Below are 72,089 nucleotides of genomic sequence, written 5' to 3'. Positions count from 1 at the left end.
TTTGCATGTAAATCATTTTCATATGATTATTGCTTGCTATTAAAGACATGCTTTTATTCATAGAAATGCCCACATATCAGTGAACTTATAACATAAAAATGCTTTTAGCATTTAATTATGCAACACTCTTTACAGAAAACATATCCTACAGTTATAAACTGACTATTTCCAAGTAATGTATTAAAATGACCTTCCTTTCTGTTTTGCAGGATTGCTTAGTCTTTTTTTTTAAAGCTCTACCAATATCAAACTCAACAGCTCTTTTAAGAGCCAACCATTACAAGAGCTACTAGTGAGTCGCAGCGAATCTTGCCGTGATCAGCCCTTCCCAGGTGAAGTTTCTAGAATATTGCAATCAGTATTTACTCATCAAATGTTCTCTCCTGAATCATATGGTAAATTAACTTATTTAATACTGTCTTAATTTATGTTTCAGGAACAATAGTAATTGCACATAGAGTAAGTCGAGACTTTCTTGTTTTACAGCAGAGAAGGAAGACCAGTCCTTATATCAACGCAAGCTAATCGAATAAGTCCTTTGTTTCGGGTGAGGAAGGAACAGCTGGTGCCCAAAGAAGACAGAAAAGTGCGCGAGTCCATTGGTATGTCTTGTATTGAAACAATGCTGTAATATATAGTACATAATTTGATGTTGACAATTTTACATTGTACAGGTTATCACTTGGTTTTTGACCAAGTGAAGCTCTTGAAACAATTGACAGAAGAGTATGTTGTCTGGAAAGAAATCAAGCATCACTGGCAAAGGCTCAAAAGAGACAATGCCTTTCTTAAAAATCTTTTAAAATATGTTGCTGTTGATATGGGTAAAACTGTTTTTGTTCAGTACTTAGCTTATATTATGTGCTCCAATATTATATTTTATATATATATATATATATATATATATATATATATATATATATATATATATATATATATATATATATACATATATATATATACTTCAATGTGTATATTATATAATGTACTGACTGCTGCTTTGTAAATTTATGTAAGGAACAGGCAACTCTGGCCCTTTGCATTCTACTTTTTGAGGTTAATTAAGAGTTAACCTCCAACCCTAATCGAGCACATCTGAAAATTTTAACCAAAGACTTCAGGTTTATTTCTAGACAATAGGCTGGTGGGTTTGTGGTCGGAGCTAAATCTGCAGGACAGTGGACGCTGAGGGCCAGAGTAAACCATCACTGCTTTAAATCATGCAGAACATAAGCTGACCCGACTATCCATTAAACAACTTCATTTGAATGGTTTCTGTTTTCTGTTTTACTTTCAGACCAGGACTGGAGAACGCCTGACAATGGGATGTTGAGACTTCTTCCTCTGGCTGAGAAAAAGCTACACCACATCAGTGATCACATCTTCTGTTCTTCAACTGAACAAACTGTTTAGAACATGAACACGATAGAGACATGTACAGGGAAGAACAAGAAACCAGTTTAGCTGTGATAATGAATCATTATTTTCCAACACAATATCAAATCTGTTTTCTGTAGGTGACTAAATATGATTCTCTGGCACTAATTTTATGGCTTCAGTAGCTGTGAATGGACTATTATGATGTTAATGTATTTTTGAAGACACATTTTTATTTATCTTGAATCTCATTTGTCTTTTTGCTACTTTATTAACTTTATGCTTTGTCCTCCAATAAAGTGTTGTTTAATAAAGTATGGTGACTATTGTGTATTGAAAGTGGTGTTTGGTACAGTAAATAGACATTTTTATTTGAGAAATTTTAATTTCTTATTTCTTTAGTTTAATTAATTAAAAAATAACTAGGCCTACATATAATTAATAACTTATAAATTACTACATATAATTAATGACCATGATTCTTTTACTTGGGACATAAAAATTTAGATCTGGTTAATGATATCTGGGACAACAATGCAACAAAAGTTGCACATACTTGCATGTATGCCAGTTTGCAGTGAAATAAAAGGAAGCTATGTGAATAACAAGAGGCTGCAGTGGGCTATCTTGCTATAAATACTTAACACTTAATTGAAGATGATCCATGTTGATCATTCTAGTACATCTACTGCTTTTCGAATGAAAGCATATATCACTGATGTCAGGCATATAAGCAGCAATCGGGGTGAAAAGGAAATGTTGGCACTGTTTTTTTGTTGTTTTACTGAATGGTGCATTACCCTTGTGTAATAGTAATAGTGTGTGTAGATCTGTGTAGATTGTACAGCCCAGCAACGGCCCCCAGAAGAGCAAACAAATGCACATTTCAAATGGCTGTAACTCGAAGTCCGGTTAGTGTATCAAAGAGAAAATCGGCAGGACGACTGCTTATGCTATGTATAATAAATAATGTTGGCCACAGTTTTCAGATATATATGGAAAGCTGGCATAAAGGTTATTTTTAAAGTGCTCACAGTAAAATATCAAATTTTAGCCTGTCCCTCATATATGTCATAAAGGTTTGCACAATGAAGATATCCAGTTGTCCATTAAATATATTATTTATTTAACATTTATTGTTTTATTACTAAACGTTTTATACTACATTACCCACATATCTCTGTCATTCTATCAATGGAACAGGAAACACTGTCCTGTAGTTCATTGAAATGTGCAGACATGCTTAGGGTTAGGGTTAGGATCTCGGTAAAGGAGTAATTTCTCACATTATAGAGACACTTAATAGTTAGCTTAATGTATAACTAATGTAATAATAACACCAAACCATACTTTGTATCATGAAGCGCCAGTTTATATGGGTTAAACGATTGTCCAATCACAGCAAGTTCTGCGATAAAGTCACAGCCAATAAAAACCCAGCTGAACAAATGCGTCACACTTACAGTACATGCCCATTTATGGTAAATGATGACAGATCTCTTCTGGTTCTGGCTGCAGGGATAGATAAATATGTAATATTTAGGCTGTTAAACATGTATTATTTCTAATTAAATTATAAAGCTCATATTTAAAAACAAAAGACTTCTTTGTGTGGTTACCATCCAAAAACGAGGTCACATGATCAATGACACAAATTTGCTCATTTGATTAGACTGATGCATAAAAACATTTGAAAGATAAACTTTTTTCTAAGCAATGTCCTACAGCAGGGGTAGTTTTGCTGTATTTTAATTAAAGATAATTGCATGTAGGCCTACTAAAGTGCTTCTAACATTTACAGTGTATGTATAGTCAAAGATATATCAATTATATTCAAATAAATGTAACAAAAGCACAATGAATGGACACAATTTTGAAAGCTTATTCCAATATTTAATGTCAAACTGTTTAAAGACAAATGTAGTGCCAAAACTACTACACAACAGTATAAAAATCAGTTAATTAAAAATATCCAGATACAGGGGCAATCTATTATAGTGACACATACATTAACGTTAAAAAAAAAATTGCTATGATGAAGTTATATATTTACAAACCAAAAGATGAGATTCAACTTTGTTATGTGAAAATACATTTGTTTTGTCGCTTTAAAGAACAAATAGGCAAAAACATAAGCACAACATTTTACATTCTCAACTTTCATTCTATATCCTTGTGATTATTGGTCACTTGTATTGTAACCATGCAATGAATATGTCCTTTAGCAAAACACCTGATGAACACTGACACTTTTTTGTAAAGGCATTAGGCAGAAATCAAGTACAGTTTATGAAGCTGAAAAGAGAAAACAAAATGCTTTAACAATATGGAAAAAGATAAATCACTATATTCAGTATTGGTTCTGCATATATCAAAGAGATCCTGAGGAGGAATGGGACTCCACATGAAGACTTTCAGAAACTGTGACAGAGCAAAGGGTGCACCTCGCTGGACACATCCTACGCATGCCCAAACAACAACACCCAAACACAGTGATGAAGTGGACACCACCAGGAGGATGCAGGAGACAGGGAAGACCAAGGAAGACACGGAGACAGATGTTTCACGAAGATCTGAAGAATGTCAGAGTCCCATGGGAAGATGTGAAGAACTTGGCCACGGATCGAATACGTTAGAGGACACTTGTTGCCCAATGTGCCCAGCACATGACTTGATGATGACGTTGTGAGTTTATCCATAACCGTGGGATATGTTTTCTGTAAAGAGTGTTGCATAATTAAATGTTAAAAGCATTTTTATGTTATAAGTTCACTGATATGTGGGCATTTCTATGTATAAAAGTATGTCTTTAATAGCAAGCAATAATCATATGAACATGATTTACATGCAAAGGGGACAGTTATCAGCAGTGTAACTGATCTGATTATGACAAAATAATCTAGTATCTGATGTCATGTGACAAGTATCATGTATCACTGGAACATAAACAGATGGGGACCAATTTGCAATTAATATAAACTTTCTGACAGTGTGTGGGACATCCGACAACTTTCCAAGAAGTGGGGCAACTGATTTACAAATATCGCAATAAATATGTACAGGAATTGAGGCAGTAGCCAATGACAGCACTAGGAGTAAAAGCTGCAGGATTGTACGAGTATACAAATATACATATTTGTATACTCGTACAATCGAGTATCATACGAATTTGACAACTTGTTAAATCTCGTAAATTATTAAAACTTGCAGACTATGTTTGTACTGGTTGGGCTATGGGTTTTGTGAGAAAAGTTTTAAGAAACAACAAATGCTTGATAAAATGTTTGATTTAGGGTTAAAACCCAACACATACATACCATTGTGAATATTTGCCTTTGCAGCTGTCCGTCTTCTCCGTTTACTTCCAGGTCCTTTTGGTCTTTTCAGCTGAAAAAAGAGAAAATAAAATATCATTATGTATAATATATAGGATTATTTAAAGGAAAAAGTAATGATTTACCTTACAAATATTGGATGTTACATTATAAAGCATTAAAAGCATGGCAAGTGTTGTGGTTAATATGCATTTACAACAAATATCACTTTAAAACTATCAATACAGAGGTAAAAGCATGGTAAATTTTGTGATTACTGTCCTTTACTACACCAATCACAGTAAAACTAAGGTTACTGAGGTTTAAAGCATGGTAAGTTTTGTGGTTACTGTCCTTTTACCACACCCTATCACAGTAAAACTAGGGTTACTGTGGTAAAAGCATGGTAAGTGTTGTGGTTACTGTGCATTTGCAATAAGTATCACATTAAAACTACCAATAGTGTGGTAAAAGCACGGTAAGTTTTGTGATTACTGTCTTTTTACTACACTTTATCACAGCAAAACTAATGTTACTGTGGTAAAAGCATGGTAAGTGTTGTTTTTACTGTGCTTCTACTACAAATACAACTTTGGAACTAATTGTACTATTTTTAATCTGATATGAATATCTAGGCCTATAGCACGTCACGTGACAGGCAGTGTTTAATCACCCTATTTTGAATTAGAAAGCAATGAAGCAAAGTCTCCGTGGAAATGGCAGATATAATGGCAGATTAATATCGACAAATAGAAAAGACATTAGGCCTATATCACACATTATTAGGACAGCGTATTTAGGTATTTATTTACTAGGCTACTTACCAACAGCTGACACACGTGAACTGATGCCAAATATCGCGATGTGTTCGGAACGAGACTTCTTCAGCGCGATTTCCTACTGATAAAATATCATTTAAAAAAAATATAAATAAACAGCAAAGCAATCCAGCTTCCCTGGCAATAAGACTGAAATAATAACATAGGCCTAACATAAAAAAAAAAAAATAATAATACATAAACCACGATAAGATAAGATCTCGTGAATAAATGTTGATTAAACAGCTTGCTGCAGCCGACAGGCAGAAAGAATCGAGCTGTGATCACGAAAGACGAAAAATAACGAAATAAACGTGTCCGTGGCACGAATCAAGAGATTAAATTACGTGACCATATCACGAACGTTGGAGTTATCCGTGGTCTCACCACAGACTCAATCCGTGCTCCTATCACAGATTTTAGATCTGACTATAGCCAAGCGAGCAATAGGTGTAAAACGCCATCAAACTGGATTTTATGATGACAGGACAAGACAAAATTGCAACACAGTCGACATAAAGCTTTCAAGTGTCTAAACAAGTGAGCAACATTACAACATCCAGTGAGTGAGGTCAGGTTGTTGAGGTCCGTGGTGCCATCACGGGACTTCAGTTAGGCTAACAAAATCAGACTGAATTTGTATGATGGCAGGACAATGCAATATAGCTACAATAACAGAGAGGTTAAAGTCTTTATGGTATTTGGTGTTGGAAAAGAAATAAATACTTAAAATGTTGTGTTTCCAAATGAGAAAGCACGTCCGTTGAGTGAGATCTGTTCTCTGTCATTGAAACGGGTATCCGTGTGTGGACCACGGAAGATGAGTGTCATTGACTTGCGCGTTGGAGTTATCCGTGGTCTCACCACAGACTCACTCCGTGCTCCTGTCACAGATTTTAGATCTGACAAGCGAGCAATAGGTGTAAAACGCCATCAAACTGGATTTTATGATGACAGGACGAGACAAAATGTCAAGTTAATTACATGCCATTGCAACACAGTCGACCTAAAGCTTATAAGTTCCTAAACAAGCCAGCAACATTACAACGTCCATGAGCGAGGTCAGGTTGTTGAGGTCCGTGGTGTCATCACGGGACTTTGATTAGGCTAACTGAAACAAACCGAAATTTTATGATGACAGGACAATGCAATAGCTACAATAACAGATCAGGTTAACGTCATTATGGCATTTAATGTTGGAAAAGAAACAAATACTTCAAATGTTGCGTTTCCAAATGAGAAAGCACATCCGTTGAGTGAGATCTGTACTCCGTCATTGAAACGGTTATCCGTGTGTGGACCACGGAAGGTCAGTGTCATTGACTTGCATTGGAGTAATATCCGTGGCTGCATCACGGAATTTGGGGCGATTCCGTGATGGCTACACGGATTTTGAGTTAAGGGCCCGTGGACATTTCACGGAATCCTGTGAGACCAGGTTGGGGTGAGGGTGAGGTCGTGTGTGGTGGTGTTGGAGAGCGTTCTTTCTCTTTTGGGGTTTTTTCCCTTCTTTTTCTTTGATTTTGTTTCTTTTCTTTGTTTCTTTTCCCCCTATGTTATTTGTTAAAAAAAAAAAAACAAACTTGGGTGCGGTATGGCAGCCGTTCCGGCGCAAGGAACGGCCTGCTTATCCCTTCGTAATGGGTGCAGGTGTGTGCCAGAGGCGGGTGTAACAGTCAAAGATTTGTTGGTGGCGGTAGGAAAAAAGGTTGGGTTTGATAACATAATCTCTGGCTCGCAAATGAACAAAGCGGTCGTAGTATTTTTGAAAGCTGAAGTGTTAGTGAATAAATTGACTGTGGACGGATTGTGGGTGAAAGAGGCTTTTGTTCCGGTTTCACCGCTGTCTGCCCCAGCTACTAAAATCACAATTTCAAATGTCCCGCCGTTTGTTTCCAACGATGTAATAATAAAAGAACTTCTACGATTTGGGAAAATTGCAAGTCCCATGAGAACGATTCCATTAGGGTGCAAAAATACGGCGCTAAAGCATGTATTGTCTTTTCGACGTCAAATTTTTATGTTCCTAAGCTCCCAAGATCGATCCTTAGAAGTTTCTTTTCGAGTCAAACACGAAGATAATTCGTATATGGTATACGCGAGCACAGAGAGTTTGAAATGTTTTGATTGTGGCGATGTCGGACATAAGCGCTTCTCGTGTCCGCATAAAGTGCGCGATGAACCTCAGCCTTTAAAGATTGCATCTAACGTAGAGCTGAAGAATCAAATGGAGAACTTCAAGCGATTGAAAGGAATAGACAAGACACTGTGCAGATTGATAGAGTGACGGAGGAGGTGAAGGAACAAGATGAGGTGAGTGGATCTGTTTCTAAAAGCGTGAGTGATGATCAACCTGGATGTAGTTATGCTGTTGAAAAGCCTGCTAGTGCTTGTGGTGCTATGGATAGGATGGTGAATGAATGCAGTGTAGAGGATGTGCTACAATACTCTTTAGTGACTCAGGCAAAATGTTCAGAGGAGGACGTAGGAGATGAAATGGATGGTTTATCTCAGAGTACTGAAGATAGCGTGAGAGATGAACAGTGGTCTGAGATGGATAGAGTAAGAGAAAGTGATTTGTACACTGTTGAACAAATTAATAGTTTTCTTGATGAAACAAAAGGGAAAGCAGGAGTAGAAATTGGTGATTTTTTTCCTGATCTTGAGAAATTTGTTTCTTCGGTAGCTTGGGCCTGAAAAAGGAGTAATTGTACTGAACTCTCTCAACAGAAAAGGTTTCGGCTTAAGAAACACATCACATCTGCTAGACAAAAATTGAAAATGTTTGGAAAAGAGCAACTAACGAGGGGGAAAGTTAAAGACTCATGATGGGTTTCACTTTGTTAATTTTTCTTTGCTTCTTTCTTTCCTCTCTCTTTCTGATGGAGATCTTACGAGTAGGATCACTAAATGTGAATGGGATGAGGGATATGAAAAAACTTGTTTTTCTTTCTGAGATTATTCATTTGAAAGAGTTAAATGTTATTTTTTTGCAAGAAACCCACAGTAATTTAGATAATGAAGTTGACTGGGGGTTATGGTGGAAGGGAGAACACTTTCTTAGTCATGGGAATAATTTAAGTGCAGGGGTAGCCATTTTTTTTGCTCCTTCTCTCAATTTCAATATTTTGTGGAAAAATGAATTGGAACCAGGAAGACTCTTGATTGTTAGAGCTGAAATACATAATATGAATTTCATTTTTGTGAACATTTATGCTCCAAATTTAGGCATTGAGAGAATAAGGCTCTTTTCAAAATTAGAACAGTTTTTAAGACAACAACATGATGGAGATTTTATTGTTTTTGGTGGAGACTGGAACTGCACCTTAGATTTCATAATAGATAGGAATGGGGAAGAACCACATCAAATGTCAGCCACTTGTCTTGCAAGATTGGTAAATAATTTTCACTTATCAGATGTATGAAGAGAAAACAATCCTTTAGTTAAACAGTACTCTTGGGTGAGTTTTAGTAATGACACACTTTCTGCTGCTCGTTTAGACAGGTTTTACCTATCTCATAATATGAGGAACAGGACCCTGAATTCAACTATTACTCCTGTCCCTTTTTCAGACCACAAACTAATCACAGTTGAATGTAGCCTCATAAAAAAAAAATAATAATAATAAAAAAAACCTATAAGAGTTCTTATTGGCATTTTAATGTTAAATTGTTGGAAGACACATTCTTTTGTGAAAATTTTAAGAATTTTTGGGAAGTTTGGAAGACTGAGAAAGGAAGATATGACAATATTATTCAGTGGTGGGAGATTGGGAAAGTGTTTATTAAGGAGTATTGCCAACAATATTCTTCTCATTCTACTTTGTGTTTAAAGAAAACATTAGAGAGTTTGGAGCAAGAACTTAAGATTATTGAAGGGAACATGATTGCAAATGCTTCTCCTAAGCTTCTCCATGATTGCAAATGCTCTCCTAAGACCCGGAAAGGATGCGTAGACTTGCAGTGGACTTTTATACTGAACTATATTCTGCTGATTCCTTAAATGATCAATGCAGACGTGAACTTTTACAAGATCTTCCTGAGATATCTACAGAAAAGAAACAGCTTTTGGAAGCACAACTTACTTTTAATGAACTGACTTCAGCAGTAATGGATCTCTCATCAGGGAGAGCACCAGGAATTGATGGACTTCCTGCTGAATTTTATAAACGTTTTTGGACTATTATTGGTCATGATTTTTTTGAAGTTGTTCAGAAATGTATAAGTGAAGGATGTCTAACAAGAAGTTGTCAGCGTGCTGTTTTAACATTGCTTCCAAAGAAGGGAGATTTGACGTTACTAAAAAATTGGAGACCTGTAGCTATCTTATGTTCAGAATATAAAATTCTTTCTAAGTGTCTTGCTAAATGATGTATTACATGAAATTATTCATACGGATCAATCATATTGTGTAAAGGGCAGATCTATTGCAGATAATTTACATCTGATGCGGGATCTGTATGACTATGCGTTTTACAACAATGTTGATGTTGGGTTTTTGTCAATGGACAAAGAGAAGGCCTTTGACAGAGTTGACCATATTTTTCTTTTTGAGACTCTTAAGGCTTTTGGATTTGGAGAAAATTGTATTTCATGTATAAAATTGCTTTATAATGAGGCAACTTGCTTGATAAAAATAGGTGGCGGTCTCAGTGTCCCCATAAAGGTTCAGAGGGATATTAGACAAGGTTGCCCTATCTCAGGGCAGCTTTATAGCATTGCTTTTGAGCCGATTTCATTTCCGCCATGATAGATTTTCCGCCATTTTGAATTTTGTCAAAAACATACTTTTGCGAACTAGTCCTAGGTTTTTTGCCCGATCGGAACCAAACCAGTTCAGAAATGTTCTCTAGAGTCTGAATATCAATAACTATCAGAAAAAAGTTGAAATTTCGATTCACGGACGCTAAGGGACGCCAAAACGTACGTTGTGGGCGGGGCCTATTTTACTAAAATAGCTATAACTCCAGAAGTAAATGAGGTATCTTCACCAAACTTGGTACACATGTGTAAGAGGTCAATCTGAGGTCACAGTAAAAAAAACGCGGCAATTGGCCACATGGTGGCGCTATAACATGAAAAAAACATAAAACAAGCTATAACCACCTGACCATTAGTCCGATTAACTTGAAAATTGGTATGCAGTGTCTTGGTCCAAGGTGCCATGTATGTGTATGAGGACATTGGCGTATCTCGAAAAACATGGCCAATGAAGTTTGAGCACCTATTAGACAAGGTTAACGGAGGCCGATCGGAACGAAACTCGATGGGCATGTTCGAGTCAAGGCCCTAGAGGTCTGTAAGAATTTTGAAAGAAATCGGTCATTAGTTGGCGCTAACGAGTTTTACGGCTCTGTAATCACGTGGTGTTACAAATATCCACACAATATGCATATCATTTGATAGATCTCCTCATCCTGAACAACTTTGCCTCAAGAACCATTGCTGTCAATCAAACCGTTTATTAAATATTTGCAAACATGTTAAAAACCTACTTTTGCGAACTAGTCCTAGGTTTTTCGCCCGATCGGAACCAGACCAGTCTAGGACAATTCTCTGGACTCTCTAGATCAAAAACTATCAAAAAAAAGTTGAACTTTTGCATTTGGATGGCTGTAATAGGGTCATTTATAAAATGGGCTTGGCAAAATACATTAAAAATCCTATAAAACCTAAATGAAAACTCAGAACTTCACAAAAATTGGTGAGCATATGTGACATAACATCATTAACAAGCATGCCAAATTTTATGGATATCGGACCATAGGTGGCGCTATAACTGTTAAAAAGCTTTAAAACCATATATTTCCTATGGTACATTGCCTGTATTGGCTGTAAATGGTATTTTCCATCTATTATGTCAGTGGTTACATGCTTGCTAAATAAAACCTGATAACTTTTGATGCTTTTGTGCTTAACCCCCTGAGGTCGGCGGTCTCGCCGGCGATACCAGCTCGCTTTTTTTTTATCAGTGTAAAAGAAACTCATAAATACTCTGTTGACTTTGATTTTCCATAGGAGTTTCATACATCAATCGATTCTGTTAAATGTGTATTATTTTTGTGTATACTCACAATAAAAACAAAGTGTTGTGCTTTTCGCCAAATTAAGAAAAATAAACACGGAGCGAGTTCTGCCTTCTCTCTGTCCGTGTAGTCCATTCTGAAATGCGTCCGAAAATGAATCATAACTCAGCGAATACTTCTCACACAGACACGTGGTATATGTCTTTATGAAGCTTGAAATCTCTTCTTTTAAATGAAGTAATTAATATAAAAAACAAATGTTTTCAACTCATGTAATCCGTTTGAAAGCAAGGAGAGGTACCGTTTTTTCCTTCTGCCTCATTATCTCTATAATGAACCGAGGCCGCCCCGCCCCCGGCGCTATTCACATGGTAAATAGTTTAGGTAATCTATGCTTCGCACCTGCCCCCCGATCAATGCCTTGAAAACACGAAGTTTCATCAGATCAGATTCACTGATAGTTCATCGCGTTTAGAGAGGATGGCTCGTTTCTCCGGTAAAGACGCCCTTCAGATGATTCTGGACAGCGAGGAATAACTCACCTTGGCTTTTCCTCAGAGGAAGATTGTAGCTCAGACGACGAACGGCAGCATTTTCAAGAGCGAATTGATCACACCGAGTAAACACCGAGTTTTCACATGAGTAAATACGTGTACTCAAGTGGTCTAGTGGTAGAACATTTGCCTAGCGTGTCAGAGGTTCTGAGTTCAAATCTGCACTCATATAGTTTTTTTTTTTATCAAATCAGATTATGTTTATCAGTGGTTGTATATCAGGCAGAGACATGTTTGTGTGTATTTTGTTTTGTAATTTCACTGGAACGAAAAGAGAGTCTCCACAACGGATTGAAGCGCGCGTCCGAGTGAAGACTGCGCGAGCCTAAAACAAACACAGTATCCGCGTCTGACTCGCGGGAATCCACGGCGCAAACCTGTGAGGGGCTGTGTTTTCTCGAGCCCCATATCTATGGAAGTTTTTTCCTAACATAATTAAAATGAAAATTCAAATGGTTAAAAGGATCAAATAATAAATCAAAGTATCAAAACAACTGATCAAATGATAAATCAAATGGTCAAATTATTAAATAATAAATCAAACTCTAAAAATCATTTGCAATGTCCGTTTGAACATTTGATTTATCATTTGCAATGTCCGTTTGAGCATTTGATATGCCATTTGCGATGTAAGTTTGAGCATTTGATTCATCATTTGCGATGTAGGTTTGAGCATTTGATTTATCATTTGCGATGTCCGTTTGAGCATTTGATTTGCCATTTGCGATGTAGGTTTGAGCATTTGATTTGCCATTTGCGATGTAGGTTTGAGCATTTGATTCATCATTTGAGCATCTGATTCATGATTTGAGCATTGACCTTTATATTTAATTATGACAGGTTTATACTGGGTTGATGATGAAAATTAAAAATCAAATCCAAATGAGGAAATGAAATATGGTTTGAGCATTTGATTTATCATTTGTGCAGCCATTTTTAGAGTTTGATTTATTATTTAATAATTTGACCATTTGATTTATCATTTGATCAGTTGTTTTGATACTTTGATTTATTATTTGATCCTTTTAACCATTTGAATTTTCATTTTAATTATGTTAGGAAAAAACTTCCATACATATCAGCTCGAGAAAACACAAGTTTATTCAGATCATTACTTGTTTACACCGTCTCGCAGCGCTGTGAGGAATAATAATAAGGGAAAATGTCCCTCAAAAGGTAGATGTAAACAAACTATTAAAAGGTAAATATAATTTTTTTCTTTAAATAATTTTTATTGTGTTTTATTAGTAACAAATTTGGGGAGAGGATAATTATTCCAAAACTGAAAATACAGTATGAGAATTAACTGCACAATTACTAGACATGTTTACCTTGGATATTATACAATTTGCAAGCACAATTTGTGAAAAAAAAAAATGTATATAAAAAAAATAAATAAAATTTATTTTTGTGTATAAATATATACACATATATATGTGTGTGTGTATGCACATATATATATTTGTATAAGCAACGTATTAAACTGCAAATTAACATTTATATTCCTTATAATAAAAATGAAAGACCTATGTTACAGACATATGAAAGACAACATTTCGTTGATTAGTTTTGGATAGATTATACATTTTTACTGTAAAATATCTGCCACCTCAAATAAGCTTTTATTTGCCAATTTTTTGTCAAAAATAATCAAATAATCAATCAAATCCTTAACTTTGAAATATGTATGATAAAATGTATACTTTAGTTTTTACAAAGAAAGATTACACTTGAATTGTTGTTTATTGAAATATTTACAAGGTAGATGTAAACAAACTATTAAAAGGTAAATATAAGCCTTTTCTTTAAATCATTTTTATTGTGTTTTATTAGTGACAAATTTGGGGAGAGGATAAATATTCCAAAACTGAAAATACAGTATGAGAATTAACTGCACAATTACATGTTTTCCTTGGCTATTATAGGCCAAATTGCAAGCACAATATGTGGAAAAATAAAAAAGAATTGAGATGCTTCCAACTGTTGCTCTTGCAAAATTTTTTAATAATTTTGGAAATTATTATATATTTTTTTTAGAAAATTGGTACTGTTGATCACACTAGTCTACTTTAATGTTTCACCGGGAAGTTTGTTTTGAAAAACTTTTATTTTGTAAAAAATGGTACATAGTCACACTTGTGGTCTTCCCGGGTCAAAATGACCCGCCTATAAAAAATAGCTTATAAATCACTCATTATACCATATTTTCACCCAATCTTGGATTCAATCTTTTTGCCAACTTGTTCTCTTTCAATTAGGACTGGTTTTGTATTTCCATTTGCATCTGATTAATCGTGGGCCTCATTTATCTGAGAGTAGGCATCTCATTTTTTGAGCAAAAAAATTATATTTTTGAATAATTTTTGGAAAAATAAAATAAAATCTGAAGAAAATTGGCACTGTTGATCACACTAGTGTACTTTAATTTTTCACCAGGAATTTTGTTTTGAAAAACTTTTATTTTGTACAATATGGCACAGAGTTACACTTGTGGTGTTCCACTGGGCCATTGAGGGCCATTGTGGGCCATTGTTTCAATGGGCCATTGAAAGTGAATGGGAGAGACCAATGCAAACAATGAATGGAACAACACAAAATAGGTATCATTTTAAAGTTTAGAATCTCAGATTTTTAATGCATCTAATCACTTTGATCAACTCCTAAGGAGAGCTGAGTTATCACTCTAAAACTGAGTGTTCCCCCGCAGGCGCCACCTAGCTGCAAAATAAATAATCATAATATTTTTCAAAACTATTACCTTGATTAACTTAAAATAGGTGTCATTTGAAAGCTTAGAGTCTGAAATTTACAATGAATGTAGCCAATTTGATGAACTCCTAAGTAGTGCTGAGTTATTTGCTGATAAATAGAAAAAAAACTAATTCATAATTTATAAACTACTTTTTTGTACTACATTCAGCAATATGTCAAATACATCATACAGCTCAGATAGTCCTGTGTCATATGTCATTTGAAAGGTCTCAATTAGTAGAGTACAGCAAGCATAATTGTTTCAGGCTTTTTACTAAACTTGAGAGAGATTTTTGTAAAAGAAGCCCTTCAAGAGACCCATGTGTAAACCATATATGGATGATGGAATTTTAGACACATTTCTGCTCGTAACTTCATGAAACATGCTCCGATTGTGGAAAATGACACATCATTATTTACAGCAGATGCTTACAATTATGCTCAAAATGAGTCCAAACTCAACATAATCCATCACTCAGAACTAAAGATATTCCTCATGGAGTTCTAACACAAAAAATACTACAGACACACAGACTCACATAGCCAAGCAAGGTAGCTTAGACTTGGCCTTTTTACTCGTAACTTCATGAAACATACATTGATCATGAAAAATGACACAACGTTATTTACAGCAGGAGCTCCCGATTAAAAAGAGCCCAAACTCAATATATTCCATCAATAAGATCTAAAGATATTCCTCATGGCGTTCTAACACAAAAAATACCACAGACGCACCTAGCCAAGTATATACTCATGAAGCTCTCACGTTTGGTTTTTGCTCATAAATTCACGAAGCATGCACAGATCGTAGAAAAATGTACATCATTATTTTCAGTAGACTATCACAATTAAAAAGAGCCCAAACTCAGCATAATCCATCACTCAGATCTAAAGATATTCCTAATGGAGTTGTAACACACAAACCCCCACAGGCGCTCACAGAGCCTTGAATATAGATGTAGCCTAGCACTTATGTTTACGTTTTAACTCGTAACTCAATGAAGCATGCATAAATTGTGGAAAATGGCACATCATTATTTACATGAGATTGTTAAGATTAAAAAGAGCCCAAACTCACCATAATCCATCACATGCTCATATGTGTACATAAACAATGAACATGCTCCTGAAAATGTTTCAGTCTCTCCCATTCACTTTCAATGGCCCATTGAAACAATGGCCCTCAATGGCCCAGTGGAACACCGCAAGTGTAATTCTGTGCCATTTTGTACAAAATAAAAGTTTTTCAAAACAAAATTCCTGGTGAAAAATTAAAGTAGACTAGTGTGATCAACAGTGCCAATTTTCTTCAGATTTTATTTAATATTTCCAAAATTATTCAAAAATAATGTTTTTTTTACTCAAAAAATGAGATGCCTACTCTCAAATAAATGAGGCCTACGGTTAATCAGATGCAAATAGAAATATAAAACCAGTCCTAATTGAAAGAGAACAAGTTGACAAAAAGATTGAATCCAAGATTGGGTGAAAATATGGTATAATGAGTGATTTATAAGCTATTTTTTATAGGCGGGTCATTTTGACCCGGGAAGACCACAAGTGTGACAATGTGCCATTTTGTACAAAATAAAAGTTTTTCAAAACAAAATTCCTGTTGAAATATTAAAGTAGACTAGTGTGATAAACAGTGCCAATTTTCTTCAGATTTCATTTAATATTTCCAAAATTATTCAAAAATAATGTTTTTTTTACTCAAAAAATGAGATGCCTACTCTCAAATAAATGAGGCCTACGGTTAATCAGATGCAAATAGAAATATAAAACCAGTCCTAATTGAAAGAGAACAAGTTGACAAAAAGATTGAATCCAAGATTGGGTGAAAATATGGTATAATGAGTGATTTATAAGCTATTTTTTATAGGCGGGTCATTTTGACCCGGGAAACCACAAGTGTGACAATGTGCCATTTTGTACAAAATAAAAGTTTTTCAAAACAAAATTCCTGTTGAAATATTAAAGTAGACTAGTGTGATAAACAGTGCCAATTTTCTTCAGATTTCATTTAATATTTCCAAAATTATTCAAAAATAATGTTTTTTTTACTCAAAAAATGAGATCCCTACTGTCAAATAAATGAGGCCTACGATTAATTAGATGCAAATAGAAATATAAAACCAGTCCTAATTGAAAGAGAACAAGTTGACAAAAAGATTGAATCCAAGATTGGGTGAAAATATGGTATAATGAGTGATTTATAAGCTATTTTTTATAGGCGGGTCATTTTGACCCGGGAAGACCACAAGTGTTATAGGGTTTTGAACACCACATGAGGGTTAAAAGAAGAGATTTCAAGCTTCATAAAGACATATATCACGTGCCTGTGTGAGAAGTATTCGCTGAGTTATGATTCATTTTCGGACGCGTTTCAGAATGGACTACACGGACAGAGAGAAGGCAGAACTCCCTCCGTGATTATTTTTCTTAATTTGGCGAAAAGCACAACGCTTTGTTTTTATTGTGAGTATACAGAAAAATAATACACATTTAACAGAATCGATTGATGTATGAAACTCCTATGGAAAATCAAAGTCAACAGAGTATTTATGAGTTTCTTTTACACTGATAAAAAAAAAGCGAGCTGGTATCGCCGGCGATACCGCCGACCTCAGGGGGTTAAGTATGCGGTCCTCAGGTGTGAACCACTAAATATGCATGATCGTTGACGCCCACTCGAATATTGCCTTTCCAAACAGAAAGTGCTTTGCAAAATTCAAATCAATGTATTGTGTTATGTGAAGGATTAGGCAGGGTGATTTTCACATAATTTTGAAGAAAAAACACTAGGCGATGACATCCATTAGACAAAAGTCTTATTGGCACATATTTAGTGTGTGTTTTGTGGTCTTATTTCAGAAACATTAGTTTTTAGTTTTTTCAATAACCACGCATAAACATTATTCTCTCAAAAATGCAGACATGTACATTCTTGTTGCTCACATATTATGGTAGCCCTGTTTGTGCTAAATAGTGTGTAATTTTTTTTTGCCATTACTATGTTTATAAGCAACTGAAAAAAGCACAAATGTCAGGGCATGTCAGAACATCTCAAGGACCCCAAAAACACCTTAGACCCCAGAGGGTTAAAAACCCTTAAAGGCCTTAACAGCTTGAACCCCGATAAATGCTGCTTGCAGCTTTAATGATCTTATTGCTGCTACTTTATGGCATAAAATGATGATATTAGAACCCCCAGAAGAATTGATAACGGACATTCAGAAAAAAACTAGTTGATTTCTTTTGGTCCGGGAATCACTGGCTAAAAGCACCAGTACTTTATCTGCCCAGGACGGAGGGAGGTCAAGGACTCATTGACATCAGGTCTAGAATCAAAGCTTTCAGACTTCAGACAGCTCAAAGACTCCTGTATGGTGAAGAAGTGAGCTGGCGTGGGGTAGCCCATGGCCTCCTGAGAAGAGCAGGTAAAATGGGTTATGATCATCAGCTGTTCTTAATGGACATTAATAAGCTGTACTTAACTGGTCTGTCATCGTTCTACAAGTCAATGTTGAGAGCGTGGACTCTTTTAAAAGTTTGCAGAGATTTAAATGGTGAACAGAGTCAGTGGTTATTGGAAGAACCCTTGATCTTTAACCCAAAAATTGATGTGGATGTTCTAAAATCAACTTCTGTGAGGCATGCTTTATGGTCTGCAAATATTGTAAAGATTGGACATTTACTGACTGAAGATGGATGGATTTCTGCAGAGACTCTGGCTATCAAGCTTGGTATAAGATCAGTCCGAGTTGTGCAGAGGCTGTTGAATCATCTATATGAGTGCATGCCGGTGGACTATAGAGACTCTTTATTTTTACATAAAAAAGAAAATGCAGTTTCTTCTTTCCCAGAACTGGATATTACAGCTGCGACTGGATTGTGGCAAGAAGTTGAAGGTGGGATTCTATCCTTTAAGACACCTCAACTGGGGCGTTTCAGAGACATTGGGAAAAAAGCGAATTATATGCTGTGTGTAAAAGTTCTTCATCTTCGTGCACTTGAGACTGTAAAAGAGTCTAAATGGACAGAATTTTTTGGATCAGACTCTTCCCCGAAAGGTAGCTGGAGGACCATGTACAAGCCCCCCATTGAAAAAAGGTCTGGAGACCTGCAGTGGCGCGTTGTACATGGTATTATAGCTACGAACAGACACAGAGCACATTTTGATCCGCTAGCGGGTGGAGGATGGTGTCAGACATTAGGAGAAGTTTTTACACTTAAGTTGTATATCTATGGACCTAAATATAAACGTAGCAAGAGGGAGATTTGTCATTTACTCAATTTTATTTTCGGACAAGCAAAGTTAGCTGTTTGGCTCTCTCGTAAAAGTAAAATAGGTGGTATGGGACAAACTGTTGTGGTACTGATTTATGAGGGTTTGATGAAGTCAAGGTTAAGAATAGAATTTGAATATTATCGACTGAATGAGAATATTAAAGACTTCAAGTTTAAGTGGGCTATAAATAACTGTATTTGCGATGTTGACTGCATGTCACGGTTCACGGATTCATTGACTCGCCTTGCTATGTGTGTGCGTGTTGTATGAATGGGCGCGGCTCATCAGCATGGCTCGTTATCGCTGATGAGCTGATCAGCGCCAGCTGTTTTGAATGAGAATGTCCTATATATTGTTTGTCACCTCGTCTTGTCTTTGTCAGATGGTTGTGGAGGTTCTCAGGCTCAGCTCACAGTCTTCTCTTCCTTGCTCCAGTTTCTGTTCTGAGATTCGTCTGCCTGTTCCGAGGATCTAGTTCCTGTATTCCTGTTCCGAGACTCGTCTACCTGTTCTGAGGATTGTCTGCGGTTCGTCCGTTGCTGTCTGCCCACTGAGTCCTGCGTTGCCGAGCCTGAGTTTCTACGTTGCCTTATATCTCTACCTGCACTTCATCTTCTATTGTGTTAATAAACACCAGTATTCACTTGCTATTGAATCCTTGACTTTTCATTCGCGCCATGACAGAACCATCTGACCAGATCATGGATTCAGCGAGTGCAGCCACATTGCAGCAGATGTACGCCGGTAATCACGCCCGCATGGACCGTCAGGATGAACAGATCGGTGCCTCGGGTCGGGCGATACAGGCTCTGGTAACGCAGGTGTCCGAGCTCACCTCTCAATTACAACATCTGAGAGGTCCCGCTGCGCCAGCACCGCCCCCGCCTGTTCCCCCGGAACCTCTCAACATCAACCGACCAGAGCCGCGCATCCCCACCCCCGAGAGGTATTCTGGAGAATCGAATATGTGCCGAACCTTTCTAACCAAATGTTCGATTTACTTCTCTCTTCAGCCTGTGACGTTTTCCTCTGAGGAGAGTAAAGTGGCACTAGTGATGACACTGCTGTCTGGACGCGCGGCTCTGTGGGGAACAGCGGTGTGGAAGAATCAACACCCGTGCTGCTCCTCGTTCCAAGCACTCGAGCAAGAGATGAGCCGCGTGTTCGATCGCGTGGTCGCCGGACGCGAGGCGGCTCGCCAACTTGCCGATCTCCGACAGAACAACAACTCGGTTTCCGACTATTCCATCCAGTTCCGGACGTTGGCCGCCGAGTGCAAATGGAACGAGGAGGCGCAGTGGGACTTGTTCCTGCATGGGTTGGCTGATCGTGTTCAAAAGGAGATCTACACGTTGGATTTACCCAAGACTCTTGATGAACTGATTGAACTGGCATTACGAGTCGATGCACGATTACAACAGAGAGCTAATCGGTCTTTACGGACTCCAGTGGAGGATTTCGCTGAGTTTCCCAGTTTCAGGGGAGTGAACACGGTCAGCCCCTCGAACGATCCTGAACCCATGCAGGTAGGTCGAGCTCGGCTCTCCCGGGAGGAGAGAGAACATCGCCGCTCGAGAGGTCTGTGTCTCTACTGTGGGGAGGCCGGCCATTTCATCTCCAACTGTCCTTTAAAAGGCCAAGCCCGGCGGTAGGACGGAGGCTACTGTCGGGCGGGATATCCTTGACCAGACCCTCGAACGCCACCCTCCTCCCGGTGAGACTCCAGTGGGCAGACCACACCTTCAACGGCCAGGCGCTGGTGGATTCAGGAGCGGAGGGGAATCTTATGGACTTTTCCTTGGCACAGAAACTTCACATCCCCATCACACCGCTGGAGCACAGTATCACCATTCACGCATTAAATGGACAGGAACTTCCGGGCATCACTCACACCACTGGACCCATCACACTTATCACCTCGGGTAACCACACTGAGAAGACCTCACTATACCTCACTCAGTCACCTCACGCTCCCATTGTCCTGGGTCATCCGTGGTTGGTGAAACACGGACCCAGGATAGAGTGGGGTCAGAACTCCGTGTCCACTTGGAGTAATCAGTGTTATGCCTCATGTCTTTCGTCTGCTGTTCCGTCTGTTTCTTGTTCTGTGTTGCAGGAGGAGCCAGTGAATCTGTCTAACGTGCCACCAGAGTATCTCGACCTGAAGGAGGTGTTCAGTAAGTCTCGGGCTGCTTCTCTTCCTCCGCATCGTCCCTATGACTGTGCTATAGATCTACTGCCAGGTACGTCTCCGCCTAAGGGCAAGTTATATTCGCTTTCTGTTCCAGAAAGGGAGGCTATGGAGAAATATATTTCTGATTCTCTAGCAACTGGATTCATCCGCCCTTCCTCTTCTCCAGCGGGGGCGGGATTCTTTTTTGTGGGGAAGAAGGATGGTTCACTGCGACCTTGTATTGATTACCGGGGGTTGAATAACATCACGGTAAAGAATACTTATCCTTTGCCGTTGATGTCTTCAGCCTTCGAGAGGTTGCAGGGAGCATCTATCTTCACAAAATTGGATTTACGTAATGCATATCATTTGGTTCGCATCAGGAAGGGGGATGAATGGAAGACCGCGTTCAACACCCCCAGGGGGCACTTTGAATATTTGGTTATGCCGTTCGGGCTTTCCAACTCCCCAGCGGTCTTCCAAGCACTCATCAACGACGTGTTGAGAGACATGGTAGACCAGTTCATATATGTTTACCTGGATGACATATTGATTGTTTCTTCGTCTCTCCAGGAACACGTTCAACACGTCAGACGAGTGCTTCAGAGGTTGCTAGAGAATGGGCTTTTTGTCAAGGCGGAGAAATGCGCTTTTCATGCACAGTCTGTTCCTTTCCTAGGGTACATCATTTCGTCTGAGGGAATGCGAATGGATCCTGAGAAGGTTAAGGCTGTGGTAGAGTGGCCAAGTCCAGATTCCCGTAAGGCCCTACAGAGGTTTCTGGGGTTTGCCAATTTCTACCGGCGTTTTATTCGCAATTTCAGCCAACTAGCCGCGCCTCTGACTGCCTTGACCTCCCCCAGAACGGCGTTCAGGTGGTCAGACACAGCTGAGGCTGTGTTTGCTAAACTGAAAGGCCGCTTCGTTTCAGCCCCCATCCTTATAGCCCCTGATCCGTCACGTCAGTTTGTGGTGGAGGTCGATGCATCAGAGGTGGGGGTAGGAGCAGTGCTATCCCAGCGTTCTTCCACAGACGACAAGATGCATCCCTGCGCGTTTTTGTCCCGTCGTTTATCGCCTGCCGAACGTAACTACGACATTGGTAACAGAGAGTTGTTGGCAGTTAAGTTAGCATTGGAAGAATGGCGTCACTGGTTAGAGGGATCGGGGGTACCTTTTATCGTCTGGACCGATCATAAGAACCTGGAATATATCAGAACCGCCAAAAGATTGAACTCCAGGCAGGCTCGGTGGGCACTTTTTTTCGGTCGTTTTGATTTTTCTCTCTCGTACCGCCCGGGTTCCAAAAACATCAAACCCGATTCTTTATCGCGTATTTTTGACCATTCCGATCGCCCGTCTACTCCCGAGTGCATTTTACCTGAGACCCTATTTGTCTCCACACTCACATGGGAGGTCGAGTCGAAGGTCAAATTGGCCTTAGAAGGGGTAACGCCTCCGCCCGGTTGCCCACCGAATCGTTTGTTTGTGCCGGAGGGATTACGGTCCGACGTCATTCAGTGGGGTCATTGTTCCAATGTAGCTTGCCACCCAGGAGTTAATCGCACTAGTTTTTTAGTCAAGCAACGGTTCTGGTGGCCACTGATGGCTCGTGACATCCACAGTTTTGTTTTGGCTTGCTCGGTTTGTGCCACTGGTAAGACTTCCAATCGACCCCCAGATGGGTTACTTCAACCGCTGCCTGTCCCTTCAAGACCCTGGTCCCACATTGCGCTAGATTTTATCACCGCCCTCCCACCCTCTCAGGGCAATACGGTCGTTTTGACTGTGGTGGACCGGTTCTCGAAGGCGGCTCATTTTATTCCCTTGCCCAAATTACCCTCAGCCAAGGAGACAGCGTTGACCGTTGTAGATCACGTCTTTCGCTTACATGGCCTCCCGATAGACGTGGTTTCTGACAGAGGACCCCAGTTTGTGTCCAAATTTTGGCGAGAGTTTTGTAAGTTACTGGGAGCGACTGTCAGTCTGTCCTCAGGGTTTCACCCCCAGAGCAATGGTCAAACCGAGAGAGCCAACCAAGATTTGGAAAGGGTGTTACGATGTTTGGTCTCCAAGAATCCTTCCTCCTGGAGTCAGCAACTTTCAATGGTGGAGTACGCGCACAATACGTTACCAGTGTCGTCCACGGGCCTATCTCCGTTTGAATGTAGTGTAGGTTACCAGCCACCAATTTTTCCCAGTCTGGAATCCGAGGTCGCGGTCCCCTCCGCTCACGCCTTCGTCCAGAGGTGTCACCGCACATGGACTAGAGCCCGTGAGACTCTACTCCAGGTGGGGGCGCGCACCAAGGCTAAAGCCGATCGCCACCGGTCCAAGCCTCCCGTATACGTCGTTGGTCAAAAAGTGTGGCTTTCAACCAGGAACATTCCTCTACGCTCCGTTTCTAATAAGCTTGCTCCCAAATTCATTGGCCCGTTCACTGTCACCAAGATCATTAGTCCGGTGGCAGTCCGCCTCAACCTTCCTCCAGCGTACAGGAGAATTCATCCCGTTTTCCATGTATCCAAGATTAAGCCTGTGTTTCGATCAGCGATTAACCCGCCAGTTCCGGTTCCTCCCCCGCCGCGTCTCGTAGATGGGGAACCTACTTATTCGGTCAATCGTATACTGGACTCAAGGCGGAGGGGACGCGGATTCCAGTACTTGGTGGACTGGGAAGGTTACGGTCCGGAGGAGAGAAGTTGGGTTCCGGCTAGGGACATCCTGGATCACTCCCTTATCGATGATTACAATCGACAGGTAAGGGTGTCTGGGAACGCCAGGCGGCGTTCCTAGGAGGGGGGGTACTGTCACGGTTCACGGATTCATTGACTCGCCTTGCTATGTGTGTGCGTGTTGTATGAATGGGCGCGGCTCATCAGCATGGCTCGTTATCGCTGATGAGCTGATCAGCGCCAGCTGTTTTGAATGAGAATGTCCTATATATTGTTTGTCACCTCGTCTTGTCTTTGTCAGATGGTTGTGGAGGTTCTCAGGCTCAGCTCACAGTCTTCTCTTCCTTGCTCCAGTTTCTGTTCTGAGATTCGTCTGCCTGTTCCGAGGATCTAGTTCCTGTATTCCTGTTCCGAGACTCGTCTACCTGTTCTGAGGATTGTCTGCGGTTCGTCCGTTGCTGTCTGCCCACTGAGTCCTGCGTTGCCGAGCCTGAGTTTCTACGTTGCCTTATATCTCTACCTGCACTTCATCTTCTATTGTGTTAATAAACACCAGTATTCACTTGCTATTGAATCCTTGACTTTTCATTCGCGCCATGACACTGCAATGGCAATTTACAAATCTATGTATAATTATATATGATGATAATGGTTGTAAAAAGGTTTATGGGTGTTTATTTATTTGTTTTCTTGTTGGTTAAATAATTGATTGAAGACTGTTTTTTAAATTTTTTGTAATAAAAGTTGTTCAAAGGTCTCTCTCTCTCTCTCTCTCTCTCTCTCTCTCTCTCTCTCTCTCCCTTTCTCTCTCTCTCTCTCTCTCTCTCTCTCTCTCTCTCTCTCTCTCTCAGGTAGGCTACAAGCTGGGTAAGATTATTTGGTGTAACCAATGTATAACCATGTTCTAGATATTTGAATTGAATGTTTTTGAAATATTGGAATTATCTGTGGTTCGCTCTCCTCTGTTTTCTGTCTCAGGCTTACTTCTGCAAATTCCTCGGAAGATGAATGCCAGGAGCTAATCCAGGACAGCGGAAGTGTTAGAACATAACCTGAGACTCGGGAGATGGGTGAAAAGACATTACAAAAGGCCTTTTCACACGTCACACTATTACATTACTGCATAAATATGGCCTCCCAGTTTAGAACTGGATCGAAATTTGCAACACAATTGTTATAGATTAGATTCTAGACATGAACACTGAACACACACCTCCATCACTATACCCTCACAGCTGAACACTACACATCATACGAAGATGTGTCATCTTCACACAAACAGATCCAGATAGCTTCACACTCACAGGATGGAGCTGATCTCATGATTGTGGTCTAACAGAGACACAGAGAAAAGCATACGCTATTCATAACAAACCGCCAATTAATGTAACACACATGGACAACTGAATGGCTACAGTCATAAATCAAGGCAAATTCTAAGGCAGACCTGCCATTCAATTTCAAACTCTTTGATTGTTGGTGGGAGTTGGAAAATCAGAGGGCCCCTGATTTCTCAACACACCTACTAATAACAGAAACATAATTAAAATGGATAAATCTGAAGTGTGAGCGCTTCAATCAATTACAAAATTTACAATTCAACTCTGTCATCGACTGTGACTTAGCCAGATCAACACACACACACACACACACACACACACACAAACACAATCACACACACAAACACTCTCTGTCACAGACACAGATAAACACACACACACACAAACACGCTCTATCACAGACAAAAACACACTCTGACATTCTAAAAAAAACACTCTCACACAAACACACAAAACCATTGATCCTACCATTTATTTGATTATTTGGTTTACACCGACCTCTTGCTGCATTTCTGAAACTTATTTTGATCCTTTGAGTAATTCAGAAAAACATCTCTGAAACTTATTTTTATTTCTGCATTTCCTTTGAGTAGTTCAGAAAACCATTTCTGAAACTTATTTTTATTTTAATCTCTGAAACTTATTTTGATTTCTGTATTTCCTTTGAGTAGTTCAGAAAAACATTTCTGAAACTTATTCTGATTTCTGCATATTTGTATATTGTCCACTTTACTTGCAACAATGTTTTTGGACATCAATTCAATTGAATCTCTATTTTTGGTTACACCAAAATTTTGCTGACACTCTTCATGAAATGTTGTTTTAACCCAGCACTGGTTGTTTTGTTAGAATGCCATTTATTTAAATGTTTCTAGAAACAGGGTAAGAGCTTGTAAGATCTTCCTTTGTCCTTCCTTGACCCTCTATAGGAGTACTATTGGCGTGGTAATTAAAAATCAGGTAATTAATGAGACCAAACGTACCACTCACATTTGCTGACATGAACATGGTATTTTACATTGAACATGACATGATTTTGCTTTATTGCATTATGCGTTCCTAAGCATTTCCTTACGACTGTAAGTTCATATGTGCTCAATCGTGAAGCGGACATTTAAGATGCTTTTCAGGTGTCTCACACAAAGCAGTGTGGATCAAAGGAGAACCCCTTCATCCACTGAGGTCTGCCCAGACCACCGTACCGCTGGAGGTGACAGGGTTGGTCAAGAAGGGACAGATCATCATCGTGGAGAAGGTGCCAGGGAAGCGGAAGTTTCCCCATGAAGGAATGACACGTCAACTGAACAAGTCACAAAAGGTCCAGATTGACTCTATGAACTTTGCTCACGTCACAGGATTACAGGAAGAGAACCTGAATGCATTCATCCACCTGCTGGACTCAAGCTATACACCTGGTGGGAACAGGTGTTCTGCAGGTGAACACAGCCCACTGAGCATCTACAGATGCCAACATTGCAAAGACAATTTTTGTGCTACATCTTCAAGGATTATAACAAACGTCTTACTGTGACCCCGTAAGTGTTCATCAGAATGTGACCCACGGGATCAAGGAGGGAAATCTGTAAGACTGAAAATACTGGTTGAGGCCTGGTCTAGAGACAAAGGCGGAGGCGGAGGCCATGCACGACATTACCACATCACGTGTACAGGGTATTGCAGGGTGCTAATGCTCCTTTTGCAGCCAAAGTGGTAGTTTTTGTGAAACATACCATGATTCAGGGGCGTCGGACTGGGGGTAAAACCAGTACTGATTACCAGGGCCCCAAGGGGAGAGAGGGCCCTTGAAATGTCTGGAATATATTTTATTTGGAAAATGGGGGCCCATCAGGACTGCCTATACATAGGGCCCGGGATCTTGTGCTACGCCCCTGCCATGATTATTTACAGTATATTGAGATGTTTCAGTACAGTGGATGATACAGTATATACAGTAAAGTACTGTAAGAAAAAGAAGCAAACCGATGACAATTTGTGGTTGTATTTCTCTAGAATGACTAGAAGACCTTCTGGGGGAGGACGCCAACGCCTGTTCACACAACAGCAGGAACTTGCCGTTGTGGACCTAGTGAGGGCAAACAATGCCATCCGTCTCCACCAGCTACGACAGAAAATGCTTGCAGACAGGCAAGTGTTCAACAACATAAACCATGTGAGCATCACCACCATCAGACGCATCTTGGGAAAACACAACATCACCATGAAGCAGCTCTACAGGGTCCCATTTGAGAGGAACAGTGACAGGGTCAAAGGACTTCGAGCTGAATATGTACGGGTAAGTGTAACTGTCCTTTCCATTTAAAATACATTATTGGAGAAATCCAGTAGCAGCTGAATATGTACCATATCAGTACCACTTGGATCCATTCGGAGAGCTACACAGGTACCTGTGTGATGGGGTGAGGGTTCTGTATGTGTAGCACTGTAGTACAGTAATATGTTTTTTTTTATTTTTTTTTTTTACAGAGAATCTTGGCCATGGATGGAGATGCACAGCCTCATTAATTCATTTTCATTGATGAAGCTGGATTCGACCTGAGCAAAACAAGACGACGGGGTCGTAATGTAATTGGCCATCGGGCAATTGTGCACGTCCCGGGGCAGCGCGGGGGAAATATCACATTGTGTGCCTTCGAGGGCTCCTGCATAATCATGCAAAACTAGGTCCATACAATAGCCAACATATACTCACATTTCTAGATGCTCTCCATAATTTAGTTGTACAGAACAGACCAGATCAGCCCAGGTTTGTAGTGGTATGGGATCATGTCAGTTTCCATCGGGCTGCTCTGGTCCAGGCCTGGTTCACCAACCACAATCAATTTGAAGTGGTATACTTGCCCCCTTACTCATGTAACGTAAATGCCTCTTTGGGTCAATGCGAATTAGCTCAAGGATATAGGGAATTTTAGAAATATTAATAATCATAACTCATGGTCATAATTCATAAATCGCATATGCATTTACTTTATCAATTATAGGAAATGCCTCGTTCTGTAACTGGTCTTGTCATCCGTTATTCGTCCAGCGAATAAATGTAAGACTATCACAGTTAAGAAGAAGTATTCCTGTTTACAAAACTCCAAGAAAGTTTATCTTCTGGCCACGAAGATAAAGCCTTTTTGGGTTTATAAATTAAAACTAGGCCTACTCAAAGTAGGCTAGCCTATAAAATAGAGCGTGTAGCTTAAATAAGATCTTTGATTTCATTGACTTCATAAAAAGTGTTTTTTCAAACACAGGGACAGTTAAAAGTATAAATGGGTTTATTAATAAAATGGCACACACTAAGAGATTATATAAGCTACAAATATAAATGTACGTAAAATGCAAACAATAAAACAAACAAACATTTAAACAAACAAGAAAATATGTGATCAGAATAAAATGAAATGAAAGAAAGAAAGCAAGAAAGAAATAAAGAGATAAGAGATAGAGGGTAACTTAATTCACAGACCTAAAAGCTAGACACCAGGAATCAGCTGGTAGAGAGATCAAAAGATACTTGCAAGTCTGTTCTCTGTTTGGGTGAGGCTGAGCCAGCGTCTTCCGGTGTCGCGAGAAGCTTAAAAAGGCTCACTGAATGTAACGTTACCGAGAAAGTTCAGATTCGTCTCCCGGGAAGGGAGAGGCTGCAAAAGCTTCGTTGCAAAGGACGCAGCTACGACTCAAACATGTGCTCGTTCGATAGAGAAGGCTAGGGCCTTCTTCAGATGTTCCTTGGAGAAGCGCTGCACCGGGGAGAAGAGGAGGAAGGGTGAGAGGTCAGGGATGAGAGAAGAGAGCGATCGAAGAGAGAAGAGAGAGAGGAAACTGAAGGTTTGGACTTTTATCAGTGTCCCAGGTACCGTCCCCTTCTTCGTGGAAGACAAATCAGATGTCGAGATTTTTCCTAGCGGGAAGATCCCTTTGTTTGTCTGAAACAGTCTCCTGGCTCGGGTTACAGTGTCGATTGACTTAAACCTTTCGGTTCCAGAAATATGAAGTGTGTAAACAATATTACTGCATTCTGCTATTGGAATTCGACTCTGTTAGATTGAGAGAATTTCAGAGATATCAAACGCATCACATGAAGGTTGTAGAAATGCAACGTTACAGGAGATATGCAGAATTACACACATTTAAAGTTGTGATTACCACATGGCAAAATCATAGACACCCCAATATGACATGGTCATAACAAAAGGCACCTCAGAAATATATCAACATTTTGGTAATGTCTTATGTGGGAAAGTCAATGAAAAATCTGTGTGTGTGTGGTGCGTTTGGGATGTGACTCGCTTGGAATGTTTGCCTTTTCCTGGGTCGTAAAGTTTTATGGTCTGGAGTAGGGTTACGAAACCATGATTCTATTTGAGACCCTAAATTGGGAGAAACATCCTTTCGATAACACTTAGAATTCAAAACTACACATTTAGAAAACCAAACCTCTATTGTAAGGTAAAACTAATCACACATGCATATAGGAATGTACATACATTGGAAAATAAAATAAAAGATATTTCTCTTATTCTCAGTTATACACAAAAGGGTGTTTGTGTGTGTGTGTGGAATGTCATGAGGCTGTAAAGTCGGGGGATACCAGTCACATGGGTGTACCAGCCAAACTGGCGCTGGCAAATTGGTCCTCGTGGGGCAATTATTAACCAGCAAGGACAAAGACGATGTGTTTTGCCATCACATGATCTACTTAATGCGAAAAGCAGATGTCATTGTTGCTACACTCACCATTTTTAAACCCTATAGAGGAATTCTTTTCGGCTTGGAGATGGCGTGTATATGACCGCCAACCACATGCCCGCATGCCTCTTCTGCAGGCAATGTAGAAGGCCTGTGGCGACATTCAGGTGACAGCAATCCATGGATGGTTTCGACATGCAAGGGGATATTTTCCCCGGTGCCTAGCGGGAGAAGACATTGCTTGCGATGTCGATGAGGTCCTGTGGCCAGACCCCAACAGACGGCGGGATCCATGAGCCCACGTATGCACAATTGCCGTGATTGTCTGTGTTTACAGTATAGTGTTTTTTCTATTATTATATATATATATATATTTTTTTTTTTTTTTTTTTTTTTGCTTTATCTGAATTCATGTTACTGCAATGTACAGTGCTGCACTGTACAATATTGAGTAGGCCTATTTGCTTTTTTGGTTGTTTGAAGTTGTGCCTCCTGAAAATATGCCTTCTGAATAAACAGTGAATATCAAAGACTGCAGTGTTTTATATAAAGTAGACTAGTGTGTTCCCCCTGATCTGAAAGTGTATGCATATGATGCAAGTATGTGTCATTTTGTCATCAGAGTTACATTTTGACAAAGGAATGTTAGGTTTTGATTGCAGAGTTTAGGTTTTGATAATAGAGTTTCAATTTGACACAGATGTGAATGGTATATTTCCCAGTGTTGTGTCATGTTTACTTGTGTGTAGAGTTTTGGCACAATGAGCGAAGTTTTGCAAAATGTGTTCAAGCAACGGGCAAAAACTATAAGAACTCACACAAGAACATGGTTTAATGTGAATGTTTATCATTGACTGTTGTGTTTTTGGTGTCATTTGAAATGTCCCAAAGTGAGTGGTACAGATATCTCATATCCAGATAGATAAAATAAAAGGTAATAAGGTTTATAGAAGTTTAGAGAAAACTGGTTAAGCCATTTGAGGGTGGTCTCCCCCATCCCCCATGTCACCTGGTCAGGAGGATAAAGGAAGGTGTGCTCCCTCTGTCTGGTCTCTTCTTTGCTGGACGTGAATGGAATAGGTGGTCTTTCTCTCTCTTCTCTCTCTCTCTCTCTCTCTCTCTCTCTCTCTCTCTCTCTCTCTCTCTCTCTATCTCAGGTAGGCTACAAGCTGGGTAAGATTATTTGGTGTAACCAATGTATAACCATGTTCTAGATATTTGAATTGATTGTGGAATTGATCTCTGAAATATTAAATTGTTACATGTGATTATTCTAACTGATTTTGACATTGTTCATTTAATGGTTAAAAGGAATAGTCATACATTCGCTCACTTTTAGTGAGGCACAGATGTTATTAAAACCTTTTCATTTATGGAGTCAGATGAAGTAACGAGTAAATACATATGATCAATGTATTACAAATTTAACCAACCAATACTCTGCATGAGTGAGGACAGAACACGTGATACCTTCCCCGTGTTTTGGCGAACCGGCATTTGGACCAATATATCGGGCCTTACAGGCAGTAGAAGTTTTTGAAGTTTTTGTGGTTACCATTGTCCTGAAGAGTAGATACATGAAGCTAAACGAGCAAGTTCCATTTAGCATGAGTCTTTCTGGTAGAGCTTACTTGCGCAACTTTTTTCACAAGAATATTTTCATGACTGAACAAGTCAGTCATGTTCCTCAGAATTAAGTGCACTTTACAGGTGCATTTGTTTCTGGTGCCAGGAATTCTGAGGAAGAAGACTTGACTGACTTGTTCACGACTTGTTGAAATTACACCCCCAGTATTCACACTGGCGTGTAGGTAAAAAAAAGAATGAACATAGACTATTACAAAATGACTGCTTTCTGGGGTCTTAATACTTGCATGTTATTTCTGAGGTTTTATCAATGGAGTGCTGCTGGCTGTGAGTAATTTGGTCAATGCCTGGAGAGATCTTTTAACAGGGCAAGACATCTTTATCATCCAGTCTGGCCCTGTATTTGGTTTTAAAGGCTGTCATGGTTGAAAACCCATTTTTTGGTCAGCCAGGGGACCGTGGATAAAATTAGCTAATGTAATATGATCGCTCTCCTTAAAGCTGCAGTCCGTAACTTTTGGCACTGTAGTGAGCGAATAATAAACATGCGTTTATTAACAGAATAATGCATCTTTCGGAAGAACATTGTAGCCGGACCTACTTCTCTCTGTGTATGTCTATGACGAGTCACGCAGGTACTGGGCTACTCCGCAGCGGCAGCAATCCCAACCAGTGTGAAATAGTCCCAATATAAAAACTTATTATAGGTGTACCATAGTCATTCAGGATAAGACAAAAACACGGTTTGGAAAATGGTTTCACCATGAACTCGCTCATTATATACATTTTGTACATTTTGAACATTAAAAAGTTACGGACTGCTTTAATGCTCATTGCTCAAAACTTTTCAAAATATGACGCAACCCCCCACAGAGCTCGCTGGGGCCCCCTTGTGGGCTGAGACCTCCCTTTTGGGAATTGATGCTGTACAGGAATGCCATTACATGTATTAATCATACAAGATGAAGACCAGTGATGATGTTTGAAGGTTGAAAGACTTTCGGGAGTCAAGATGAAGTGTTGAGCGTGGACGACAAAACTATAAAAAATAATTACAGACTCCCACAGAATTTGAAAGACTTTTGGGAGTCAAGATGAAGTGTTGCGCGTTGACGACAAAACACTACAAAATAATTAAAGACTTCCACAGAATTTTCAATTGACCACATATGGATGTAGCTCAAAACCTACTTCGAAAAGTCACATTTATTTTTATTTTTTGCCATTCACACTTGCTAAATATGATCAGATTTCAATCGGATATTCACAAAAATTTGGATTTGGATTGAAAGATTGAACATAGCCTAAGAGAAAAAAAATCCTTTAATAAAAAAAAAGATTAAAAAAAAGATCTTTTCAGGCATGTTCAACTAAATAAATTGGCCAAGTCATGACATGAAGTCAAGTCTGTTAAGGAAGCATGCTTCTGACAAAGAGGTGATGAGATGTCCTGTTGGGACATGGGTTTCATTTTCATCACCACCCCCTTGTTTCCTAGCATCCCATGTTCAGCAATACTCCATATGTTTGGAAATAAAGGCCTTAACCCCCTGCTATAATCGTCAATCTTCCATTTCAGTGGAGAGACAGGCAATGGAGTAGAAATATAACTGGCAGAATATTGACATTACCTTGTTCTGTTGAATGCTCAGTAGAGTTTTCTCAAGGCGAAGCATCTTAGAGATGTTCAAGATGTCTTTACAGAGCGACTTCAGACCTGATATTGCATCCTCAGTAAGATAGAGGAAAACCCAGAGAAAACTTCACTGTCAAGTATTCTCTTAAATATGTCCTCTACAGGAACAAAAAATTGATTGATTTTGTTAAAGCGTTTAAGTTGCAAACATTATTTCTGTTGACATAATAGCCGCGTTTCCACTGTCGGGCCAGTGCGAGTCAGGGCTTTAAACGGGCTGGGCTAATAGCCTCGGACCTGTAGCACCGAGCCCAAAACCAACGTCACACAAACGCATCATTTCACCATCAAATGGAAGTTTTATCAAAAACCGAATCAGAAAGAAATCACTGGAAACTAGCGAGACTGAAAAACAAACATTATAAAAGCGACCGTTTGCTGGCATTTTTGTTGTTCAGTTAAAGATTTAAAACCCAAGCATCGATGTTTTACCACGCTTACAATAAAAAGTGATACATTGATCGTAATGAATTAATTTGTGTCAAGATTGCACATCACAGAGAAATAAAGTGGTTTACTGTTATTTCACAAAAGAAAGAGGACACACGTAGCCTTTTTATTCAGTCGCGTCTGATTCCGTTTATTTTTTAGTCACAGGACAGTAGCTTTGGCTTAAATCTAAATCACATTTAGAAAGAATGATAATTTTTACAAATATGGCACCAAAAATACGACCCAGCCAAGGAGCTTTAGCACTCTCTCCCAATACAGTTATATATTTTCAGTCAGACAGAGGAAGCTCTCAAAAAACCGGAGTTGCTTTATTTAACGACATATGTGTTATGAGGTAAGAGAAGACCCAACAGCGAACCACAGTCAATGAGTTTTTAATAATGTCAAATAAGGATGCCACCAGTAACAGAAATATTCTTGCAGAAAAATTAGCAACAGAAACAGCCGGAATCTGGGCCAAAAATCTCCAACAGAAAAGTTCCACTTAGGAAAAGTGTGGGCGGCCGACAGCAAGGATGAGAGGGCACGGCGGCGGCTAGCCTCTGGTCACTCGGGAAGCACACGGAGGTTGGTCAGCGGGAAACTGTAGCAGTTCAGGCAGCATAGATACTGAGTAGATACAGAGAGCTGATTAAGTTCAAATGACACAGTACTTGCAGCTTGATGATTCCAGACAGGGTTCAACAGGACAGGACAGGACAGGACAAGCTGATTGAGGTTAAACAGTGAAGCTCCTTTCATCAGGGTTAACAAACAATCTGACACAGAGACAGGGAAAGAGAGGAAAGAAGTAGCAAGCGTAATCAGAGAAAAGAGAGAACAGGTGAAGCAGAAGGAAACAAGGAACAGCTGGAAAGGAGATAGTATGTGATTGAGTGTGTGCGTAAAGTGGGTGAATGAAAGTGCATGTGTAAATTCATGTGTGTCCAGGAGAGGGAGGAAAACGAGAGGAAGAGACTGGATCATGACAATATGCGGAGCTAAATATGAATAACAGACTGTCCGGTATAAAGAGACAAGACGTACTGAGAGATAAAATGAAAACACGTTTGTGATAGTCTATATAATTTGTCTGATTTCTTTAAGTGGTCATATTTACCATGTTTACTATAGTAATGGTTAACTCCGCCTCTGTTCGTAACCACTCCTCAAGCCCGAGCTGGCCCGTTCTGGACCAAAGTATTCGGCGGGTCAAAAACCCTGGCTGTTGGCCCAGAGGAAGCCCTGACGAGGCCCGATCAAGCTCCGGAAGTGACAGTGGAAACGCGACTGGCTCTGGCACGCACTAGCAGCTCGCTTTTGGCCTGACAGTGGAAATGCGGCTCATGATGTTGATCATTTCATTAACTTAATATCGTGAGTCAGTGAATTTTTACAAAACTTGTAGCAACTTAATAAAATTGTCTTGATACCTTTGGAATTTGGGCAGTAGATTGAAGTTTTTAGAGTAGATACATGAAGCTAAACGCTACATTGACTCTATAAGCAAGTTCCATTTAGCGTGTGCTATGATAGCTGTGGATAAGATTAACTGGTTCCAGGTGTACAATGCAAGTAGTTGGAGCGACTCAATTTTTTTTTTGAGTAATCAAATAAGGTATTAAGTACCTTTAACTCAATAACATTTTTGGGTTGAGTATAATTCCATTTGAAGTTGTCATAAAATAAAAATAAAAATAAATGATGCAGACTGTTGTGTTAAAAAAATTATTTGGTCTTTTGACAAAAGGGCATGTTGTTCTACAAAATTACTAATCTCAGTATTCTCAAAACATCACGGCAGAAAGAGCATCTCTTCAAGCTGCCAAAATGACACTTTTCTACATCCTCCAGATTGTGACGTCACACTGTGGTTGACATTTGTATCCAGGGCTTGACATTAACTTTTTTCCTCACTAGCCAATGTGGCTAGTGGTTTTCCAAAGTTACTAGCCACACAGCATTTTTACTAGCCACATTTTTGTTGTTGTGAAATTACCTGATAAAAGTGGACTATGGCGTGCTAAAATTTACTTGAACTAGATTTACAACCCTTTTAAATGTAAAACCATTGTTACATCCACCCAAATCAAGACTACATAAATATATAACAATACAGGTCATTATCATTAGCTCTGATAAGGTTGTGTGTAAAGCTCCTTTTTTTAAAATAAAACCATGTATTATATGTTGCCACATTGCTCCACCGGCATACGACATAACTCCAGCAGGGCAGCTAGCTGTCTCTTCGATTCTTTGTTGTCGGTCACTAGCGACAATACTCATTAGGGCTGTCAAAATTGCTCAAAAATGACCTTCGAATATTCCCTCTAAAAAAAAACACATAGCTTATCTTCGAACTATTCGAACATCTGGTTGCACATTTTGTCAATGACGCAAATTACGTCAATAACAGGACAAATTAATACAAAGAGACATAACTACTATATAGGTAGTTTATTTAAGTTTAAACATATTTGACAACGTCTTACCTACACGAAAACAAGTAAATCAACTAATGGCCAAGACCGCAGACCTCACTCACTCTCGCTCGCTCACTCGCAGGCACTCTTTCTCTCTCTCGCCCTCCCTCAAGCTGCGTTCACACCAAACGTGAATAGAGCGTCTGGCGCGAGTGTAAAGACGCGTTTACGCGCGTCTGGAGGTCTTGCGGCATGAATGAGGCGTCACGCGCTCTGTGCAGTTTAAATGAACAACAACAAAGCAAATGTTGAGTGCTGATCAAGAGTTTTGTGCAAACAATTTAAGGTCGCGACTCTTATATAGCAGGCTTCATTCAGTGATTGAAACAAATATTATTAACATTAATTTAAGTTTTACAGTAGAACCGACATTGAACGCTCCGAGCGAGCTGTGCTGTGGTAAACATGGAACTTTTCCTTGACATGAAACGGTAAATAATCAAACCAGTGGAAGCCTGCAGTGCATGAAACTGCTGTATCTACCTTATTCATGCAATATCTATTCAGTCAGTACAGTAGCCTACACTTCAGAAATGTTTCTGTTTAACGTTAAATAAAATGATCCCTCAGGCAGCGCGCCCACTCGCAAAGCAGACAGCCGCGCCTCTGCTACCGCGGGCGTTTTTCCACATTCGAATATTAATTTTCACCTTCGAAATTCTGTTTTTTAAAACTATTCGAATATATATTCGAATTTAGAATATTCGTTGACAGCCCTATGGGATTTGTAGTGTCGTAGTGTCACACTTATTTCAGATGCCTTTTGAAAAGACTACAATTATTCAACCCGCCAAAGTGGCTAGTTGGAGTGACTGCGTTACCCGCCACGAGCAAAATCCACCCGCATTTGGCGGGTGTTAATGTCAAGCCCTGTTTGTATCATTAGCTTATTTCCTTATTAGCCACCATGCAGTGTTGAGCAGTGAGATAAGGAGGCAAGAGATGCAATGACATTTACTGCAATACCGTACTCACTCACTCTGTTAAACAGTCTCAGTCAATTTTTGTTATAAGAGTGATTTAGAAGTCAACCCATACCGAACAGTAATCTGGGGGAGCATTTGCAAATGGGAGTTGAGGTGCTGTACCTCAGGTGTGTTAACTTTGGAGCTGTGGTTACTGTTTTGTAAAAGAAAAGACAAGTTCCCCTCTATAGTCTGTAATGAATATAAAAGGATATTACATTTGTCAGCAGCTTTACCTCTGTTTTCCTCTTCATGTTGACTGAGCTCCTCTTGCTTCTCCTCATCTGACTCCTCTTTCTCCATGGCTATGATATAACAATAAACACTTCCTTATTATACATTTACACGCCTTCATGGAAATTTCCCTTGTATATGTTGGATAAAACCCTTCTCTGCACCCTACCTCTTTGTTAAATATTAAATATGCTATTGAATAGTATAACAAATATATAAATTATGCAGCAACTGTACAGGGCTGGAAATTGGAGAAGCATGATTCCTCCATCTACTGGACTACTTTTATTTAAGACTTAAATTAGAAGGCCAGAAATGAACAAAATATCTATAACATTGCTATAGTGGTATTTTATGGGCAGGGATTCATCTATACTTTTATCAAAGAACTGACAATGACATTTATAAAATCCACAAATTATTTATATATCATTCTATATATAAGGATTAAACAATCCTGTTTTTCAATCCTGGCTGCTCTGCACATATTGTATGTCTATGCTTACATGACAACAATGTACTAAACAGGGAAAAGTTTTTCCTTAGAGTTTTTCACATACAGACGACAACGTTGTCGAAACAATCCCTATTCACATGGATTCATGGAAACTACTAAAAATGCTGAATTCTGCTGCCTGGCCAGTAGATGGCAATGTCACTTTGTAAATAAATTATATGCGCCTTTAAACTGAACATGAAATACGCATGCATGCAATGCAATGGTGAAAATCATCACCATTTTCACATATTCACGTTTTTGTAGTTTACACTGAGACAATAACGGTATCGCTTTCAAAAACTTGCAATAATCCTATGAATGTGTATAAAAACTGCAGAATTGAATCATTAATCAAATTGCATCAAATTTTAATGTGAATCATCTCAAATCGAATCATTCTGGATTTGCAAAAATTATTCTCGAATTGAAAACCTTTGAATCGTGAATTGAATTGTTTCGCTGTCTCCCAAATATTTCACAGCCCTAATGCAACTATCTGTTACAGTGTTGGATCAGACATTGCACTATACCCCTGAGGAACAATTCCTGTTATTCTTTTCTACTGAAAAATATGCTTCCAGAAGTCATAGATCCTCTTCTTAATACAAAGTTCTGTCATGAAACTCTAGGGGTGCTTCTCATTTCTTATTTGTGCATCCTCGTTTCCTTTCCTCGCTTCCTTTGCTCCCGTCTCAGCTCCACCCTCTGTAGGATGCGAGGGAAGGCTGCAAGGAAAGAAAATGAGGACGGAGGAATCGAATGTAACTTTTTTTTTTTATACATTGGGAATACTTGATCACTCGAGCGTCACTTCACCGCGTCATCAGCAGCGCTCAAAGGATCTGCCCTTATGTTGCTGAAGTTTGGTTATTTAAGAAATTCATAATGAATAATAATAAAGCAATATACCCTGTTGAAATATGTGAGATGTGTGATTTATATAAAATTAAAATTATTGTGACCGATGTGAAGGGGGAGGAGAATTTATACGTGCTTATTTATTTATACGTATTTATATCGGTTTTAGTCGATAGAACTCTTCCGCATAGGATACACCTGTGTGTCCTCGCTCATGACTCCTCCTCAGGAAGCCTCCTCACTCCTCAATCTTCGCCTCCTCGATCCTCGACTCCTCGATCCTCGACTCCTCGCGGTGCGATTAGAGAATTGAGATGTCCTTCAAGATGGCTGAGCTCGATCGGTTTCCGGGTCATAGGATGGAGGACGGAAGAGCAAGGAGATGAGGAGGGATATTGAGAAGCACCCTAGATGACGCAAGCTGATAGGTCCTTAACCCAATCATTCTCTACATGGTGCAGCTGGTTTCTGTTGCATCAGCAGCCAACTTAAGAATTTAAGACTTAAATTAGAAGGCCAGAAATTAACAAAATATCTATAACATTGCTATAGTGGCAAAGTAAGTATTTTATGGGCAGGGATTCATCTATACTTTTATCAAAGAACTGAAAATGACATTTATAAAATGCACAAATTATTTATAATGTTGATTAACGACAATGTTGATGCACATGAGAAGATGCAGATGGTGAGGAACATGCGAGAGAAAGAAGGACCAGATTATCCACCTTACCGACTTGATGCTAATGGGAACTATGAACAGAAGACCCTCAGCAATTTTGTGACAATGAATACAAATTCATTCTTCACAATTCTTGGCCTACCAGAGTCGTTCTTACAAACACAGCCTGAGACATGGAGGGAAAATGAGGAATTCACATGTGCAGAGAAGATAGTTCAATCCCTAAAAGTTGTGAATGACACTGCAGAAAGGGGCATCAAGTTGATACAGGACTTTAATGCTATATTAACCAAATCAGAAGAACAGAAACAATTCTTACTACAGGTGGTTAAACGCCATAGAGAAAGCTATCCTGACTCAAACAAAAGCACAATTGTCAAAGGTCTTGCCAATTCTCCATCTGAATTAGCAAATTGAACAGACTTGTAGAAATACATTAGTATATGATTGTTGTGTAATAATAGTCACTATTAAAATGGTAAGTTCTCTATAATATGTACCAAATAAGTTGCAGTTTATGCTTATATGTCCTTTATGTAGCTCCATGTTAAGTTCAAGGAATAAACAACATAAAGATTTACATTTCAGCAAATATATTTATATACCGCTAATCAAGATATAGGTGATTTTTCTTTGGTCTTGTGCAACCCCTAAATATAATTTAATTTAGCCATTTCTTTTTTTTTTATGTGATAACTTAAACTGGTGGTAGACCAAAATGCAAATTGGGAGAAAAGAGAAAAAAGTTTTTTGGGCCACCCTAATATATACATACTATACAGAAAAGATAGACTTTCTTTTATTTAAAAAAGAATCAGAGAGATCAAGAGATATTTAGTGAAAGTGCTGTCTCAAATCATTCCTGAATGAGATCAAACCTGTGTTGGTTACACAGACAATTTAAGACACAGAGTAAACCTTATAGAAATTAACTGCCAGTCATTAACAACATATGAAAGGTCTTGACACCTGACAGCCATCAGTGTTTTAGCTGTGTATGTCCATGAAACTTCATGTATTCCTGTATATGTCTGTGTACACCAAGTATCTGGGTATTTCTGGAAATTGACTGTTCTGTGTACTTTGGCTCAGGATTTGTTCACATACACCCGGCAAACCTGAAATTATGGCCAGATATTTCCAGATTCTACCCTTTTCATGCAGTGTGATCAGACTTTCATTATGAAAATGTCACCAGTAACGACAGAGATGACAAAGCACAAATGACAGAGCATGCCAGAACACCTCCAGGCACCAGAAAACACCGCAGACCCCAGAGGGGAAAATGCCAGTGTTATGAAACATTCCAACCAATCATAAACTTAAGTTTGAAGACATTTTCTTATTTGTACAAAAGAAGGTATTACTCTTTGGATTGGACCATGATGAAAATGAATAAATTACAAGGGAGTTATAAAATGCTTGGCCTCTTCTTGTTCAGGTCATTTTGAAAGGAACAAGGTCCTTGTTTTGGCAAAAACCTGGTAATAAAACTTTGAAGATTTTTGCAACGGAGTGTTCAATTAAAATGTATTTCATTTTTGTTGTAATTTCCATGACATAAACTGCTCTCTCTTTACAATTAATCTAGTTACAACAGTTGTTGCAATTCTTACAGCAGTAACATTGTGAGTTCTCTTACAGTAAGAGGTGAGACTCTCTCTTTCACTTACTTCACTTTTCTCTTTCATTTGGTGATATTCTTTGGTGGTCTCATCATGTTTGTATTATCTCTTAAAAATCATTGTCCTTTACTTTGCAGAACAGCCATGGTGATCTACACAGTAAAGGCATACACAGGAGATAGGCATATGGCGGGAACCTCCAGCCATATCTACATCCAACTGCGTGGTACTGAGGCTGAGAGTGATGAACAGAATCTAAATTGCATTCAGGGGTTTTGGCAAGGATCGGTAAGTGCACCCAATTAAACCAACAGGATGGAGTTTTGGACTAAAAGCTATCAGTCAATGCTACATTTAATGGAAGATAATTGAAAGAGTGAGTATAAAAGTTATGATAAAAAGTTATGAGTAATGATTTAAAAAAATGCATGGGGAATTCTGGAGTTTCTTCTCTGAATTTTAAATCCAACTGCATATTATTATATATTTTTTTACCTACAATGGCCCTAATACGCCATTGTACATATGTCTGTTTAGGAGCGAGAATTTAAGATACACTGTGAAGCGTCCCTGGGAGAGCTCATAACTGTCAAGCTCTACTCCAAGCCGTTTATGGGTCTTCTATACGACCAGTGGTTCTGCGATAAGATCACGATCAACACGCCAGAAGGAGACGAGATTTTGTTTCCGTGCTACTGCTGGCTTGACTGGAACGAGAGGCTCTATTTAAGACCTGCTAAAGGTAGGCACTCCAGTTTCAAGTCATGGCCAAAATTCACATTTACCAGTGTACTTGAAAGTTAAGTGGTGATGTCTTGCAAATATACTGCATGTGCACACACACACACAGTCTGGTTCGCTATCTTTGTGGGGACTCTCCATAGACGTAACTGTTTTTATACTGTACAAACTGTATATTCTGTCCCCTTACACTAACCCTACCCATCACACAAAACTTTTTGCATTTTTACATAAAAAACAAATTCTGTATGATCTATAATTCAATTCAATTCACATTTATTTGTATAGTGCTTTTCGCAATACACATAATTTCAAAGCAGCTTTACAGAAAGTGCACAAGTCCATATTACAATTTAGAGGGATATGTTCTCAGAGGAAACTGTCTAAGTTATGGATTTCAGAAATGTACAAAATCACAGTTAGCGAAAAATGTATTCATTTAAACAATGTAATAATTTAATGCAGAAACAATGAGCTCATTAAAGTAATGAATACTTGTCTGTTAACAAATGATTATAATATTTATAAAAATGTAGCATTGGCGCTTGTTTGTGGTTTAAGTCCCCACCGGGATAGAAAAACATGTACACACACACACACACACACACACACACACACACACACACACACACACACACACACACACACACACACACACACACACATTCTTGTACATCTATCTTTATGAGGACATTCATTGACACAATGCAATCTCTAGCCGCTTAACCTAACCTTACCCATCACAACTAAGTGCCTAACCCGGACCCTTACCCTAAACCTACCATTAACCTAATTAAAACCTTATCCCTAAAACCAAGTCTTGACCCTCAAACAGGCCTTTAAAGGGGTCTCAGAAAGTGAGGACCGGCTAAAATGTCCTCACTTTACTCTCTTTGTCCTCACTCCAATGGTCTAAAACTCAAACTGGTCCTCACAAAGATAGTTGTACAAGTACACACACACACTTTTGTATATTGCACAAGAATTCCTTTAAAGGGATACTCCACTTTAAAATGAAAATTCTGTCATCATATACTCACCCTCATGTTGTTTCAATCCTTTATGAATTTCTTTCTTCTGCTGAACAGAAAGGAAGATATTTAGAAGAATATCAGTAACCAGACATTTTCTGGTCTCATTGACTTCCATAGTAGGAAAAAAATATATACTATGGAAGTCAATGAGACCAGAAACTGTCTGGTTACTGACATTCTTCTAAATATCTTCCTTTCTGTTCAGCAAAAGAAAGAAATTCATACAGGTTTGAAACAACATGAGGGTGAGTATATGATGACAGAATTTTCATTTTAAAGTGGAGTATCCCTTTAAGCAAACCTTTGTGTCTTCATATGATTGAGAGATAATGTCAGTATCGTGTCAGTAATGTCATGTAAAGTGTCAGATGCTCAAAATCAAGTCAAATCAAGTCATCTTCATTTATATAGTGCTTTTAACAATGTAGATTGTTCCAAAACGGCTTTACATTGATAATAGGAAATTAAAGTAACAGAGATTGTTTTGGCTTTACAGCAGCTCTAGAATAAAGTTATTGTCCAGCTAAAGTTAGTTTGATTGATTCACTTCCGTCGCAACGATCATTAGTTATTAACTTAGGGGCCGCTAACACGACACTGTTTTAACAGAAAACCCTTCAGTTCTTTCTGCACAAACTTCAAAAAACACAAAACCATGAGAATGCCGATGGCGTGCACATGCGTATTATGAGTTCAGTTTATAGCTATGCGTGTTTGAATATATGTGCGCAGGCGTGTAGTCCTTCCCTACAAATCAACCCTCAACATACTACTTGTCTGGCCTTAAAATTGATAATACAGAATTTTTTATCGCTTCCACGTAGCCATGCGAACCGGAATTATCCTGACAACGCTTTATCTGTAGAGAGGTAAAGGGAGGGGAGGGAGGCCTTCACAGGGGAGAGACTAGTTGACATTTCAGGACTGCGCTGTCGTCGCGTCCAGGCGCAGGTCCTTCATCAGATCTGGATACAGCCTGGATCTGGCGGACTGCAGTAAACCTCGGGATAAACAGAGAGACTAATATTAGCGTAGATGCCATTCTTCTTATGATGTAACGAGTACATCAGGATTTATGGGAAGTGTTCCCGGTTTCCGGCTGACCTAATCTATGCAGCCTAACATTGAATTATAAAAGTCTATAATGTGTTATGTGTATGCTAGGCCAAAGAGATGTGTCTTTAATCTGGCTTTGAACTGACAGAGTGTGTCTGCTTCCCGGACAATGTTAAGAAGACTGTTCCAAAGTTTTGGTGCTAAATAGGAAAAGGATCTACCGCCAGCAGTTGATTTTGATATTAATAATTAATAATTATAATAATAATTCGTTACATTTATATAGCGCTTTTCTAGGTACTCAAAGCACTTTAAACATTGAAGGGGGAATCTCCTCAACCACCACAAATGTGCAGCATCCACCTGGATGATGATGCGACAGCAGCCATATTGCGCCAGAACACCCACCACACACCAGCTTACTGTATATGGGGATGATTAGGAGGCCATGATGGACAGAGGCCAAGGGGCAAATTTGGCCAGGATGCTGGGGTTACACCCCTACTCTTTTTCGAAGGACATCCTGGGATTTTTAATGACCACAGAGAGTCAGGACCTTGGTTTAACGTCTCATCCGAAGGACGGGAATATTCTAAGTATTATCAACTGGCCGGTATTTTGAGATCGCAATAGACGTGAGGGAATATAATGCGTTAAGAGCTCACTCAAGTAATGCAGAGCTAAACCATTTAGTGCTTTGTAAGTAATCAGCAATATTTTAAAATGTATGCGATGTTTTAATTGGGAGCCAGTGCAGTGTTGGCAGAACTGGGCTAATATGGTCATACTTCCTGGTTCTGGTAAGAACTCGAGCAGCTGCGTTTTGAACTAGCTGTAATTTGTTTATTAAGCGTGCAGGGCAACCACCCAGTAGAGCATTACAATAATCTAGCCTTGAGGTCATGAATGCATTAACTAATTGTTCCGCATTATTTTTATATACAGTGAGGAAAATAAGTATTTGAACACCCTGCTATTTTGCAAGTACTCCCACTTGGAAATCATGGAGGGGTCTGAAATTGTCATTGTAGGTGAATGTCCACTGTGAGAGACATAATCTAAAAAAAAAAATCCAGAAATCACAATATATGATTTTTTAACTATTTATTTGTATGATACAGCTGCAAAGTATTTGAACACCTGTCTATCAGCTAGAATTCTGACCCTCAAAGACCTGTTAGTCTGCCTTTAAAATGTCCACCTCCACTCCATTTATTATCCTAAATTAGATGCACCTGTTTGAGGTCGTTAGCTGCATAAAGACACCTGTCCACCCCATACAATCAGTAAGAATCCAACTACTAACATGGCCAAGACCAAAGAGCTGTCCAAAGACACTAGAGACAAAATTGTACACCTCCACAAGGCTGGAAAGGGCTACGGGGAAATTGCCAAGCAGCTTGGTGAAAAAAGGTCCACTGTTGGAGCAATCATTAGAAAATGGAAGAAGCTAAACATGACTGTCAATCTCCCTCGGACTGGGGCTCCATGCAAGATCTCACCTCGTGGGGTCTCAATGATCCTAAGAAAGGTGAGAAATCAGCCCAGAACTACACGGGAGGAGCTGGTCAATGACCTGAAAAGAGCTGGGACCACCGTTTCCAAGGTTACTGTTGGTAATACACTAAGACGTCATGGTTTGAAATCATGAATGGCACGGAAGGTTCCCCTGCTTAAACCAGCACATGTCAAGGCTCGTCTTAAGTTTGCCAATGACCATTTGGATGATCCAGAGGAGTCATGGGAGAAAGTCATGTGGTCAGATGAGACCAAAATAGAACTTTTTGGTCATAATTCCACTAAACGTGTTTGGAGGAAGAAGAATGATGAGTACCATCCCAAGAACACCATCCCTAACTGTGAAGCAAAAAAATCATATATTGTGATTTCTGGATTTTTTTTTTTTAGATTATGTCTCTCACAGTGGACATGCACTACGATGACAATTTCAGACCCCTCCATGATTTCCAAGTGGGGGAACTTGTAAAATAGCAGGGTGTTCAAATACTTACTTTCCTCACTGTATATATATATATATATACTGTATATATATACATACATACATATATACATACATACATACACACACACACACAAAATATAGCATAAGTTTTTTCTTTCAAAAATGTTTTCGGTTGCAAACATAAACAAATTTAGATTGTGAATTAATGTTGGCATTTGCATTTCAGCTTCACTTGTGTTCCAGGACCGAATAGGCCAAAGACAAAGGATGAGGCAGCTACAGGAGCAACAAAAGCTATTTAGGTTGGTGGGCAACAAGTCGGGTGTGACAGCAAAGTGTCTGTGTTATATAAAAATAAATTCAGAGAAATAAAATTCCTTCCGTTGAAATACAACTGAATATTCTACCCCCAGGTGGTGTGTGTATGCTGAGGGCATGCCTAAAGTTATCGATTGCGACAGTCCCCTCTCTCTGCCACCTGAAGTCCGATTCTCTTTTGCAAAGGAAACCGAGTTTTACTTCAGTGCAGGAAAGCAGTAAGTGACCAAGTCATTTTTGAACCCTCCTGTAGTGTTCATCTCTTTGTTACACACTGTTTAGTGTTCACGGGTCTGCTGGCCCCAATATTGGGTTTTTAGAACAACACAACCATAAGAATTTAGGGAAACAACTGAACAGGTGTCGACTCTATTTTAATTTCAATTACAAGCAATATGGACAGTAGGCCTATTCATGGTTAATCTTTGCCATAAAGGCTTCCTCTTCCAGATCACAATTATTGGTAGCATCAGCAGGTTTCCATCAGTGTACTTTCACTCAGCATGAAAATGAGGGAGAAGACAGATTCTCATGCTTAAAATATATCACTGTTGCAACTGTGTCTGAGTGTTGGTGTAGTTTCACACACTGCACGGCATCTGATTTTCATCAGATTAACATATTTTTACCATATTTACATTTTCTCACCTACAATTTACACATTTCTGTTGCATTCAAGTTCCATGCATGGACACAAGCACCACAGGAGAGATAAGTTATATTGGTGACATAGAGGCAATGTCCGATTACTTTGGAGTATGCCTTATTCAAAAATTAACTGCAATAATTTTTCAAGGATTCACCATGTATACTCAAAGTAGGCTACCCAATGTAATTAGCCTCACGTCATCATACTCAGATTCTAGTCAGAATGTGAGTCCGATCTGCTCCATTGGGCTCTGATTATGGGGCGTGTTTCAACCGAACCAGGAAAGAAAATGCCTCTGCACTCAATTGGATAGACCTACAACCAATCAGAGCAGCGGAGTGAGTGACGTATGTTCTTCATTCATCTTTCCAATTGACAAATGCCTTGATCGCGGTTCTCTTTTCCTCTTTTCAAATTAATGCGCTGTTCGTCGATATCTTCTATAACAGACGCAATGGCGGAATCTACACATCTCAATTCTCCAACGGCAGCCATCTTTGTTGTAAATGAATTCAACCCAAGCGCTCTTTGGTGACGTGGATGATTACGTTACTATTGATCATCTGTCCATCATCATATAAAGCCCTCCCTGACAATTTGATTGGTCTGAACAGCTCTGGTTCAAGCATAGTTGCTCCACAACGGATCAAGTCCAGACTGAACTTCCCGACCTTAAATGTTGTGGGCGGGGCTAAGTTCGGCTGGCATCCAGGCTACAATGTAATGGTAACTCTAGAGACGCATTTAGAGAGTTCATTAGTAAGCCCACGACAGCAAGCTTAACCATTTCACCATTATTGTTAGGACAATGGACTGTATCAATGTTTTCTGTTTGTAGATTAGCCTAAATATGGTGTGTTTTTAGTAATAGATTGCACTGGTGGAAATGCTGAATATTTATAGCTAGATATAATTTTTAGTATGCTTTAGTTAAAAATGAACTGTGGTGATTTAAAAACATGATCCATGTATATTCAGTGTATTCTGCATGGAAGTGGATGGCATTTGCAAAATAGCTTTGTCTTCTCGAAGACAGTAATGATATAATATCTAATAGTAACTACAAAGATGCTCAAAACTAAAGCTAGGATGGACCATAGGTAGTATATCAAGGCTAGTTACACTATTAATGTTTGCACTGTGTACCTGTGTATTCTGTGTGTGCAGGTTAGCTGCTCTGAAGCTAACTGGATTAGCTGACTGCAGAACATCGTGGGAAAGCATCAGCCAAATAGAAGCAATCCTTTGTGAAAACAGATCGAAAACCATTGGTACTCATCTTCAATGAATGAACTGTTCAAAATGACTGTATTGCAAATTAAGTACTGTCTGTACTGTAGCATCCCTTACAGAACAAAAATATATGGGAATATACTGCAAAATATAATTTAATATATTACATAATAAATTGGGAAACTAGTGCTTATATTTTTCAACATACTGCAATATATGCATTGACCATGCATGGCTATATATTAATGAACATAAAATATTTATAAATGAAGACAAAGATAGCATTACATGTAATATTCACAAAGTTTTATCCTTTATTGTGTACATATTGCACATACATGTTCCCATATAAATGTGAATGTATGTTTACACACATATACATATATATATATATATATATATATATATATATATATATATATATATATATATATATATATATATGTTTACATATACATATATATATGTGTGTGTGTGTGTGTGTGTGTGTGTGTGTGTATGTATACACACACACACACACACACACACACACACATACACATACACACATTCACACATTCATGGAATGAGTTACAACAGATTTCTAGTTCCCAGCATGCTTTTCTTCTGACTGTTAAAGGAGAGCAAATGTTCAAATTAAGTGTTATTTAATGTGTTCTGCTCAATATTAATATAGGGTGGAGATCTGTTAGTGTTTATTGTTCTATTATTTTTTAATTAATTAGAAAGGTTTTCTGGTATATCTAAGTTTTTGGAGTTACCATTGTGCTGAAGAGTAGAGCCTGTGGTTCGGTTGATGATTGGCCATAGATCATTTAATAATTAACTATAATTATTATATTTAACAAAGTAATGGCTGTGCACTCCTCAGCACAGTGATAGTCTTTTGGCTAAATACTTTAGTACATGCAGGTGTGCTTGTGTTTTTGTTAATTAGCTTGAAAATATGAAACACTTATCCGATATCCGATATTTTTCAATATATGAAAAGCAGCAATTTCTTATGTATTATTCAATACATTGTAATATATTAACACAATATATTATTCTGTGTATTGTCAAATATAAACCATTTAATATATTGATCATCCATATACTGGAAATATATTTTCGTTCCGTAAGGGATATGTTCTGACACAGCATGCTTTGCAGAATACTGTCAGGAGCACTGGGATGAGGACGAGTTCTTTGGCTACCAGTTTCTGAATGGCCTCAATCCCATGATGATCCAGCGCTGCTCAACTCTGCCCGAGAATTTCCCCGTCACAGATGACATGGTCAAAGACTCCCTAAGAGGGAGCAGCTTGAAACAGGAGATGAAGGTACGCTACTTGCTAATGGCAATTATTTGGAATGACTGGGTCTGGTTTGCTTTGATTTAGCCTAATTTCCTGGGTTTCTTCATTATTTGGTGTGATCTACCCCCACACCCAGAAAGGGAACATCTTCTTGTCTGACTATAAGATGTTGGACGGGCTGGTGGGGAATGTTGTCAATGATAGGCAGCAGTATCTCACGGCTCCCCTGGTCCTGCTGTACTGCAACCCTCAAGGCACGATGAAGCCCATTGCCATTCAGGTGCGTAACTTGCATCCGAAGTGCAGAAATCCACAGGTTATGAATAAAACCTCAGTTCTTTGAGGGAGAACACAAGACATCACCCTGTATGGGATATCGCTCCTTGAGCATGTAGAGGGATTAGAATTGGCTTCAGCTGGAAAATGCTCAAGAAGCGATATCCCAGGGTGACATCGAAGTGCTTTGACCCAAACAGAACTACATGGTCAGTCTTTATTAAATTAAATACAGATGAATAAATCTTGAAAGATGAGGTAAATAACCGAATTATTACAAAGAAACAAAGAAAAGGTGATATATAATGTACAACTGATGAGTAGGCAAACATGTCTGAATGACTAAACATTAAATAAACCTTTTTTTTTAAGATGTCAATGCCGAGGAAATCCTTTCTCATTTTCTTAAAAGAGAGAAAAATAATAACCCCGATTCCCTCAGAAACCGTTTGTACCATTTTCACGGATGTTCAAATTTAATGTGCACAGTTAAGGCAAAAGCCCAGCAAAGACAATCCCATCTTCCTCCCAACGGATTCAAAGGCCGACTGGAAACTGGCCAAGATCTTCGTCCGAAACACAGAGTTTGGCATTCACGAGGTGGATTTTCACCTGCTGAGGACTCACCTGCTGGCGGAGGTGTTCACCGTGGCCACATGGCGCAATCTTCCTTCTCCACACCCTCTCCACAAGGTATTGAAGCCACGTTGTGCAATCTTCCTTCTCCACACCCTCTCCACAAGGTATTGAATCTGTCGTGCATGAGTTGGTTTGTCGTGTGAACGGCGAGGGCTCATAGAACAGCAGGGGTGTGTTCCAGACATGCCACAACCACAGAGAAAGACAGAGAGAGAAAGAATGATAGAGAGTTAAATAATATATGTTACTTCTATACTATTTGACGGCAGGGGAGTTCTTCAGCTGTAGTCTGTGGTCACAGCTGTTTATTTTACCTCAGAGATGTGGCTTTGTGAAAAAGCCTGCCCTTCATTATTTGTCTTTTGGAGAGCAAGACTGATATATCTAAAGCCTGTGGTCACAGACTACACAGAACATTAGGTACACAAGTAATGTCTTACTCAAACCCATTCACCTCCCTCTTACCATTCTCTCAAAAAATTGAATTATTCTGTAATTCATGTAAGAATAACTGGAATGGAATTAAGGAAGTCACTCACAGACATGAAATTCAAATGAATTCTTATTTTTATCTTCAAAGAATGTGAAGGCAGTGAATGCTAGTCTCTTACATACTTTTCCTTCTGTAGCTCCTCTTTCCCCATATGCGATACACGCTCCAGATCAACATCATGGCCCGGAGTCGACTGATATCCAAGGATGGGGTCATTACAATGGTATGCATATGTCATGGTTAAAGAGCACTAAAGGTTCAGTCTTCAATTATAATCCAATACACTGTTAAATTCAGTTCACTATCCTATGTACCTGCAAACATATCTTGTAAGATTGGTAAAAAAATATATACATTAATGGCTCTTTAATGTTCTCTGTGATGACTGACTTCTTGAACAGTAGATTGCTAAAGATTGCTAGATTGCTAGTAAAATATTGCTAGATTGCCTTTACTAAATGTATTATTTTTTATTTAAAAATGTGGAAATTATTATGGGATTTGTGGTGATAGAAATTTGTTATACTGTAGCCTTTGACCTAACTTTATGTCATGTCTTCTCTCCGTTAATGATACCACTCTTAGTATTCAGGAATAGGTGGAGAGTCATTGGAAAAGTTGCTGAAGCGTGCTGCTGCCTCCCTGACCTACAGCACCCTCTGTCTTCCCGATAACATCTCTGAGAGAGGCCTGGAGAATGTGCCCTGCTACTACTACAGAGATGACGGGATGAAACTGTGGAATATCATCAACAAGTATGACTACCAGTGGAGTTTAGTCTAGTGTTTTATTGATAGGCATATTATGCTTTCTTCTCTGTGTTACATAATGCATCCAGTTTTTAGGGCTGAACTAATACATCCTGGTGCAATTTCTGATTCATATTTCAACAAATACAGTGTCAATTATACAGGTTCATGGGTGTAGTCAGTAAGCACATGCTGCACATGTACTGTGTTGTAAGTCGCTTTGAATAAATTTCTGCTTAAGAAATAAATGCAAAGCAATCTTCAAAAAAAGTAAAGCTGTAAATATGTAAACCTGGAAAACATCTGACTGTGTTTGCTTACAGGTTTGTTGGAGCTTTCTTGTCATACTACTATCAAAGTGATGCACACGTGCAGAAGGACACAGAGCTGCAGAGTTGGATCAGTGAGATATTCACCAATGGCTTCCTGGGAAGGGATTCCTCAGGTCTGTTATCAGTCCGTTATCAGGGCTGTTGCAGTTGAAGATGCTGCAAGTGTGATTTCTGGTGGAATAAATAAAGTGTCACGACCAATGAGTATGCATTTCCAATGGAATTGTTGCCATATTAGGACTTTTAATCCAACAAAGGTTTCCTTTCTTTTGTGTGTGTGTGTTCAGATTAGTATTTGCACAGCAAAAGATATATAGAATCATTGCTAGAATAGATAGATAGAATAGATAGAAAATCTATAATTGTTGATATTTGCTTTGAGGCACAACCTCTTTAGTAAACCCCACTGTAATTCACTGTTTTATGGAAAATAATTGAACCAGGTCAATAGTCAAAGTTAGTTTGGTTTATGGCTCCACTTTCCATTTCTCTGTGTGTGTGTGTGTGTGTGTGTATAAATATCCTAAACAGTTCCCCACAGAAACAGCCTTTCATTCTTCTTCACAGGAATACCATCATCTTTTAAGACATTGAAAGAGCTTGTCAAGTTTGTCACCATGGTGATCTTCACTGCATCAGCCCAACATGCTGCTGTAAACAGTGGACAGGTCAGTTAGTTAACAAGTCAATTCACTTCCAATCACACAGAGCCATTAAAGCTGCAGTCTGTGATCCTAATCTCATACTCTTTTTCTCAAATCCAGCGAATTGCTCCACACATTCCTCTAGCTGTACATTCAGTGTCACGTGTTCATATGTTTTGATTCATGTATATAGTTATGTTCTGGTGTTTTGCGATCTGTGTGTTAAAGCAGCACTCAGTAGCTTCGGGATTTCTTCGCTGTATTCTCGCTTTTTGCTCGCAGGTTTCTCTCTAGAGCTCCCCCCACAGCTTCGGAATAGATATTTGACAACACTGTTGTAAAAACTCGTTGGCTATTCTCAGACACCAGAGGCTAGCAGATCAACGACATCAAAGCAGATGGGATATTCTTTAAAACGTCTTCTTCATTCGGGTTCGAACAGCGTGAGGGAGCGCAATAATGACGGCATTTTAGCAGATTTCTTTTGGCCATAAAGCAATTGTTTACATCGCGAGACCTGATATCACGCGAGACTTCCTGATGCGACGGCCGGCGGCCCGCCGCCCCAAAGTTGCAAGTGCGTATTTTACGCTCACGGGCACCAGGGGTGCGAAACGACCACCATTCAACCCGAAATAAGTAATATAACCATTCCAATGACTCCGAAGCTGTTCAGTTAAGGTAAAAAAAGTTACTTAGTTCACCTTTAAGCCGAGCGCACACTGTGCGATTTTGGCAACGATTTGGCCGTCTGAGAGAAATTGAGCAAATCCTAAAAGATTCCTCTGATCTTTGGCTAAAATCTGAAGTCTTTGATCGTTCATTTGACATATGACCGCTGCGATCACATTTTACCACCGACGGAATTTTGTCAGTGTCAGAAGATTTGAATCTCAGTCCTGCAGTGTGACTTCTCCTACGACGACCGTCAAATATATATATAAGATCGTTGTAAGCTCTAAATTCATCTTCATTTTCTTGAGGTTGTAAATGAACATATTTCTTTCATTACTATAAGTAGGACATTTCAATATAACATGCTCTTCCTTTTGATTACAATTTTCACTTTCCTGTCTCATGTTTCCCTATTGTTTTCAATGTACTATTAAGTGCAGTATGCCCAAATCTAAGTCTTGATATTATTGTTTCTTCGTTTCTGCCTGTTATTCTGTCTTTATCTACGATTCTTTGAATGTTATAAAACCGTTCTTTCTTCCTCCCACTGTTTTTGCCATCTATTCCTCATGTTGTTTAAATAAACACTTTGTTTCAGTCTTACTATGTTTTATCTTAACGTCTATGTCAGCTTTATTTGTTGCTTCCTTTGCACACTCATCTGCGATCTCATTCCCTTTTACTCCTACATGAGCTGGTACCCAGCAAAAATTCACTTCTAATCCCATCATCTGAATCCTATAAAATGATTGAAGGATCTCAATCAGCACATCAGCTTTCTGTATGACCTGTTTCCAATGTCATTAATTGGAAACAGGTCATTAATCGTGTTCTCAGGCAGGAGTGACATAAAACAGAACATAAATGGAAAAAAGATAGGCTACATGTCTCCTTGGAGATTTTCAAGAACCGCCTGTCTACCTATCAGTGCGCTGTCAAAGCAGCTAAAATTGAATACCTCTCAGATTTTATAACAAAAAATTCAGAATGACTGAATTTACATCTGTATAATAATTCCAATCGTCATTTCAAAAGCAGTTTTGTTACTGCGATTTGCCAGGGGGGACGGGGATTTCCTTCTGGTCTAAACATCCCTGCTTCTGCTGAATTATTTTAATCAGTCTTACTGATCAGTCATGTAATCGGTCATACAGATAAGAGTAGAGTTTCCTACATCATTCAAAACTGTACACTTTTATTCATAGGCTAACGACAAAAGTTTGTCTGTCGTCTCTGTCTCCGGGAACTGTGCGTCACAAAAATGATCTGAAAGCCACTTGCCTCAGCTCAGTCACGATCAGAAATAGGCTATCTCTAAAGCCTTTAAATGTCTAAATATTAAATAAATGCTATCTGATTATGTCCATATGAAACTGAGAGGTAGGCCAAACATATTTAGCTATCATGCGAGCGCTTCCCAATGAGGAAAGGACAAGGCAAGAGTGAAAAATTAAATGTAAATCACCCTGAATTAAAATGTAAAAACAGATCAAATAATTTATCCAAATAATTTATCGAAATGTTGTGATAGTTCCATTTAAGTTCATAATTATTCTATAGGCCTAAATGTTATTTAGTTTAACACAGCACCACGAAGCACTTAGATTCGAGATTTATTTAAAAAAACAAACAAACAAAAAAACACTTTATTCACAAATCGCATGCACCCTGGTTGTAAGGAACCAAAGATATTAAGTTGAACATTTTGTTCATGACAATAAATGAACCTGCGTTTGAAGATTGTATTTAGTTTTGCTTGGAAAAAGCTGGCCCAAATCGAAGTAGCATTTAATTCTTCAATTCTTTAATTCTTTAGTTAATAAACTTTTATGATAGAAATGTTACTTACATCTAGCCTAAATAATTAAATTCCTTCATTATCAACACTTTAATAGCCTAATGCTAATGTCTAGAATAGTGATTTAAGTGTGAATTGTGACTTCTCTATGTTTTAAGTCAGTCTCAAACTCAGATAGCCTGTGGGGGGTTTGGAGGGGCAGTTCAGTGGCTTGTTCGGTAGCCTTATTGTACTCCCAATCGTGTTTTGTTTTTTAACTTCCCACCAACATACCCCTGCTATTGATTCAGATACTACTGTAATATCAACTGTTGTCTCCTTCCCATTTATAACACTTATTCTTGTACCATCCCCATTATTAATACATACTAGGTTTAATACATATTAATACATACCTTTTCTGTCAAAGGTACTAGAAAAGACTATGTTCTTTTTTAGAAAGAAATGATATCTGCGAGGATTTTCAGTCAGGATTTAGACCGTACCATAGTACTGAGACTGCTCTCATTAGAGTCACACATGATTTGCTCTTATCATCCGATCATGGTTGTATCTCTCTTTTAGTGTTACTCGATCTTAGTGCTGCATTTGATATCACTGACCTGGCTTTAATTAGTTCAGTCTTCCTCCGTTACAGATTTGATTAGAGTCCTTGGTTCAGGAATGTCTTGTTAATTAGTCTAAGTAGTTCTTCTGTTTGTGGTGTACTTAAGCCCTATTCCACTGAATCGTTCTTCTTAAGACTGTTGACTTGTCACCAGATTTTCTTTAAGTGTTTAAGGGGGACATGACTAAAAAGTTTGAGAACCACTGCCCTAGTGCAAGTAGCCCAGGACGACAAGAAAAACCTGTCCATATCAACTTTCCATGGCCTAAGTAATGTTAATTATGCGCTCTTGTTATTCTTTATGAATATTTGACTTATACATCACATTTCTCACAAATTCTTTCCCTCCAGTATGACTTTGGCAGCTGGATGCCTAACTACCCCACTGCCCTCAGAAAGCCCCCTCCCAAGGAGAAAGGTCAGACCACTGAGGACACGATCCTGGAGACCCTACCTGATGTGGGCACGACGGTGAATGGGATGGCTGTCCTGAAACTCCTGAGCAATGACTCTGCAGACCATGTGAGTTTTCACACCATCAGGGCACATGTTAAAAGACTGCAATTTAATTTTGCAGTGAAAAAGTGAAACATCTGAATGGTGTCATATTACTCTGGATGACAATGGCTTACTTACACTGCTTTCATTCCTCTAGTTTGCATGACCTGACTGTTATATTACAAAGGAGATTTAGCAAAAACTGTAAGCATAGTGTTGAAAGTGGGCTCTTACAGAGTATTAGTGTGCTGTCATACGTACTGTGTTAAACATTGTTATAAACCTGTTTCTTATCAACATGTTATTTACGATTACAATCTTGATACCCTGTCCGTAGTACCCTCTGGGAGATTTCCCTGAAAATCTGTATGATGAAGAGGTCCCCTGCAAGCTCATTAAAGATTTTCAAAATGATCTGGATGAGTTGTCAGATCTCATCGAGAAGCGGAACAAGAAGTTGGAGCTTCCCTACACCTATCTGAACCCCAAAAATGTGGACAACAGTGTAGCCATTTGAAAGGATACAGTAGTCCTTAATACATTTGTCTTTCTAATAATGGCTTTGTCAATGAAAATAAAGACCAAAGCAAAAATAAATCAAAGTGAATCATGGATGTTGCCTTTCAGAGAAAATAAAAAATGATGTGAAAGGCACTGCTTAATGTGTGGTGCATTTTTTTTTTTACTTGTTTTTGTTTTTACAGCTGTGGTGCCATCTAGTGACATTAATCAGTACAATCCTGCAATATTAAACATTGCAAATGTGGCAGGGTCGTCAGGTAATGGGGAAAATAGAGACCCCAGAACTATACTTAACACTCGACCACGCCACCGGTAATACACCGGGAAATATCAGCCCTATACAGGAGGGCACACAGGTTCGTTACCAATATGTGGGCAAGTAGAGAGACTGGTCTATATTCACAAGTCACAACAAAGAAAAAACAAAAACAACTGCAAATGTACAAAAAATTTATAAATAAATACAAATACAAAATAAAATTTATAGGAGGGAGATGGACTGCTGTAGCCCTCAGTTGCTACACCACACTTAACTACTCACACACACACACACACACACACACACACAGGTGAGAATCAATCCAACCTATGAGGCACACAGAGCACACAATGTGGACACCATTAAGTGACAGCAGCCAAACTCTTCCCTTGTCCTCTTGACTAATGGATGTTGTCACCTAGAGCTTTTGCTTCAAAATGATCTGAAAATCGACTTGGTTACATATGGTAACCCTCGTTCCCTGAAGGAGGGAACGGATATGTAAGTCGTGACCGACGAATAGGAATCTCGCTAGAGAGGCCAATCTACTTCGACTGAAACTAAACGAGCCAATGCATATTGGGGTGCAATCATTTGCATCAGCTGTTCAGCCACGCAGCGCGAGTATATAACGAGCAGCAGGTGGGATTGCACTTCAGTTTTTTGCTGAGGAGCCAAGCTTGATAAGATGGCCGCCCCGGCAGGCAGCAGCAGATGTGGCGACGGGACGTACGTCTCCGTTCCCTCCTTCAGGGAACGAGGTTTACCATATGCAACTGGCTCCATGGTGCCGTTTAGGTGGAGGCTGCTGCTGTGGCGTGGGAGCGAGGGCAGACGCAGAAATCACGATGACTGAACACTAGGTGGTGCTGTAACATGACAAAAACTTAAAAAGGGCTATGACCACCTGACCGTTAGTCCGATTGACTTGAAAATTGGTATGCAGTGTCTTGGTCCAAGATTCCATGTATGTGTATGAGGACATTGGCATATCTCAAAAAACATGGCCGCCATCGGCCAATGAATTTTGAGCACCTATTAGACAAGGTTAACGGAGGCCGATCGGAATGAAACTTGATGGGCATGTTCGACTCATGGCCCTAGAGGTCTGTAAGAATTTTGAAATAAATCGGCCACTAGAGGGCGCTAACGAGTTTTACGACTTATCACTTATCATGTTTCACACATCCACACAATATGCATATCATTTGATAGATCTCCTCATACTGAACAATTTTGCCTCAAGAACCACTGCTGTCAATCAAATCGTTCATTAAATATTCGCTAATATGTTAAAAACCTACTTTTGCAAACTAGTCCTAGGTTTTTCGCCCAATCGGAACCAAACCAGTGCAGTACAATTCTCTGGACTCTCTAGATCAATAATAAAAAAAAAAAAAAGTTGAAATTTTGCATTTGGATGGCTATGACAGGGTCATTTAGAAAATGGCTGTGGCAAAATACACTTAAAAGCCTATAAATCCTAAATGAAAACTCAAAACTTCACAAAAATTGGTGAGCATATGTGACTTAACATTCTGAACAAGTATGCAACATTTTATTGAGATCGGACCATAGGTGGCACTTTAACTGTTAAAAAGCTTTAAAACCATATATTTATATGTTAAATTGCCTGTATTGGCTGTAAATGATCTTTTCCATCTGTTATGTCAGTGGTTACATGCTTGCTAAATAAAACTTAACTTTTTATGCATATGTGCTTAAAGGCCCTTAAAGGGACACTCCACCCATTTGCATTAAGCTTTGCATTGTTAGAAACCCAGTCATACTATTGAATGGTCGTGCAACACTCTCTCATTTTCCCGAGACGGGAGAAATCCGTTATTTACCTTTTACACTTCCTCCTACAATGACGCAAAATGACGATTTGAACATCCAGGTACCATGCAATAATTCACCTTTTCGAAAGAAATACAAACGAGGAGTAATGAGTTCGCCAACTAACTAGACATTTTGTGTGAATGTGAAATGAATTTCAAGCTCTGGTGGTAGCTAGCCTTGTAGACGGAAGAGTGATTTCTCTTATAGGCAGATATGCACTTTCTGGATTAGTGGGAGTGGCTTGCGGAGCTGTGCAATGTGGTGCATTGTGGGAGTTGTTGTCTTTTATACAAATGCGTCCTGAAGTTATTTTTTGTCTTTCCTCGGTCACGAAGGCACCAAATTAAAAATTTATTTTACATTTCGACTACATATATGACCCACTTTAAATAAAAAAAACAATGTTCAAATGGGTGGAATGCCCCTTTAAAGGCCTTAACTGCTTGAACCCCGATCAAATTCTGCTCGCAGCTTTAATTATAATTATTATTATTATTACCCTTAATATTATATACATAGGAAGGGTGAATGAACACTTGCAGAATGTTTTAGTTCTGTCAATATAAGAACTAAAATGTTTGTGGTACTTAAAGGAGTCATAATGTTGTTTTAACTTTGGTACCCAATGCTCTATTATAGTCTTTCAGGCACTTCTAAAAAAGAAAAGTGGAAAAAAAATCAACACAGAGCCCCTCAGACCCTTATTTCTAAAGGCATTATTGTCTCGCGAGATCTGATGCGATGTTTTGGCTGTCGTGGACGGTCATTATAATAATGCAAATGAGGGGCGCGTTGATTGGTTGCAGGAAGGAGGGGGGTTGACACCGCAGGTAACTTCAGCATCATTACAAACTGACATGGCGCAAGTTGTCAGAACCTGACCCGGCCGCGACATATGGGATTCAACCGTACATGTTTGAGCCGGACTCTGAACCAGAGCTGGAAAGGGAAGATGTAGAGTTGTTGGATGCACGTCTACATCAAGATGTCTCTGAATGGTAAAGACAATCATTTTGACTGAGACATACATTAACATCAGTTCGAGCAAAAACGTGTGTTGCTATTTTCTCCCACATAAATTTACCTTTTATTTAATGTAGATTACATTAACGGAGATGTAGTTTTTTTTTTTTAATCAGCTTACAGTGGTTTTGAGATTTTTACTATCATGTGGTGTTTTTGCCTTGTTTCACGTTGTGGTTATTTAGACATTCAATATGTTTCTTCTTTAGACATGCAACGTGATGTTATACTTGCATTTAAACAGTTTTAGCCACTGAGCATGGACTCCTGTACCGTCACTACTGTAGCTGCTAGTGTAAAACAAAGTGGAAAGATGTGGCTAGCATTCGTAGAGTCCATTCCCCGTGTTTACCTCGAAGGTAACGTTACATACAATAGCCGCATTAGCAGTTAGCTGCTATTTGTTAACCACAGTAGAGCAATAAAAACACAGTCTTACCTTTTCAATTTCTGGCAAGTCCCTGATGGTTGGGATGGCACCTTTTCCCAAACGGAGCTTCGAGGCCAAGTTCGCCTGATATTGCCCCAAATTTGTAAATGATTCCGGTGTAAAATGTTTAGCACACACACCTAACGATACGCCACTTGAAAGAGTTGTTGGGACAGCGTCATTAAAAATGAATTTCCTCCACTGTTCCCTGATAGTTTCGTCCGTTTTTGGTAGATAAAACACATTTGCATGTTGTTTGTGGCAGTCACCCACAGAGCATCTCAAGTGTAGGCTACACTCGGTTTCTCCATCTTTCTCGAGTCGACTAAACTGAATCTGAGGGGGAGAGGGGCGGGCTTCCCGCGGCATAGGTTTGCGGTGTCCATATTTGGTATATCCTCCCCCGTCTTGACGTCAAGAGGGGGAAGAAATCAAAATCTCGTTTTTTCGTGCGCGTGCACGTGGCCTATTTTACAAACCCTGAGGTAAACAAACGCTTCACTTTTAAATATCGGCTTCCCGGCCAGTGTACAATCATTATGCAATCATAACATACATTGATTCTCGTGGAAAAGTGAAATTTCTACATTATGACTCCTTTAAATGAATTTCATCATAGTATAGACTTACAATATCAAAACAATGACATCTCACAACCTAAAAAAGCCACAATTTTAATTTTCAAATTACATTTTGTAATGTGCTTACACCAGTTTTATTCAATGTACTGTTTGCACTGTTTTGCTTTTTCATATTCAGGACACGTCCACACGGAGACACGTTTAGCTTTACACGTAAAAAACGTTTTTATCGTATCGCCATTTCGTCCAGAGTAGAATTTTTTTTCTGTATTATTAACATAAATATTTAAGAACATCTACAATTTAAGTAGGCTACTTTAGTGTTTTTCATCGAAACATTAAAAAATATATATCATAATTGATGGCAACAATTTGCTTCTTTTCAATGTGTTTACTCAAAATGGATTGTTGAGGTCGTCAACAAATAAATTGACAATTTTATTGACAATTGACAATTTTATTTGGCATTTATATGGCACGGCCATAAATTCTAGACAAGTCATGTCACCTTTAATAATATTTCTACCAGAAAGACTCGGGAGATAAATTGATATAACAAGCGTAAATTTATTAACAGCCCAGCAAGCATGAATTTATAAAGTTCTTTGGCGTAGGCCCCGTCCTTAGCGCGCGATGCGAGGGTAGCGAAAGCTGCATATCCTGCCTGAAGACGAAGGCCGGGGCGCAGCCGACCCCCTGGAGGTAAAGGAAGGGACCATCCTGGTGGTGGTGGGAGGATGAAGGGGAAGGGGCAGGGCTGGACTGGGACAAAAAATTGGCCCTGGCATTTTGGCCCAGACTGGCCCACTATATGATCATAAACACCACCCATCTTTGCACGGCCTTAAATATATGCATACCAACTCCAATTCCTTAAAACCACTAATGCCATATGTAGGAACAAGTGAGAGTTAACAGATGAAATAAGTAAAAATGTGACATTTATTAATACATTTGAACTATACTCCACAGTGATGAATCCTAAATCAAGCTATAAGCTGTATTGGCATAGCAATACCAGTGTTTCCCACAGGATCTTTGGTAAATCTGTGGAGGGTGGACTTCGGGACTTCTAGCGGGGTTTGGGCGCAGAACCCCCCGTAAGAAAATTTTGTGCATTTTAATGTTAAATTCATCAATCTGGTGCACTTTGAGAGTTCAAAGTCTGGTGCACTTTGAGAGTTCAAAGTTGTAGCGCGGAGGGCTACAAGCTAAGCCAATGCTAACACCACACCGGCTCCCTTTACCCAGCATTCTCCTCGCCAATGTCCGTTCTCTGGCAAACAAAATGGATGAAATACGGCTCTCCATCACCAACAACAGACGGATTATGGACTCAAATGTCATGATTTTCACCGAAACATGGCTAAACAACAGCTGCCCGCAAAACACCGAGCCGACAGGATAGCAGATGACTCCGGCAAGACCAGAGGGGGAGGTTTGTGCATTTATATCAACAATGCTTGGTGCATGAACTCTGCTACTACCGAGAGTCACTGCTCACCTAATGTGGAGTTTTTAATGGTCAAATGCAGACCTTATTATCTCCCCAGAAAACTTACTTCCATCATACTCACTGCAATATATATCCTCCCGGATGCTAATGCTAAGCTGGCTATGAAAGAACTTTATGCAGCCATTAGCAAACACCAGACTAAACACCCTGAGGCTGCTTTTATTGTTGCTGGTGTAACAACTACGAGAATGAACCAAACACAATTGAAGCTTTTAGGTGATTTTGTTCATACATAATCCCACAAAGAGTCTTCACATCCCAGACTCAAATCACAAACCAGAGCCATAAATCACCCAGGCTCCAGAGAGTCTCTAACCAAAGACTTTTATTGGTTAACTGAAGGAAGAACTGGTCAACGTTTGATAGTTTTGCAAGACGGATCGGTTCAGAGATGGTACTGCTGACCCCTGTGACTAACAGACCCCATCTTGGTCCCATGAGAGATGAACAAAACCTCTTTTCAGCAGGAACTATCCATGACCTCAGATTGGAATGTCTAAACTTTACACACCAAAAAGACTTTACATATCAAAATCCATAAAACTCATTCAAGAACAATTTTCAATCGACTTATAAACACCATACATCATTCTATGTGTTTCTACGATATATGTGTCCATTTAATATGCTTTAATCCCATATAATTCATGTAATTGTATAACTATTAGGTGTGTGAATGAAAGTGTGTACTGTTTCATATTAATGCTATCTTACGAACACAACTAGCAAGATGGCTTGATTGAAATCTGTGTAAAATGTTTCGTATTCGTATAATAGCAATGATGTCTAAACTGTGGCCTCTGTACTCTCTGCTAGAGCTTGGAAAGTAAGGAGATCCCAGATAATGCATGATTTACGAGGAGACAAACAAAGCCAGTGTCTAATTGGTCCGATCTCTTCAGGAGGGGGGACAAACTTTGAGTTTAAAATCTTAGACACGAAACAAAGCTCTCTCTCTCTCTGTGCTGCTCTATCTCCGTGCTCTCGCTCTCTGGGTTCACCCTCAAGAAACGCTCTGCTATCACTCTCAAGAGAGATGGGCAGAAAAAGATGAAGATCTAAACCAGACTAGCAACCATGTAGACCGCAGAGACAAAGAACCCAAATTAAGATCAGAAGAACGGGTTCAACAGCTTTATCCATCTTACTACTCTCGTCTAAATTTTCTTTTCTTTTCTAAGTTTTCCTTTATTTTCCGTTGTGAGTCTCGGTTCTAAGTTAAGTTTTGCGGCAAAGTTTCGGTCCACGTTTCTTCTGCACAGCCAGCTTCAAACAAAGACTTTCATTCCGCCGGCACACCACGTGACTGGCCGCCCCAGACATCAGGCACGAGGAGACCAGCCAAGGAACGGACCGGGAAAACCCCTTTCACAACAAAAGGGAATCCCCAAAAGCAAAGACAAGCAAGTACCTCCAGACTAAAAGCTGAACTGGTGTATTGATATAAATTTAATAACCTGCTTAAAACGATAGAAGGGTTAAATTAATGTTTGATGGTTCATTCAGGTTGTGTCTTATAAGTGCATAGAAACTTGGGATTTCATCATCTCATCTCTTAAAACTCACTCTTTCCTCTCTCTCTCTTTCTTTCTGCAACTTGTATGAATGTGTGTGCGTGTGTTTGTGTTAGATATTAGTTTTATGTGTTAGAATAATCAATAAAGTCATGTTTATATTTTAAAGAGAAGTATTACTTGTTATGTGCTTACGAATTTATTGTCTTGAACTTCGATCTAAGTTACCTATGCTTTTACCCTTGAGTTAGGCTATTTCTTAATTTACTGTTAACTGGGGATTATTCTTTCTTGGCCAGGAAGATATTATATTTCCTAGAGTTAATAATTGTTTATGCTTTCTGTTCATTGGATGAACTGATAAAATGATCATACTATTGATTCTGCTACAGTAAATTCTGAAAATAATTAAAATATTAATTATTGATCATAAACCGTTATGAATAATAATTAATGATATTTATACGTGGGCGTATAAACGCTACACTGGTGACTTCAACCACTCCAACCTAAAGACAGTCCTCCCCAAATTCCACCAACATGTCTCCTGTCACACCAGAGGGGACAAGACTTTGGACCATGTTTATTCCAACATGTCTGGAGCCTACAAAGCAATAACCCTCCCCCACATTGGACAATCGGACCATCTCTCCCTGTTCCTCACAGCTCGGTACTCACCGCTCATCCAACGTGTGAAACCCAATGTGAGGACAATAAAAGTGTGGCCATGGGGACAGACGCTGTGCTCCAGGACCGGTTCAAAAACACAGACTGGAATATCTTCATCCACATAGACTTGGACCAGTACGCCACATCTGTACTGGACCACATCTCCACGACTACACACAGTGTCACCACCCAGAAACAGATCACCATGTACCCCAACCAGAAGCCTTGGATGAACCAGGATGTCCGTCTCCTCCTGAAGGACCGTAATACCGCCTTCAGGTCAGGGGACGCACAGGCCTACAGTACAACCAGGGCTAAGCTGAAGAGGGGCATCAAAAATGCCAAACATCACTTCAAAGGGAAGGTAGAAGAACACTTCTCCAACTCCAACCCCCGACGTATGTGGCAAGGACTCCAGATCATCACAGACTACAGGACCATCAAACCCTCCCCCGCATCCTCTGATGTCTCCTTCCTCAACGAGCTCAACAACTTTTATGCTCGTTTTGAGCGGGGGAACCCAACAACTGCAACTAAGGCAGAGGTGACTCCAGACCACCAACCACTGACTCTCTCCCCCACCGATGTAGGAGCGGTGCTGAGCAGGATTAATGTCCACAAGGCTGCAGGTCCTGATGGCATCCCTGGGCGTGTTCTCAGAGCGTGTTCTGGGGAGCTGGCAGGAGTGCTGACGGACATATTCAATCTGTCCTTGGCCCATGCTGTGGTACCGGCCTGCTTCAAATCCACCTCCATCGTTCCAATACCCAAAAACTCCAACCCATCAAGCCTCAACGACTACTGCCCGGTAGCCCTCACTCCCAATCATCACTAAGTGCTTAGAGCGGCTGGTCCTAGCACACCTCACATCCTGTCTCCCCCCCACCCTGGACCCCCACCAATTTGCATACCGTCAGAACAGGAGCCCAGAGGATGCAGTCTCCATAGCGCTGCACTCTGTCCTCTCACACCTGAACAATAAAAACACCTATGCCAGAATGCTGTTTATAGACTTCAGTTCGGCATTCAATACAATCATCCCCTCACAACTCATTAGGAAACTCACAGACCTAGGCATCAGTTCCCTCATGTGCAACTGGTTACTGGACTTCCTGACCAGCCGGCCCCAACATGTCCGGCTGGATAACCACTGCTCATCCATCATCACAATGAACACCGGTGCACCACAAGGCTGTGTGATGAGTCCCTTCCTCCACTCCCTCCTCACCCATGACTGCAGACCTGTCGATGGTTCCAACACCATCATTAAGTTTGCAGATGACACCACGGTGATCGGCCTCATCAAAGACAGCGATGAGGCCGCCTACAGGGAGGAGGTGGAACGTCTGGCTGAGTGGTGCGACACCAACAACCTGCTGCTCAACACCGAGAAGACCAAGGAGCTTATCGTGGACTTCAGGAGGAATGCTGACCCACATCCACCCATCCACATCAAGGGGGCAGCTGTGAAGCGTGTGAACAGCTTTAAGTTCCTAGAAGTCCACATCTCCGAGGATCTCACCTGGACGACCAGCTGTTCCAAGCAGGTCAAGAAGGCTCACCAGCGCCTCTTTTTTTTTGAGGACTCTGAGGAAGAACCACCCGTCCTCAGACATCCTGGTGAACTTCCACCGCTGTACCATCGAGAGCATCCTGACCAACTGAATAACAGTCTGGTACGGGAGTTGCTCTGCCTCGGACCGGAAGGCGTTGCAGAGGGTGGTGAAAGCCGCCCAGCGCATCGCCTGAGCACCACTTCCTTCCATAGAGGACATCTACTGGAAGCGGTGTCTGAAAAGGGCTGGGAAAATCATCAAAGACCCCAGTCACCCAGCACACAGACTCTTCACCCTCCTGCCCTCTGGGAGGCGCTACAGGAGCCTCCGGACTAAGACCACCAGGTACCGGAACAGCTTATTTCCTACAGCTGTCAGACTCCTGAATTCTGCCTCCTGACATCTCACCCACATTAAAACTCATGGACTGAACATACACGTACTCACAACCACTCACAACCACCCATAACTGAACATACACACAATGGACAAAAAACAAACAAACGGCCGACAGTATCCTCATACACACAAAAATAACATGGACTGAACCGCCACTTACAGCCACTTGCACTTTATATCATTACTGTATAATTTATCCATATATATCTCACTGATCTTAACTGCACTACTGTAAACACTGTATAGACAATCATTCTGTACAATACAATACAATAATTATAGTTCTACAGCTGTTTATTAATACTTGCATATTTATAGTCTGTTATAGCCTTTTTAACCTGTTCAAAGCCTGTACATAGCTTGTACATTTACTACAGTTATAGCCTGTATACTTATAGTTATAGTATATTCATAACATACCTTCATTCTGTGTACATTTGTAACATATCTACAATATATCTATATTTTGTAATATATCTATATTCTTGCTAAAGCACTTCTGAATGGATGCAAACTGCATTTCGTTGCTATGTACTTGTGACGTGCAATGACAATAAAGTTGAATTCTAATTCTAATTCTAATTCTAATCATTTTTAATATTCTGCATAATAAACTTAACTGAGAAAAGAATAGGGAGTGGGACTTCACATTTAAAAAGGAATCTGCTGCCCCCTGCTGGACAACTTTGAGACACCGATGTTACGGCAAAACCAGCTCTCACCCTTTACTTTCAGCTGGTCCATCATGTAGCTAAAGAAGGCCTGCTGTCTTTCACTCAGCCTCTCGCAGGTGTATGATTGGTCAGGCCAGAAAGGCTCGAGGATCTTGTCCAGGTCTTCAGATCGGCTCTTCTTCTGCTCTGGAGTACAATCCGGTGAAGAAGCTGGTCTCTTCCTCTGGACTTCAGAGTGGGATGGAGCTCTGCTTGCCTTTTCTTCCAGCTTTTTCTTTAATTCCCCAATCTGTTGGTCTTGACCTTCCACGCGTGATCTTAAGGCACTGAGCTCAGCCTTAACTGCAGCCATGTCACTGATCATCCTGTCATTCAACGATTCTTGGAGGTTTCTGTTTTTTTCTTTCAGGGTGGAAAATTGCTTGTGTGACCGGTCTGGATCTTCGCTCTGCGTTGTGTTGACAATTAAAGGAGACCGGACAACAGAAATTCCGCAGACCACTTTTTATTCTGGCTGAATAAAAAAAGGAACATTTATGAAAAAGAGGCCTTTCTTCACAGTTTCGCCATTGGCCTTTCCCCAGCCGTGCTTACCGCGAACTGCACTTCATATTACAATTTTCAGATAAACTGCATATGGTCAGATCAACATATCAGAAAACCAAAAACATATTTTTCTCACTATAAAATATTTTTCATGAATTCAAAACAATATTAACAGGAACATGGATATAAAACATACCTGGGTGAATAAAAAAGGAACATTTATGAAAAAGAGGCCTTTCTTCACAGTTTCACCATTGGCCTGTCAGTCAAAACAGATCATTTTAGCCACAGATATTGGTTAAACACTCAAAACGAATACATACATCATGTTCCTTAACCCTTCAATAAGATTAACTTCATTTTTAACACAAAAATAAATATTAAATGAAGTGGTGGGCTTCCTGTTGGAACATCAGCCATGATGGTCGCACAGTAGAGAGCTCCCGATAGAACCCGCGAAATTCAACCAAAAGCCCCTTTTATATTGATAATATAGTAAGAATTTAACTTAAAGGACGGGGCAAGACACTACCGTAAATGTTTCCTTTGTTGGTAACACTTTACAATAATAGTACATGAATAATCATGTACTAATACCTGAATTAATAATTACTTTACTATGAACTAATGATGAGTTAAGACATGTATTAATGAGGTACTAACCTTAATTACGACATGAGTATCATGAATTCCTACATGAATATACCATCTTAACTACGCGTTAGTACATGCTTGTTAATTAATGTATTAATTAACATTTCGAGGTAAAGTAAATCAAACATGCTCTAGATCAGAAGAAAGATGTACTAAAAGGGCACAATGTTAAATTGTTCATAAATTTAACACCATCAATTGTCACATACATCAGTGAATGACACAAGATGTCTTGAAATATTTATATTAAACCTACTCATTGAACACACATTCCGTTTTAAGTGATTCCACTGCTGCCTTCAAGTGTAAAATACCTACTACACTAGCATATTCATTAAACAGATGCAATTTTCAAAATTAAAATCAGTGTTAGCACAGATGATGGTTATTTTCTGGATTTGTTTACTGTCTTTATATCATAATGCTTTCGGATGTTAGTCTTGTTTGGGGCCACTATTGCCCCTTCAAAATTTGTCCACTTTTTTCCTACCGTTCAGTTCCTTCTCCATCTAATTCAGGCACAGCACCTCTGCTCTTCCACTTCTTTACAAACCACCGACAAGCACCAAATGATATCTGATTTAGAAGAGCTGAATATGTATAAAACATGTGTAATTGATACATTTTTGAAGATTTACTCTTGGAGGGCCAACACAAGAAATTACATGATACATTAACAAATCATGAATTCATGTTACTTTCCAAGTCATTACTAACTCATCATTAATTACTTGGAAAGTAACATGAATTCATGACTTGTTAATGTATCATAATGTCATGACTTTACTTGGGGGGGCACATCATTACTAACTCATCATTAATTACTTGGAAAATCCAAGAGTAAATCTTCAAAAATGTATCAATTACACATGTTTTATACATATTCAGCTCTTCTAAATCAGATATCATTTGGTGCTTGTCGGTGGTTTGTAAAGAAGTGGAAGAGCAGAGGTGATGTGCCTGAATTTAGATGGAGAAGGAACTGAACGGTAGGAAAAAAGTGGACAAATTTTGAAGGGGCAATAGTGGCCCCAAAGAAGAGCCAGCAAACAAGACTAACATCCGACTGCATTATGATATAAAGACAGTAAACAAATCCAGAAAATAACCATCATCTGTGCTAACACTGATTTTAATTTTGAAAATTGCATCTGTTTAATGAATATGCTAGTGTAGTAGGTATTTTACACTTGAAAGCAGCAGTGGAATCACTTAAAACGGAATGTGTGTTCAATGAGTAGGTTTAATATAAATATTTCAAGACATCTTGTGTCATTCAATGATGTATGTGACAATTGATGGTGTTAAATTTATGAACAATTTAACATTGTGCCCTTTTAGTACATCTTTCTTCTGATCTAGAGCATGTTTGATTTACTTTACCTCGAAATGTTAATTAATACATTAATTAACAAGCATGTACTAACGCGTAGTTAAGATGGTATATTCATGTAGGAATTCATGATACTCATGTCGTAATTAAGGTTAGTACCTCATTAATACATGTCTTAACTCATCATTAGTTCATAGTAAAGTAATTATTAATTCAGGTATTAGTACATGATTATTCATGTACTATTATTGTAAAGTGTTACCCATTTGTTTCTGAGGCATCTTGAGCAGTGAAATACAGTTTTATCCTCGACCGTCAAGGCTAACTAGCATCTAATAGCAATTAGCAGAAGATGACGGACGCAGAGATCTTGCAAGAACTGAGGCAATTTCGCCAGGAAAACAGACAGCAATTTGAGGAACTAAGAAGTGACATATCAGGCCTCAATAACAGACTGAGCATGAACTCGACAATCGATTACTGTGGACTTCGACCGAAAACAGGATGTAAATACAGGTATGTGCGCTGGCTGAATAAACATAATTTTTATATATATTTCTTTCACATCTACTGCAGTCAGATTCACCCGCGTTCACTCCGAAGGAATCACTCACATGACCTGTGCACTTGTAATGACACATCAAGGATGTTAAGAGGCTAAAAGCAGGTTTAAAACTTGCCCCATTGAAGTCAACAGGGTGCAAATTTAAAAAAGAGGATAACACATTGTAGGCAAAACCGATTTTTGTCGTTGTTCTCTGTACTGACAGCACTCCAAATGTACAAAAAAATGAGCTCAATGTTAAAATTGACCGGAGTTCTCCTTTAATGTATTATATAATAGTCTTTGTAGATTTGTGCTCATGTGTCCTTATGGAACCCATCACTGTCTAATGTATGAGTCCTTGAACTGGCCTGCCCCGAAGTCCAGAAGGCAACTCCATTGGTTAACACTTATTTTCAAATGTATTTATTTTAATCTCCCTTCATATCTGAAAGACCTTTTAATCCCTTTCAGCTTTCAATACAACCTAAAGCACATGGACCAACTGTTTCTAGTTACACCTAGAATCAGTAAAGAAATTGGTCGTCGTGCATTCAAATTCAAAGCTCCATCAGACTGGAATAACCTTCCTTCCTCACTTAGGTCGATCATATCTTTTCATATCTATATCTATTTTTCGCTGAGGGATTTATTTTTAATTTTTAATTTTATTATTTTATTTATTTACTTATTTATTTTTTGATCATACCCTGTCTGTGCAAAGTTTGTGTAATACTGGGTGGTGATGGGGGGATGGGGGGCTAGTTTAGGGGAGCATTGTTGGAGTGTGCGTGGGTATGCGAGTGTGTGTGTGTCTTTGTGTTTATGTGTTTGGAATTATCTTTAATATTTATTTTTTATTATCTTGTACTGTTCGTCATTATTGTAAGGATCCCCTCGAAAATGAGATGGTACATCTCAAGGGGCTATCCTTGAAATAAAGAATAAATGATGTTTTATTAACAAGGTTCGGGAGGAACACGTTCAGATAATTAACACAAGTGGAGAGCACTCAGCAATCAATGGTAAGAGGTGCATATATACTCAGCAGTCTCACCTCATTCCATTGACAGTTTGCAGCATCCCTCCACCACCCCTTCTCCACGCTTCTAGTCCTAAACACTTACATACGGGGGGAGTACTCTGGGTTCGGGCCGAACTCCGAGCTCGGAGCCCTCCCTCCGGACAGCACGCCAAATACGCATTAAACTTTACCCCTTCATTATATGTAAGTGTGAACTCGTGAAAGAATAAAGAATAAAGGAGAATGGTCCCTACACCCGCAGACAGTCCAACTGCTGTGAAAGACATTCGGCAGAGCAAAGGTAGACCTATTTGCGTCTCAGGAAAACGCTCACTGTCCGGAGTTTTTCTCCAAAAGAAGGGACACGCTGGCCCATGTTTGGCCCCGCTGCCCGCTCTATGCTTTTACCCCGTCCCGCTCCTGCCCCAGGTATTAGAGCGAATCAGGGAAAAAGGATGCTCAGTGCTACTTGTAGCTCCGTTCTGGAAAAAACAGGCTTGGTTCCCAGTTCTGATGCAGCTGACAAGCACTGTCCCATGGCCGATACCAGTGAGGAAGGACCTCCTCTCTCAGGCCAAAGGCTCGATCTGGCATCCTCACCCAGAGCTGTGGTCCCTACATGCGTGGGCCATCAACGGGTACCCGCTAACCTCCCGGTGGGAGTGTTAAACACAATCACGCAGGCTAGGGCCCAGTCTACTAGACGGCTCTATTCCTCGAAATGGTCCGTGTTTTCTAGCTGGTGCATAGCTCGTGACATATCACCCCCAGACTGTGGGGTGACGGAGGTTCTCTCCTTCCTGCAAGAGCTGCTGGATAAGGGCAGAACCCCATCCACGCTCAAGGTTTACGTGGCGGCCGTAGCAGCATTTACAAAACAGACGCTTGGCCAGTCACTTGGGAGGAACGATCTGGTTATCCT

At 39.5% G+C, this 72,089-nt stretch overlaps 1 protein-coding gene and 2 long non-coding RNA genes across 5 annotated transcripts; 2 read left to right on the top strand and 1 right to left on the bottom strand.

Annotated features, from left to right (window-relative positions):
• The first annotated feature begins 208 nt into the window (after positions 1 to 208).
• LOC311286616 lies at positions 209 to 1,706 on the top strand. 2 transcript variants are annotated; one of them, XR_014626601.1, is made up of 3 exons: positions 209 to 332; positions 487 to 602; positions 1,298 to 1,706. It is a non-coding gene; the product is annotated as an uncharacterized lncRNA (long non-coding RNA). The 2 variants fall into 2 exon arrangements; XR_014626602.1 differs by having other exon boundaries at positions 227 to 332; positions 490 to 602; positions 1,298 to 1,705.
• Positions 1,707 to 3,627: 1,921 nt separating this feature from the next.
• Positions 3,628 to 7,459, bottom strand: LOC311286613. 2 transcript variants are annotated; one of them, XR_014626599.1, is made up of 4 exons: positions 6,236 to 7,459; positions 5,516 to 5,591; positions 4,695 to 4,764; positions 3,628 to 4,094 (listed from the first exon to the last, which is right to left on the bottom strand). It is a non-coding gene; the product is annotated as an uncharacterized lncRNA (long non-coding RNA). The 2 variants fall into 2 exon arrangements; XR_014626600.1 differs by lacking the exon at positions 6,236 to 7,459 and having other exon boundaries at positions 3,629 to 4,094; positions 5,516 to 5,650.
• Positions 7,460 to 40,892: 33,433 nt separating this feature from the next.
• LOC311286434 (hydroperoxide isomerase ALOXE3-like) lies at positions 40,893 to 56,738 on the top strand. The gene is made up of 16 exons (XM_084402655.1): positions 40,893 to 40,937; positions 41,045 to 41,103; positions 41,216 to 41,366; positions 41,616 to 41,820; positions 46,099 to 46,174; positions 46,286 to 46,408; positions 48,007 to 48,110; positions 49,225 to 49,394; positions 49,507 to 49,650; positions 50,136 to 50,339; positions 50,915 to 51,001; positions 51,364 to 51,533; positions 51,851 to 51,972; positions 52,427 to 52,527; positions 55,935 to 56,105; positions 56,419 to 56,738. The coding sequence occupies exons 3-16, from the start codon at positions 41,223 to 41,225 to the stop codon at positions 56,596 to 56,598; spliced, it is 2,001 nt and encodes a 666-aa protein (XP_084258781.1). The 5' UTR covers positions 40,893 to 40,937; positions 41,045 to 41,103; positions 41,216 to 41,222; the 3' UTR covers positions 56,599 to 56,738.
• The last annotated feature ends 15,351 nt before the right edge of the window (positions 56,739 to 72,089 follow it).

The sequence above is a fragment of the Rutilus rutilus genome (genome assembly GCF_951802725.1).
Source record: "Rutilus rutilus genome assembly, chromosome: 1".
NCBI classification, from domain to species: Eukaryota; Metazoa; Chordata; class Actinopteri; order Cypriniformes; family Leuciscidae; genus Rutilus; species Rutilus rutilus.
This window is presented reverse-complemented; position numbering and strand designations above follow the sequence as displayed.

Bases quoted from the DNA above. Each gene is read 5' to 3' on its own strand.
- LOC311286434 (XM_084402655.1), top strand. From the start codon at position 41,223: ATGGTGATCTACACAGTAAAGGCATACACAGGAGATAGGCATATGGCG. The intron at 49,651-50,135 runs GTGCGTAACTTG...TAATGTGCACAG, and splicing joins TGAAGCCCATTGCCATTCAG to TTAAGGCAAAAGCCCAGCAA. The intron at 52,528-55,934 runs GTCAGTTAGTTA...CTTTCCCTCCAG, and splicing joins CTGCTGTAAACAGTGGACAG to TATGACTTTGGCAGCTGGAT.